General features: G+C 47.9%; 2 protein-coding genes and 1 long non-coding RNA gene across 6 annotated transcripts; 1 reads left to right on the top strand and 2 right to left on the bottom strand.

The window, feature by feature from the left end:
• Window positions 1-2,460: 2,460 nt before the first annotated feature.
• Window positions 2,461-26,844, bottom strand: LOC122227500. Its single transcript, XR_006206087.1, has 3 exons — window positions 26,605-26,844; window positions 17,057-17,194; window positions 2,461-2,704 (listed from the first exon to the last, which is right to left on the bottom strand). It is a non-coding gene; the product is annotated as an uncharacterized LOC122227500 (long non-coding RNA).
• On the bottom strand, window positions 23,892-26,591 carry LOC122227499 (phosphate carrier protein, mitochondrial-like). The gene has a single exon (XM_042952052.1). It carries the CDS (start codon window positions 26,253-26,255, stop codon window positions 25,251-25,253), a length of 1,005 nt encoding a protein of 334 aa, XP_042807986.1. The 5' UTR covers window positions 26,256-26,591; the 3' UTR covers window positions 23,892-25,250.
• On the top strand, window positions 26,078-48,529 carry DMRTB1 (DMRT like family B with proline rich C-terminal 1). Of its 4 annotated transcripts, none has more exons than XM_042952050.1 (10): window positions 26,078-26,135; window positions 30,239-30,339; window positions 31,937-32,094; window positions 34,478-34,604; window positions 36,941-37,033; window positions 39,041-39,185; window positions 39,317-40,812; window positions 42,420-42,625; window positions 46,037-46,226; window positions 47,582-48,529. In XM_042952050.1, the coding sequence occupies exons 7-10, from the start codon at window positions 40,215-40,217 to the stop codon at window positions 47,722-47,724; spliced, it is 1,137 nt and encodes a 378-aa protein (XP_042807984.1). In that variant the 5' UTR covers window positions 26,078-26,135; window positions 30,239-30,339; window positions 31,937-32,094; window positions 34,478-34,604; window positions 36,941-37,033; window positions 39,041-39,185; window positions 39,317-40,214; the 3' UTR covers window positions 47,725-48,529. The 4 variants fall into 4 exon arrangements, with proteins under 4 accessions (XP_042807984.1, XP_042807983.1, XP_042807982.1 ...); XM_042952049.1 differs by lacking the exon at window positions 26,078-26,135 and adding an exon at window positions 26,236-26,323; XM_042952048.1 differs by lacking the exon at window positions 26,078-26,135 and adding an exon at window positions 26,909-27,039.
• Window positions 48,530-70,616: the final 22,087 nt, after the last annotated feature.

A 70,616-nucleotide genomic window follows, 5' to 3' on the forward strand; every position in this document is an offset into this window, starting at 1 on the left:
GAGTGTGAGTGCCTCCAGGGAAGGGTCCTGTCCCCAGCACCTGCACCGGGCCGAGGAGGGGCTTAGTGGGGGTTGGGGGTGAGGGGAAGCAGTCAGTCCTCGGGAACCCAGCCAGGACCGCATCTGGCAGAGAGCCTGCTGGGCGGAGGCCAGGGAGTCAGAGATGGCCCTCCCGGTGGAGCGGTCTCTGGATTCATTCATTTACACGTTAAGTGTGAGTGCCAGTGGGTCCTGGGACGGGGACCCAGCCACCACCAGTGGCTGCCACCCTTCATTCCTCCCTCCCTCCCTCCCTTCTTTTTAAAACTTTCTTTTAAATGTTTATGTATTTTGAGAGAGTTTGAGAGAGAGCAAGTGCAGGGGAGGGACAGAGAGAGAGGGAGGGAGAGAACCCCAAACAGGTTCCAAGCTAGGGCTCGATCCCATGAACTGTGAGATCATGACTTGAGCTGAAGTCAAAAGTCGGACTTTTAACCGACAAAGCCACCCAGGCGCCCCGTTCCTTCCTTCCTTCCTTCCTTCCTTCCTTCCTTCCTTCCTTCCTTCCTTCCTTTTTCAATCAGTTGTACTGAGGGATAATTCACATACAATAAAATTTACATACTTAACACAATTGAGAAGTGTTGACAAACAAACATAGAGCATTTCCATTGTCTCCAGAAGTCCCCTGGGGACCCTTTGCCATTGATGCCCTCCCCACCCCCAACCCTGGCCAGGCTGGTCCCTCTATACTTTCTATCACTGTAGCTTTACCTTTTCCAGAATATCACAGAAATGGAATCTTACAGTATGTGTCCTGAGATTCGCTTCTTACACTTAGTATATTCTTTTTGAGATTGGGGAATATTGCTGCGTGTGTGGGTGACTCACTCCTTTTTATTGCTGAGTAGTACTCCATGGGAAGGGTGTGCCATTCCCAGTAAGGGACCACCCCCTCCCTTAAGACAGAACAATCAAAAGCCCTAAAGAACTGTGTAGATGATGTGGTTCTGGGAGAAAAGGGGTGGTAGGGGCCCCTTCCAGAGGGGACAGTCAGGCTAGGCCCCCTCCCAAAGGCTTGTCCAATGGGGTCACTGTCTCTGTTCCCAGCAGGGCTGTGGAAATGATTTTTTTCCTGGCTGCATTCCCAGATCCGATCAAAAGCCTTCCCCAACCGAAGTCTTTGGAGCAGTGCATTCATTAATTCTCTCGGTGTGGATGTCCTTTTTTGCACGAGGCAGGTATTAAAGGTTGTTAAAACGCTCCATCCACTCTCCTGGATCACACCTGCCCCTCCTGAGCCCAAGAGAGAAATTGGGGTGTCAGCTGGGCGAGCTGACATGTGAAGATCTCTGCTTGTCCAAACAGAGGCGGCTGCAAGGCTCTCTTTCTTTCCCCTGTGGGGGCGGCTGTGGCAAGAGGGCCCCTTCACCCCCAGCCTGAAGCCTGGCCCTGTGGGAGTCAGGGCCATGTGGAGGAGACAGAGGAACAGGACCGGAGAGACAGAGAGACCTGGATCCCTGGCTCTGGCCAGCTGTGCCCTCAGCAAGAGTCTCTCGGGGTCTAAGCGGGGACTCACAGTTGTTAGGGAGTTATGGGCAAGTCCCAGCTTGTCCTCGCTGTGGGCCCCTGGCCAAGTTGTGCCCCTTGCACCAAATCTTGTACACTTGACTGCATTCATAGAGTTCTTAAACGTGGAACGTTCTTTGATCTTTTTTGGGTGCGCTTTGATGTTTTGTCATATACATACCTTCGGCGGCACCATCTCTTAGCATCTGGAGAGAACATACCTATCGCTCCCCAAATTTCCTCTTGTCCCTTTAGAATCACTTCCTCCTGACCCCTCCCCAGTACCCCCTTCCTCCAGGCAGCCATGGGGCTGCTTCCTGTCACTATAAATCAATCTGCACTTTCCAGGGTTTTTATAGGCACCCTTGTTTGGTCTGGCTTTTTTCGCTCAGAATAATGATTTTGAGATTCATCCATGGTGTGGTGTGCATCAAGGGTTCATTTCTTGGAATCTTCTTTGAATTCCTGTGATAAACCCTACTTGATCATGGCCTATTTCTAATACCCGGCTAGATTTGGTTTGCTAATAGCTCCCTTAGGACATAAGCATCTGTATCTGTGGTGAGGGCAAAGAACCAAGATTTGGATCCAGAATAGATCAACCAGGCAGGAACAGCCCAGAAAAAAAAAAAAAAAAAAAAAAAAAAAAAAAAAAACCTGATTTAGAAGCTTCAGGGCGTGAAGAAGGAAAATTTAGAAAGAGCTGTGATGTCATGACCCTGTGTCTATGTGCAAACCCCACACGCAGTGCACAGTGGCCTCCTATGGTGGTCCCATGGAGGGACCAGCAACAGGTTTCTTCCGCTGAGCACAGGGTGAACTTATGCTGAATTAACTGACCCGTCTCAGTTTGGGGCTTCCTTAGAAGAAGGGGAAAAAAAAACCAGTCTTTTTTTTTTTTTTTTGGTAACTTTATTAATTCCAGAGAGAATGTAGAAGGGTGAAAAGCCAAATAATTATTATAAAATACTTGAAAAAAGCAGCCTCGATCCCTGACAAGCTGGGAAGAAAGCCTTCATGTGGTCACCGGAACAAAGCAGAGACTCAGGCTTTTTATAACAACTGAGAAACATTCTTCCTGGTCATCATGTCTGAGAAAAAGGTGGTGTCCTCTGGGCAGATACCTAAGCAAGGTGCCACGAGGAGAGTGGGGGACCTGGGAGAGAAAGGCAGAACAGAGACAAAAACAGGGCAGAACAAGAGTGGGGGGAAGGGGAAGAAAAAAAGAAAAGAGACAAAGGCAGGGAGAGGAAAGGGACCAGGGAAAGAGAAAGACATTAGTCATTTCAAAAAGTATTCAATAAGGGAAGCCAGTCAGCACCCTTTTCTGAAGCTTTCTGCAAAATAATGACACCCAAGTCGCTCTGAGATCAGAAGGGCAGGGGCATAAGGAGAAGAGGTCTGCTGTGGGTTGAATTTTGTCCCCCAAAAAGATAGGTTCAAGGTCTAACTCCCACTACCTGTGAATGTGACCTAATTTGGAAATAGAGTCTTGCAGGTATAATCAAGTTAAGGGTGGTCATACTGGATCAGGACGCAGCTTATAAGGAAAGGGGAAGTTTAGCTACAGACACACCTAGAGAGGAGAGTGCTATGTCAAGTGCAGGCAGAGAGGGGAGTGATGCTTCTACACGAGACCTGCCGCTGACGAAGGCCACAGAACACTAGAGCGGGGAAAAGTAAAGAGCGAGCCTCTCCTAGAGCCTTTGGAGACAATAGGGCCTTGCCAACACCTCAATTTCAAACTTCTACCCTCTAGAACGGTGAGGAAACAAATCGTGGGTCTTTTAAGCCACTCAGTCTGTGGTAATTTGTTAGGGCGGCCCTAGGAAACGAATACAGGGTACCTATAAAAGTAAAGATTCCTGTTAGGGGCTGAATTGGGTCCGCTCAGAGTTCATTCGTCGAAGCCCGAACCCACCAGTATACCTCAGACTGCGCCTGTATTGGAGATAAGGTCTTTAATGAAGTGATTGAATTAAAATGAAGTGATTAGTGTGAGCCCTAATCCTCCTCATGAGAGGATATTTGGACACAGAGAGAGGGAAGACCATGTGAAGACAGGAGGAGAAAATGACCATCTACAAGCCCAGGAGAGGAGCCTCGGAAGAAAGGAACCCCATCGCCACTTTGATCTTGGACTTCCTCAGAGTTGTGAGAAAATACATTTCTGTGGTTTGAGCACCCAGCCTGTGGTACTTGGCAATGGCAGCCGGAGCAAACTAACATGCCTCAACCCCGGCATTCACCGGCCCCGCCGGATGGGCCGGGCTGCAGAAGCTTTTCCAGTGGCTTCTTGAGGCTGGCCTCCATGACTGCCGTAAGCTGGCTCAGGTTGGGGTGGAGGAGTCAGCGCTTTGTGCTGTGGGCTCTGCCTGACACCTGCCCAGCCCTCCCAGGAGCACAGAGTCCTCCCCTAGTGCCCAAGTAACCAGCCCCGGGCGCACCTCTCAACCGCCTGCTTCCCCAAGCCACTCTTGAGCCAGCTTCCCTGTAGAACTTGGCCTGGGTCCTTTCTCCCACGACCTGGAGCTGCCCACACGTGCCTTTGGACACTTCCCCTCCCCCACCACCAGCATCCAACATGAAGTGAAGCCTGGAGCTGTGCATCACAGAGGACTAGATAACGATGGTGACAACGGGGGTTTCCATGCCTGAGTAACCAGTTTTTATGTTTCAGTTCTGTCCCTAACCTTTCATTTTCTGCCAGGTCTGGGAATTCATCTTTCAGAGCTGCCTGCTGTTGAGTGGACTCCAATTCCTGAGAAGAATGTCAGAGCAGAAAGATCCAGGCTCCCGTTGTTATTTTTGTTTTCTTTTGGACAGATGAGGAAGCCAAGGCCCAGAGAGGGGAAGGGACTTGCCCCAGGTCACACAGCTATTTTAGGGCGAATCAAATCCAGAACACCAGGCTCCTGCAGCCAGGCAAGCCCGCAGCATGCTCAACAAAGCACCCATGAATTCTCAGATAATACAATTAGGTCACTCTTTTTTCTGCCTAACAGTCATATTAAGATTTGGGATGGGCTGCAGACGTTTTTTTCCCAATTTTAAAAGCACTTCAGCATCTTATTTATTACAGCAAAATCCAGTTCATGTCACTGTTACTAAAACTGCACTTTAACAAAGGGCTTTTATTACAAAAATGAATTCCTGTAATAACTGCTCAACCAGACACTTTGCAATTAAAAATGAAACTGTGAAGTAAAGAGAAATGCAATTCACAATAAACGAACTTGTTCCCTCTCCCCGCCCTCCGCCCGCCTGGGGTCTGCAATAGTGCATCTCGATTTCGAACCATTTCCTGGCATTAGGGTGTTGAGTAGTCCTGTTCTGTTCTCCAAATGATTAAACGATGTCATATTTTTAGCTTGAGACTGATTCCCTAACAGACAGTCACAGGTCCTTTCGGTCAATAACCGGCTCTAACAAGAGAATAGGAGCCGGCAACACCCACCCTCAACGGCCTGTCAAAGGCAACACACCCGATGCCTACGTGGCCGCTTGCATGTATCTCTTTGCTTAATGTAATCCCGAATTTTGATCTCATTGCTGTTTAAGATGAAAGCTCGGAGTGTGAGAACCCCAGTGCAGTAGTCCGTTTGGGCCACCATAACAAAATACCGTAGACTGGGTGGCGTAAACAACAGATCTTTATTTTCTCACAGCTCTGAGGAGGCTGGAAGTCCAAGATGGGTACAGTTCTGGCGAGAACACTCTTCCAGGCTTGTAGACACCTTCAACTCTGTCTCACGTGGCACAGAGAGGAAGCAAGCTCTCCACTATACCTTCTTACAAGGGCACTAATCCCATCGTGGGGCCCCACCCTCACGGCCTCATCTAAACCTAATTACATCCCAGAGGCCCCATCTCTGAATCCCATCACATTGGGGGTTAGATCTCCAACATATGAAGGGGGAGGGCACAATTCAGTCCATAGCACCCACCTACTAAAATAGCTGACTGGTTATTTGTACAGTGCTCATGTGCAAATTTGCACTTGGAATCGTATTAGTGGGAATAGTTGTTCCTCCTGCATGTCTTCTATGCAAAAACTTTGTTTTCCTCCGAGCAATTCCCCCTTTGGTATGCTGGCAAGGACAATTGAAGAGGAATGGACCAAGTTAGAATCCCAGTAGTTAGAAGCAGACGGAAGGGTTAATGGCTCTTCACAGCTCTGGAACTGCTCGTTTTAGCTGTACAGGCTCTGAACTACTGGTAGTCGGAGACCCCAGGGATCTCCGATAATTTCCCCCTGATTACTGTTGTACTAATTCTTCACTCCTCCGACCCCTCTGTAGTTGATGGGTGAAATAGCTTTTAAAGCAGCAAACAAATTAGGCAAATGCTTTTGATCATAAGTGCAGATAATACACACCCTACAGACTCTCTTTTGTGGTATTTTTCTATACATATTGACACAGCTGATCTTTGCTTCTGCAGCATGTACATAAGTATTATCCAAGATGACTGGCATATGGCGCTGTTACGTGTCTTTTAAGAAAATCTCCAGCCGAACCCAACATTTCCCATGTGGCACCTGATATGCAGTGGGCGAGGGGTATTTATAGAACAGTAATAATGATATTTGAAAACACTGTAATGTCTAAAGCCTCTATTTCTCTGCAAATTTCATCCAGAAGGCTGCATTTTGCAGACACAAGCTCCCGCCAGCCATTCACGGCGATTGCTGGAATGTTGAACATTGTTGAGATTCACAAAGTGGCTGTTTGGAGCGTTACTGCCTCTGAACCTTTCAGAAGCAAAGTCACCTTCTCACGTGGATGGAAATATTTGCAGGTAAGGGCTTGCCGACTGACTTGGCCTTCCAACGCTAATCTTTTGCCCTTCAGTAGAATTGAGTTTGGGAGGCATTTTCCCTTAAAAACCATAGTAGAGCCTCAGGCTTCGTATGGTAGTTCATGAAATTGTAGAATCAGAGAATCTCAGCATCAGCTAATCTGTGAGCTGGGAGTGAATCTAGTTACCATTTTAGCCAAATCTTCCCCCCTTTTGTAAACCATTGAGGACATTGGTTTGGCGACATAGTTGGCTAACATAATTGTGTAACCTAGTGGATTCGGGCCTATTATATTTAATACGTGTGTATTAAAAAGCCCACTGGGGTACTAACTTCCACTTTTAAATGTCTACTGTGTGCAGACGCTCTACCAGGCCCTAATTTGAACAGGATATGTTATTCAGTCTGGCCAGATCAGAGGCGTGGGCTTTGCATATTCACATTCCTGCCTGAGCTCCATCACAGGTCAGTCACTGACCGCCCACCTTGTGCCAGGCTGGGGGGCCCACAGGCCAATGGAGCGTGGCCCCTGCCTGGGAAGGACACTCCAGCTTCATGGGAGGTAGATGTACAAACAGACGGCAGCGGCCTGTGATCCAGGCTGGACAGAGGGGTGATCGGGGGCTGTGACGTTAACCCCAGAGGCTGGGGATTGCCCCAGGAGGCGGTGATGCAAAGGATCTGGGTCTGGAAGGATGGCAAGGAATCAGTCAGCTGAGGGGGGGGCTGGGAGGGGAGGTGGGGCCGCCAGGCAGGGGGTTTGCATGAGGAGGCCCCAGGAAGTAGGAAGGGTAGAGCGGAAGGACCCTGGCTAGAGTGGTTGGCGGACATCAAATCACAGAGGGCCGTGAAAGTGTTACCAAAGTCAGGGGTAGACCCTACCCAGGGGACCAGGGGAGCCCTGGGGGTCATGGATGGGGAGGGAATCTGACTTGGACAGCTAACCCATTCGGGTTCCATTCTGAGTGAGGGGGCCAGGCTGCCCATGGAGGCTAGGGTAGGAACCCAGGCCAGAGGTGACAGTTGCCATGGGAAGTGAGAGGAGGTACCTGTTGGGAAGAGCCTGAGGGAAGGGAGAGGGAAATCAAGGACGACTCCTGGGTACAAGGAGAAGGGGTGTGGGGGTTGGTGGTGCCAGCAGCTTAGAGAACATGGAGGCTGAGATTCCACTGAGAGAGACCTGGAGCCAGAGGATGGGGGAGGGGGCTCAGGAGAGGGGCAAGGGGCTGAGTTGCAGGTTGGCTGGGACAGGGAGAAGGACAGTTGGGAACAGCCCAGCAGTGCTGAGAACCCAGCAGCGCTCAGTAGCCTGGGTAGGCACAGAGAAGGGCAACTGCAGGATTGTCCTTGGGGCGGGTTTGCCAGAAGGTGGGGGAAGGACTGGGGCACAGGTATGTGGTAGTGTCTGGGCCTGGCAAGGAGAGGAGTGCACTCACAGGGCATAAACTTCACAGGATCTGAAGAAAGCCACGGGAAAAGGTCACATGACTCTTCAGACAGCGGTGCCAGGACGACCCGTGTTCGGCCTTCTAGGAGGCTCCCCCAGTCAATAGTGGCCAGACCCCAAAACAGCTGCTTTAAGCGCAGCATTTGCTGCCCACCTTCCTTCCTGCACAAGGCAGGCTGCATTGCCAGGGCACCAGAAGCAGCACATCTGAACAGTGTTTCCCTGGCAACCACACTTCAGGACACGCATGCCCAGGGCAGCATGGGGAATAGAAGGAGCACTGGACGGGGAGTCCCGGGATATCACCCACAGCTCTGCCACAGTCCTCAGTTACCCCATCTGGGATCCAGATGGTCCCTGTGGTCCCTTCTGGCTCTTTGAAGTCATTAATGCCAACTAAGAAAGAACGCCCGCAAAAGGAGAGGAAAGTGCTTTGAAGAGAAGCACTTATAGGCACGCCTGGGTGGCTCAGTCGGCTAAACATCTGACTCTTGGTTTTGGCTCAGGTCGTGATCTCATGGTTTGTGAAATTGAGCCCCGTGTTGGGTTCTGCACTGACAGCGTGGAGCTTGCCTGGGTTTTCTCTCTCTCTCTCTTCTCTCTCTCTGTTTGTTTGTTTGTTTATTTAGAGAGAAGCACTTATAGGGTAGTTTGCAAGCCCTCTCACAGACCAGACCAAGCTAAGGAAACCCAGGAGGAATTTAGGCCCTCATCCCAGGGCCTAGGTCGGGGGTCTAAATACCGCTAGAAAGCTCAGTGAAAGGAGATGTCTCCTGCCCTTGGGAGTCCCTCCTGGCTCATCGCCAGGCGGGATGTTTCTGACTCAGTGCAATCTCTTAAATGGCACATGGGTGGCCGTCGTAAAGATCTTGACCATAAACAAGTCCAGTAAACAGGACACCTTGAGCGTGTCAGGTTCCATGCCCCGTGCTGTGCGTGTGCACTTGTGAGCCTCACGACAACCCTTGCAGGTGGGTATTATTATCCCTACTGTGCGGCTCAGATCGGTTAGGGACCTTGCCCTGGTGGCTGTGTTAGAATCTGCCTCCAGCTCCGTCCGTCCCACGAGGAGGCCCAGGGACCTCAGGAGAGTCTCATCGGCCTGTCCAGGCAGAAAACGGATCGCTGCTCCTGGGCCACTGAGGTTTCAGGGGATGCGCTGCGAGCCACAATTCACCTTGACGGGCCGGGTGGCTACCCTCCGGGAACTTAACAGTGTGAGCAGCAACCTTAGAGCAATTTTTAGGGAAATTGCTTTCATGGGGTTGAGACCCTTGGGAGAGGCAAGCCCAAGCGAGCAGCAGCAAGGTCTGCCTTTGCAGCTGCTGACAGACCAGCACCCCCCACCCCCGCCAAACATGGCCTGGCAGCCACCCCACCAGTGGAGGCATCTCAGCTGTCCGACCACGCACACATCTGCCCAGCAGCTCTGCTGCTGACAACGGCGTGTGACAGATCTATGCCCGAGGGAGTGTGAGCCCGACGCGTCTAGGAGGAGAGGCAGCGTTTAGCTGCGGGGGCTCCTCCTTTCCTCCCGCCGGGCCCCCCAGCACCGGATGCGTGGACCTCCATCTGTGCTGGCATCGCTCATCTCTAACGCAGCCTGGCAGGTGCTCTGGCTGAGGGGAAGTAGGATAAGAGTCTGGATGTGACGTTGATTCATTTTTGTGGCGGGAGATTGATGAGATGTTTGAGGGTGACTGGATGCACTCTGGTTTGCCGCCTTCAGGAAAGGATCAAGCTGGTGGAAACAAATTCAATCATTCTGATTTAGGAAAAGGCGTCTTGAGGCCTTTCCCTTCCTTTTTGTATCACTCCTGGAGTCTCTCTCTCTCTCTTTTTTAAAAGATTTTATTTTTGGGGCGCCTGGGTGGCTCAGTCGGTGAAGCGTCCGATTTCAGCTCAGGTCACGATCTCACGGACCGTGAGTTTGAGCCCCGCGTCGGGCTCTGGGCTGATGGCTCAGAGCCTGGAGCCTGCTTCCGGCTCTGTGTCTCCCTCTCTCTCTGCCCCTCCCCCGTTCATGCTCTGTCTCTCTCGGTCTCAAAAATAAATAAATGTTAAAAAATAAAAATAAAAAAAAAGATTTTATTTTTAAGTAACCTTTACACCCAACATGGGGCTCGAACCCACAACCCTGAGCTCAAGAGTTGCACACCCTACCGACCGAGCCAGCCAGGCGCCCCGCTCCTGGAGTCTTAAATCCTCAGTTACTTTTTTATTCAAAACACATTTATTTTTAAAGTATTGGCCCATTGTTATTTTAGAAACTTTACCCAGAGTTCAGTTTAAGGAGTTTGTCGGGTATCTTTTAACGACAACTTGGGACTGCAAAAGACATAGTGCACTGCATATATTTTGTTTTTAGAAGGATGGATTTAATGTTCAGTCTTTATCTATCATGCCCACTACAATTATGGATAATTATCATGTCTTGCTGAGAAATCACAGTGGGATAGGGGGCTATGCAGAAGAAGACAAACTCACACACACGTTCCTGCCTGATAGATTCTAAATCACCGTGTTTAGATTTCAGTAATGGCGTGGAATACGAGGAATTCTCTCATGCTGTGTGGGGGGGGGGGGGGGGGGGACAAAATTATTTCTTAGAAAAAAAAAGCCCTTTCCAAGAGTGCAAGTGGAGGTAATCAGTAATCTACAAGGAGGTAAGAAATAGGGAAATAAATAAAGGACTAAAAAATTAGGATACTTTAAGACTGAAGATGAGGCTTTGTTTGTAACATGCTCACACACACAAAAAAGTCAATCTTTCAGTAAAGGCTGTCATTGCCAGAGTGACAGGCCTCTGGTTCTTTCCTTGATGCAGCTGATATTGATTAGGGGACCACCATGTACCAGATTCCAAACATATCGATTTAAAAAAAGTAATAGAAATCCCTGAATGTCAAATTGTGTTGCTATCCATGCTATAATCACTGATTGATAAGACAGTTTTTAAAAAACATAGAAATACTAGATTTATGAATGTTAATGTGCTCTTTGCTGTTCATGATTCAGATCCTGGAATAGACCCTCATAAGGACAGTTTTTAAAACATAGAGGAGAGGGGCGCCTGGGTGGCGCAGTCGGTTAAGCATCCGACTTCAGCCAGGTCACGATCTCGCGGTCCGTGAGTTCGAGCCCCGCGTCAGGCTCTGGGCTGATGGCTCGGAGCCTGGAGCCTGTTTCCGATTCTGTGTCTCTCTCTCTCTCTGCCCCTCCCCCGTTCATGCTCTGTCTCTCTCTGTCCCAAAAATAAATAAAAAACGTTGAAAAAAAATTAAAAAAAAAAACAAACAAAACATAGAGGAGGAATTTCTCACATAGAATTAATCATGGCATTTTGTATCCTGTATTTCGGATTTGGGCCACGTACACTTCTGAGCCAGGAGGGGCACTGCACAGACAGCCGTGGGTGAGAGGGTGGGGGCAAGAGCCTGGATGGACAATGGACACGGGGTGGGTGAGGGAGTCGGTGGGCCTGGAAGTAAAGCAAAATGGGGCAGAAAGAAGGAGAGGAGGTTAGAGGCAGGAACCGGGGGAGGCTAGCTAATAATATGTGAAAGACTCATTTTTGGCAAGGTTTACATGTAGCTTCCAGGACCTCTACAGACAATAACTGACATCTGTCTAAACCCCCCGGCGAGACTTGACTCACAGTTCTGTCACTTCTTAGCTGTTTGACCTTGAACGTGTTATTCAGTTTCTTGTGCCTCAGTTTCTCATCTGTGAAATGAAGCCCTATCTTCAGTGTGAAGACTGAATGAGTTCATCCCTTTAAAATACGTGGCACAGTGTGCAGTAAATGTTAGCTATCGTTATTGAGGGCAGTGAAATGGACATTTTTCATCTTTTGACAGCCCAACATCCAAATCCCCTCTTGTGTGGGTCCCGGTGGGAGGCAGGGCTTAACTCTGCAAGAAAGGAGGCAAGAAGGTGGGCCTGGGGGGCAGCTAAACACACGCCCCCTCCTGGGGTTCTAATCCTGAGGGTTTAATCCAGAGGTACGGGACCACACTTGGAGATGATTTGCAGAGCTGGGAGCTATGAGGAAGCAATGGCTGGGTCGCTGTGCTGGGGCAGCCGGACTCTCCCTGTGGTAACTTGGCATAACCCCGGCTGCCTAACCTCCTTGACTCCTGTCCCTGCTCTTGCAATAAATTCCTCTTCTGCTGAGTTAGCCAGAGGTCGTCCTATAGGTTTGCAACCAAGAACTCCTAGAGGAGCCACGCTCCACGGAGTTGTCAAATACCACTCCCTTGGACTAGGGAGAGAAGACAGCTCTAAAAATCCACCACAGAATCCAGAATGACCTCAGAGTTGACCAGCAAGATCCCAGGGCAGATATCCCTCATAGGGAGAACTTGGTAGACTGCCCGGAAGGGCCAGAAGCATCATGACAGAACCCCCAGGAGGGCCAAGACCGGGAGAAACCACACACCATTCCTGGGAACTTGGAAAGATGGCAGGGGCTGGGAGGCCGGGGATAGGGGAGATGAGCAAACATTTACCCAGGACCTAAACCACGGTTTTTGGAGTCTCTAATCCTTTATTACTGCTTTTCTGCCAACTGCTTCCTTGCAGGGAGCATGAGACTTTTCCTGCAAGTGGGGCAGGGATGTGTTTATCAGCTACTTGCAAATTACATGGTAAACACAGCTCCCCCTGGTTGAGGCAGTTGCTGAGTCTCTTTGTTAGATTAATAAGATTACAACAATCTGGGCAGACTTTCAAGTGTTTATTTTCAAAACCTTAACTTCAGAGGGTGGTGGTAACATAGTACCAGACCTGACTGGATTCTGTGTATTTGGATAGAGGGTGTCTCTATTCTAAGTGGTTATTTTTCCACATATGGAGGGGGGGAAAAAAAGGTCATTAACCCTCAACTGCTACCAATTTATAATCAGTACCCTTTAGCCCATTTTGTGATCAACAAGTTAGTGTTTATTTTAACACCTACATGGTGGCTGGCCTTGTCCCGCAGACTTCAAAGGGCTTTAAAAGGGATAACCGTTACAGGGAATCATCTCCTGCAACTTTTAAAGCATTTTGGCAGACTTTCCTTCAGTTTGTAACTGTGTGCATTTCAGCAAAATTTACTCAGAGTGAAATTCTGTAACACAAACCCTATTTTCCTGTTGACTTGCCTTACTACATTGTGGACGTCGCAGCTCCTTGGCAAAAAACATACCACCCCCACCACTCAGTGCCAGGAAGGAGGGCTGGAGATTCGGGGCACAGCTAGGGTGGTGGCTGGGGTGGGGGTCTTTCCTGCACTTTAGAACTTCCCATCGTGGTCCACCCTCCGGACTCACTGCTCAGCACCATGCCCCACAGGCCCCGAGAACCATGGGGAAATCAGAGGGTCTGAAGCCATTTCTGATCTTTGTGTTCAAGGAGTTTCAGGTGGGCGGGGGGCCGTGGAGCCTTCTGTACTGCCCCAGCATGCAAGCACTGAGAACCTTCACCCCAGGCCAGGGCTGCCTGTCCAACCTCTCCGTCCCCGCTGCAATTTCCCCAGGATCACCTCACTCCACTCTCTTCTTTAAAGCACAGCCCCAGGCCGGGCTCCTTGGCCCTCACTGCAGTTCCCGACACCCTAAGCAGTCTGACAACTGCCCCCCTCCCCCCACCCCACCCCAGGGCAGGTTGACTCAGTTCCCTCCACCTGCCATGCCCTTCCCCACCTCACCACATCCTTCTGGACCCAAGAACAGGGGCAGCAGTTCTGAAATTCATCCCTAAGCTCCGGGCCTTCCCATATTCTGCAGCACCCAATGTGGTCACAGAGTTCCCCACCTGGTTTTTGACTTGACTGTCTCCCTGTCTGAATCTTCCCTGAGGCTCTTTGGGAGCATTTCAAATTCATGTTGCTATCCCCCATGTTGAGCTTAGGATGTACCAAATATTGGGAACTTAATAAATGTTAAATAAGTGGATGAATGCATGAAAAAAAATGATGAGTGTGTTACTAGAGATACCAATAATAATGAGCTTTATCTAAAGGGCTTTTCAGTTTATGGGAGGATCCTATTCATCAGTTTATAAGCCTCATAGCAAGTTAGAAAGGTGGTTACTATTGCCTGAATTTCACAAAGAGGTTAAATTATTATAACAAATAATAGCTCTAATGTCTGAGGATACTTAATAAACATGCTGTGTGGATAATCTGAGAACAGCTGGGCCAGGTAGGCAGTCATCTTTTACAGTTGGGGAAACTGAGTCTCAGAAACTTGTGTAAAGCCAGAGGCAAGACTGAAGCCCACTCTGGGGACTCTAAAACCTTTGTTTAGTCCCTGACACAATGCTGGCAGACGGAGGACGGAGCCAACCCCACAGATAAAGGGTGCTCGAGCTAAATCTTAAAGGACTAAAGTGAAAATCAGTAAGGGATGGACAGCCTGGTCAGGGGGACTGATGTGGGCAGAGGAGGGAGCAGGAAGCAGGTGGGCCACGCTTGGGACCTGGACCTGAGAAACAGGGTGAGGGGTAGGTAGTGGAGCCGGAAGCAATCAATGCCAGTGGGGTGGAGGGGGTGGGGTCGGCTGATAGCAAGCCTCAAATACTCTGGGTAAGGTGCTCAGAATTTATCCCACAGCAGTGTCAGTGTGTGTGTGTGTGTGTGTGTGTGTGTGTGTGTGAAGGCGGCTTTTGAAATATTCTCATGTTATTAGGGGAAGAGACCAAGGGCAACAAGATCAGTTACAAGCCACAGCAATAATTTGGACAAACTATAAGCTGACCTGACATGGGTAATGGAAATAAAAAAGGGGAAACAAATACATGAGATCTTGAGAGTATTTCCCATACCTCTCCCCTTCTCTGTTCTTAGGCCAGAGAAATTTCCCCAGTGAAAGCTTCCCCACCCTTTCCTGGTTCAGGGCCAGGTGCCTGTGTGCTTCCTGTTCCTTCTGCCTCAAGTGCTCTCCCTCCCAACACACCCCTACCCACCTGGAGAATACCTATTCATTCTTTAAAACATTTCATAGAGGCAACTCCTCCAAAATCTTTCCTCGCTGCAGGCGTGATGGAGTGACTGATCCCACCTTTGTACGGCCTCGGTACATCGCACATGCTTCTGCGGGGACATCGGTGCCGGTCTGTTTCTGCATCTGCGTCCTCTAGTAGACCGCGAACGCCTCAGCGGTTGTGACCAGTTTGGTGTTTGTGTTCCTGCGCCTGCGGTAATGCCTGATGCGCACTGAGCACGATGTTGAATGAACGCGATGTTGAATGAATGGACGGAAGCGCGTGGAAGTGAGTAAATGAATGAGCGAAGGTATTGTTCTCCTCCCTCATTCCCAGTCATTCCCGATGTCCGACAGAAGTAAGCTAACTCATCATTCTCTCTCCGATGAGGTACTTTGTTTTGAGAAATGCTTCCAATCTAAGTTTTGTTTTTGTAAAATCAATGAGTGTCTCATTTGGCCAGTTTGAAACATCCAAAGCTAGCCAAAAAAAAAAAAAAAAAAAAAAAAGCTTGGGTGAAAGAGACAGGAAAGAAGAGAGAAGGGGAACATGGTGGGGGCCATCCACTTATGACAGGTGCTGTTTTTCCTGAGCGTGATTGAGAAGCACCGAACACCCAGGCCTGGGTCCTTTGTTACAAGTGACCTCCGACAAAATTTCTCCTCACAAGAGGAACCAATAGGAAAAAACTTTGAAAGTAGTAAGGAACACCGTGAAAAAGACGTATTATTTTCTGCCTGGATGGTTAAATATTGCCTTGTGAATTAAGAGCTAGCTTCCCGTGTTCCCACCCTTAGAAAGGGGGTGATTTTAATATTAAATGTATTCCTTTCACTTGCTAAGACATACATTAATTATGACAAAAACGTTTCCAAAATATAAACTTAAATCTGTTAATAAGCACAAATCTTCCCAGAGAAGTAGGAAGCAGGGGAGACCAGCAGCCTAACCTGGGATGAGAAGCCATCTGTGACTTTAGAACAAGCCCTTTTACTAGCTGTTGGTGGCACTCTGTTGTGAAATGCTAAATTAAATACCACTAAACATTATTACGGTTTCAAAAAGTAGTTACAGGCTTCAATAAGCGCACTTTTATCACAAGAACACACAACCTAAAGCCAAAATAGTTCAGTTTAATGTGCCAAAAATATGCTCCCCCCATACATTGTTAGAAAGAGCAGTAGCAAAAGAAATCTAAAATTTGCTGCTAATTCATCTGACGGCAGCCAACATCTCCTATCTTCCTTGGCAAGAGGGCCATTTTTCTATGCTGTATTTTGCACACAGAAATCTGCATAGAGTGATTTGCATACCAAAAACACATTTGTAAAGGAAACTGTTTGCATAGAAGCCAGGGAGAGATGGGGTTGCCACTGTTGGCTTTTATACACACAACACCCCCAGGCTACTTGCTTTTCGGTTTCCTCTACGCTGCATTTCCCACAAAGGGTTATGTACTTTATGATGCATTAAAAATTAAAGCAAGTATATCTTGTACGTATCCACGAACAACCCTAAGAACAATAACAACACAGGCTAAATTTTTCTGTGCCAACAGACTTCCATGTTTACAAAGGAGCTGGTAGTAATAATATAATAATAATACAGGGAGCTTTTATTTTATACCACTTGTTTTATATAAATTACTGCTAATTCTCCCAGTCTTCAAGGTCGGTGCTGGGGTTCCCCATTTTACCTATGAGAAAGCTGAGGCTTGGGGAGCTGGAGGTAAGTTAATTCGCCAAAGCCGCACAAGCCAGCACTGGTGAAGCCAGGTTGGGAAGCCTGATCTCACCTCTCAGCCCTTTCCTGCCACCCCCTCCCCCTCACTGCCTCTCTCTCTCTCTCTCTCTCTCTCTCTCTCTCCACCCCCCCCCCCCCCCCCGCAGTTTTGCTGCATACCATTGTTTCATTTCCAAGGGCCGAGCCTACCAGTCTGGGGGTGGTAGGGAGTCCTGCTGGGAGAGGTGCACCCCTTGGGTTTCCTGGCATTTTTTTTCTGACCAGAGTTTGGAAGCAGGACAGCCAGTCTCAAGGCTCAGTGAAGGTGCCCAATACACTAGCTCAGTGACAGACACGGGGTGAATAGGCAATGGCCTGTGATTCAGAGGGTGCCGGGGCGGAGGGGGGGAGACGGCTTGGTTGCCACACAAAGAAGGTACATGGTAGTTGAGATGCAATGGGAGCCTCCCGCTCAGTGCCCGTGCGCTGTCGCCGATTCAGTGCCAGCCCAGCTGTATTCTTGGAAACACAGAATGGTTTTGTGTGTGCTTAATTATAATGCTACTTACAGAGAATTTATCAGCAGCAAATCAGATGCTTGATGCATTTCTTAAGGAAAAAAGGGGTAGTGGCACTTTGAAACGTGTTCGTCTGATGAAGCCTTTGGATTCTTCCGGTATACAGCATTTGACAGAACTCGGCCGTTTCTGGAAAGTCAATAGGGGGAAAAGTGCAGAATGAAAAGACCGAGGATGGTTATAAACATCTCGTTTGCTTGCTTTTAGGAAGCTTCTTTGTGTGTTGTTGCTCACCTAGTTTCCCTTTCTCGGGACATGACAGCAAAATTTGTATCTAATCATATCTCCTTATCCAGGATTGCCGCTGTCCAAAGATTCCCGGCTTCGAGACTTCACTGTGATGCGGTCACTGTTAGGAGGCAGTTTTTCTGACACTTTCAGTAATCAATCTTTTTTGATATCATCTATAGTACCTCTGCCTCATAGCAAGTTCCAGGCTAAAGCAGGTAAGGGGACAACAAACTGCCGTGGAGGCAGACAGACCTGGCTTGAGTCCTGGTTTTGTCACTATGGGTTTACCTCAATCTCTCGGAGCCTCCATTTCCTCATCTGTAAAATAGGGGAGAACGTAAGGGCAGAGCCTGGTTGCCTGCCAACTATTTCACTCCTCTTCCTTGCTGACGGCGACGACGACGACAAATCCTGATTTTGTTTAGCTCCCGATATGCCCAATCCCAGCAGATGCGCTGCAACGACCCAAGGTGTCCATTCCTGCCACCAATGGTTGGTTTGTAGGGTCCGGAGGAGAGCAAGTGACCTAATTCTGACCAATGAGGCCAAACGGGACATCTGGCAGAAGCTTCCCAGAAAAGATTTTCCTCTCTGATAAGTGACACATGTGAAGAGAAAGCCCATCTGCCTTTGGCCCTCTTGCTTCCTGAGTCAGATGCTGTTGTGGAGACATGATGTTTGGGGTAAGAGCAGCCATCTCTTCAAAACAAACGGGACCATCACTGACGCATTAAAGGTGGCAGAGCTGAAGGACCCGAAGAGTGTAGGTCCTTGGAGCAGCACTGATCTATTGCACCAAACTTGGTCTACCTATCTCCAGATTTCTTGTCAACAATAAATGTCTTTTATTGTTTAACCTGTTGTGTAGGGTTTTGTGTTTATTGTACCCCCCCCCCAAATCCTAACTTACACAAATATCAACCTCACAGGATGGTTGTAAATACGTGATACGTTGGATGTACAGTAGTTAGCGCGATACCTGGCACAGTGAATCATTGCTGTAAATGTTAGTAAGGGCATTAATGAGACACAGGTAAGGATCCAAGAGAACAAAAGTTTCCAAACACAACAGATGAATCAAACGAACGGTACGGATTTAGCACAACAAAAAAAGCTTTATATTTTTGGTAAGGGCTGGGGGAGACATTGAGGTACAAGACAATGACTACAGCGACAAATCCTTATATCTGGGAGTAAGATGTAACTACAGCCAGAATGTGAACGTTAATGGAGATGAAAGGACTGTGGTTCTTTGCCAGGTTTCCATCCACCCTCTTACAAATGGACAATCACCCTGTCAGCAGCTCTGATTCATGTCTGAAGACTAACAATTATGTGTATGTGAATTACCAGCCTTGCAAAGGGGCAGAGTTCTTTCAACCCACAGGATTTCTTTGAGAATACCAAATTTTACTAGTATTTTCTAAACACACATTTTTCCCCTTTGTGGCAGGAAAGATAGATACAGTGACATATATTAAAAATATAATAATTTAGGAATATTTCCTTAGATATAGTCTACCATTTTGGAGCCCTGGGATAACTCACAGGACTACATACAGTTTACCCATGAAATCACCAGTTTTTGAAACAACCTACTAGAACACAAAGTGGGCATATAGTAAGATAACATGTGAAAGTACCTGGCATAATAGAGGTAATATCATATAGTAGATATGTAATAAGTAATAAGTAACCTTCAAGTAAACCCCGTTTCTTCCTTCACTGTGCTTTAGCAAAGGAGCAAATGACAGGGTCTCAAAGTAACACAGAGGATTAAACACACACATACTCACAGCCATATCCACTTATGTATAGGGTCCGTGTACATCCATCCAAAAGCCCTACACCCTCTACGGCTAGACAATAAGCATTGCTTTTCATAACTGATAGTCATGAGGCTTTACAAATCCCTGAATTATTAATCATATTTAATATATTATGAAAGAGAATCAGACATGTAGACAAAAATTCATCAAGAATTGGAGATAAAAAAGAATTTCTGGTTACCTTGCAGTTCATTAAATAGAACCACCAATTCTTGAACATGTTGGTTAATGGAGATTCTTTTGTATATTATACGCACATCTGCTTTTCTCAAAATCCATCTGTTCCTCTTTCTTTCTTACAATAAAGGGCAAAATTGTTGGTGGCTTAACAATTCTCCAAAATTAATGATCTCTGCATCACTAAGAGACGAAGATATCATTCATTCCTTAGAGGCAATTTCCAGCCTTTACAACGTGGTGCAGTTTGTCCCTACTCGTTTGTATGGAATTTAACAGGACAATGACACAGCTAGCAGTTTACTAATGCGCTGTGGTCTTTTTTTTTTTTTTTCCACACAAGGTTTCTTATTGTTTAAATTGAGGTGTAATTGACACATAACATCATATTAGTTTCAGGTGTACAACATAACGATTTGATGATTTGATGTTTGCATACACTGCGAAATAATCACCACAATAGGTCTAGTAACCATCCTTGCAGCTGGAGTCTTAACTCCATTGAGAAAGACAGAAGGCTGTATTTCTAGGAAGAAAAAGATGTTTGAGGTGTATTTTATAGTCTCAAGATATTTTTTCATAGCTTTATTGATATCATTCACATACCATGAAATTCACCTTTTTAAAGTGTATCATCCAGTGGTTTGTAGTATAAAAATTGTGCAACCGTCACCACTAATTCCACAATACTTTCATAATACCAAAAAGAAACCTTGTACCCATTAGCAGCCACTCCCCATTCCTCCCTCCCATCCCTGCACCTCCACCCCAGCCCCTGGCAACCGCTAATCTACTTTCTATGAGTTTGCCTGTTCTGGACATTTCATATAGATTAATGCATACCATTTTTGGCTCTGTCTGGCTTCTTTCACTTAGTATAATGATTTCAAGTTTCATCCATGTTGTAGCATGTATTTTATTCGTGTGTTTCTTTTATGAGAAATAGTATTTTATTCCTTTGTATGGTGAAAACATTCCATCGTATGGATATACAACATTTTTAATCCATTCATCAGTTGATGGGCATTTGGGTTGTTTCCACTTTGGAGCTAATATGAATAAAGCATTTCATGATATCTTTATCGAGGTGAAATTAATTTAACACACAATTAACCATCTTAAAGTGTACAATTAAATGCCATTTAGTGTACTTACAAGGTTGTTCACCCACCACCTCTCCATGCTTTTAAAACCTGAGAAAGATACTCCATATCCATTAAATAATCACTTCCCATTCCCTTCACCCCAACCCCTGGTAACCACTAATCTGTGTACTATCTCCATGGATTTGTCTATTTTGATGTATTGTAAAAAACGAACCATGCAATATGTGACCTTTTGTGTCTGACTTTTTTCACTTTGCATGAGGTCTTTGAGGTGCATCCAACTTGTAGCTCCTGTCAGTCCTTTGTTCCTTTTTATGGTTGAATAATATCCCTTTGTACATACCCCGATTTATCCATCCATTTATCCACTGATGGACTTTTGGGTTATTTCCACCTTTTGGCTTCTCGTGATACTTTAGTGTCCCCACTGTCATCATAGTCCAGGTCACCATAAAGTCTCTCTCACCTGGATTATAGCAACATTTTAACTGATCTCTTCTCCCTCCACTCCATTTCTTTCCACACAGCAACCTGAAGGTCATTCCATGCTTATAGTCCTTCATGGGTTTTCCAATGGCTGTAAGAACACTCTAAGAAGCCCAAATTTTTTAACAGGGACTACAAAGCTTGGAGTGGCCCTCTTCCTTTTTACCTTTCCTACTTCATTTTATACCAGCCCCTCTACAACTGAAAGGCTCCAGCCAAAATGAACTTCTCTCACTTCCTCAAAACCATCAGGCTTTCTCTTTCTTCAGGGCAGGTGCACATGCTGTGTATCTTCTTTTTGCCAGTCTAACTCCTGCTTATCCTCTAGGTCTCATTTTTTATATCACTTGGATGTCCAATCTTACAAACACCCTCTACTTCTCTGCAGCACACTATGACTGTAAATTGCTTTTCCTACTAGACTGTAAGCTCCTTAAGGGCAGGGACCATGCATCATGCTCATCACGAAAACCCCTCTGCCTAGCACAACACTTGGTATATGATACACGTTGATCAATAGTGTTACAAACTGGGCATGGGCAGAATTACCAAATTGCCTCAAAAATTTTGGATACTCTATCACTGAATGTCTCAAAATACGTTAACTAAAATGGGCACACATACCCACAAATCTTAGTTATAATTGCATTGTTGAAATTCTTCCTACCATTCACAAAAGCAAGACAAAGCCTTCTAAATAATATTAAAATTTAATTCCCTTTGAAATAGTTCTTTGCTTACGATTAAAAAAAAAAATTGATCTTGGAGCGGCTGGGCAGCTCAGTCGGTTGAGCGTCTGACTTTGGCTCAGGTCATGATCTCATACCTTGTGAGTTCGAGCCCTGCATCGGGCTCAGTGCTCACAGCTCAGAACCTTGAGCCTGCTTTGGATTCTGTGTCTCCCTCTCTCTCTGCCCCTTCCCCGCTCATGCTGTCTCTCAAAAAATAAAACATTAAAAGATTAAAAAAATATATTGATCTTTAAGATCACACAGAACAAACATACTATAATTGAATGGCTGCTTATCAAAATGTGATCTGACTTCAGTGATCATTCTTGCCTTTGAAAGGCTCAAAAGAAATACTTTCTAAAGACACATTTACACAGCAAGGACAAATACTCGAAACATTAATACCTTGATTCTTTTCAATCTTTATCAGTGTGGTTTAACGTGTAAATATGGCCTTTGTTTTTCAAGATTTTACCTACTCTCTTTATTCACTTCTCAAAGGATGGATCAGTGGATGAGATTACAGCTCCCTATCATGAAATTAATTTCATATACTTGAAACACCTACTTTGATCACCACCTGGGGGAAAAGATAAATAGCCTAAGCCAGCTTTTTTAGCTATAGGAATTAAAGATTAGAGGAAAGAATTAGAAAATGCGATAAAATAAAGCCTTGAAACTGCAGTACCACAAATTAGAAAAAAAAAGGAGAAGAAGAAGCAGCACTGTTTTTTAATATCATCAGGCCCTTCAAGTTAGGACTGAGGCACTGACCTGGTGTGGAAAATGATTTAAATATTGAATTACATGTATTTAAATAGTTTGCAGTTTGATTACTTCTAAGCAATTATGCCATAGGTTTTCCCCAATCGAAATACATTATAAACTTTCCGTTAGTGTAAAATTAGAAATCTTTTTTTTACAAATAGAAATTTAAAAAATATTCTTGAGGCACTATAAAAAGCAGCTTATGAAAAGAATAATTACTGGTTATGTCAAGGCACTGAGCTTGAGTAATGAAGAAAATGTGGACTCTGATTCAGACGATCACTTACTAGCTATATGATGTTGAGAAAGTTACCCAGCCCTTGAATCTGTTTCTTTGTATATATAATGCACTTTATCTATAAAACGCACTACTTCAAGGATTGAGATTATGAGAAAATGCATATAAAATGTCTCATAATGCCAAACATATACTATGGCTTTTCTGATCCTAATGGATTTGCATGATTTCACTGAGCGGTAATTACAAAGTAAAACACTGAATAGAAGTTTAAGTTGTACCAAAGGAATAGTTAACTAGGGAAAAAATCCCCAATGACTCTGAATGTAAAACAGTCATTAAGTTACTTAATTAAGTGAACTTGTATTTATTAACCTTACTTAAATTGATTTACTTATTGACCTTTATTAACCTTAATTTTTAGTCTTTATTGTCAGCTACTCTGGCCCCTACTTAGACAGACATTTGTAAACTAGCAACAAAAAAAGAGATGAATAGAAATCTAGGAACTGAACAGGAAAACTGCCAACCCAAACTAAGTAAACCCATTTCCTTGACCATGTCCACGATAGTCAGAATATGCCAAATAGTTCTCCTTAGATTATAATTCTCAGGGTATATTACAGAAATTACCTGGTGTTCCCAACAGAGCAATCATGAAGTGCCACAGAGCAGAACTAGTGGTATGTTGAAATTCCAAAGATTTTGTGGCAAATCCTTAAATCATAGTACTTATAGAAAGAACTTCTTAAACTGTTGACCAAAGAAACTTCCCACTAACATTTTACAAGGCAACACTAGACAGAAATATATTTGTATTAAAATTTTCCTAGTAAGAACATGCACAAGTTAGTCCTTTGAAATTTATCACTCTCCTTCATTGAGAACTCTTTTCAAAAACCTGGAAGCCAACTGCCTAAGGAAAGTCAATGTCTTAATAATACATAGTATCCTGGGGGTGCCTGGGTGGCTCAGTCGGTTAAATGTCCGACTTTGCTCAGGTCATGATCTCACAGTTGGCAGGTAGGAGGCCTGCATCTGGCTCTGTGTTGACAGCTCAGAGCCTGGAGCCTCCTGCAGATTCTATGCCTCCCTCCCTCTCTGTCCCGTCCCCACTTATGCACGCGCATTCTCTCTCTCAAAAATAAACATTTAAAAATTAAAAAAAAAATACATAGTATCCTTCCCATGCATCTTCCCCAATAATAAACAAAATACAGGCCCTAAATATAAATTTCATTCTAGCTCATTCACAAGTTCTGATTTTTTCCTCCAAGTTCTTTATTATTCAGTCAAGACAGTTCAAATATACTTAACTTAAATTTAGACACTTTTAAGCTTCTGTTACATTGTGTAAACTTCAGTTTATACTGAACAGTTTACTATTACATAGTTAAAACATCAACATCTTTTAAGTTTGCAGTCTTTAATACAAGTTAAGGCAACCGTGTAACATTCAGGCAAATTATAGCAAATATCACATTGAAGTTTATTTCTTGCTCATATTCCATAAACATCTCTAATTCACAGAATTTCACTAATTTTATAATTTCCTCAGGCAGAGATGTGAAGGCCACAGAAAACTGAAAATGTGCCTTATAACTTCAGTAAATTTTATGAAGCTCAACCATTGTAAAGATCATGGAAACATGTACCAAATTAAATGAATGGCATTTGTGACATTAAAAGTGAGATCTTCCTTCCAAAGTCACCAAAACCATTCTTTAATATTCAACAAAAAATTGGAATTGCAGGGTTTCATGTGTGTGTTTTTAAATGTCAGGGTGGGATGATCCTCTTTGGATGTGGGGCTGTTGAAAGCTGAGTTGTACAAAAGAAATTTTTAGAGAACAGAGGCTTTTCTTTACATATTTATTCTCAGAGCCTGCCCTTCATCTCATTTTGGTTTTCCACATTGATCCAATTGTAGCACTTCCTGGAGAGAGCTATGTTCTAATCAGCAACATCAGGAAGAGAATTGGACAAAGCAAAATGAGAAAATGCAGATCTTCTCATGTCATGTCTCTTTGAAAACAAAGAATACATTCTAAGGTATCAGGCAATATAAGTCACAATTTGACTTTTAATAATTTTTACCTGTAATGGACATGAACAAGAAACATGGTATGAGTCCGTCATCTATTCAATAGGTACACGACTTCTACTGAGGTGAATGCCTTTTAGTAGAATTTTACTTTGTTCCCTGTCCCATACAGTTGTGCTGACCTTAAAACCTCATTAGTAGGCTATTCAGGAAATCTCCACCGAACGGTGGATCAAGGTAGAAACAAACTAGAGACCCTGAATTACCTAACATGACTTCCCGTTAAGGGTTTTCTCCTTACAGTGGCTCAAAAGCTACCGAGCTAAAGCAGCCATGCCGACTCCCCAAAGACAAGGGTCCGGACCCCTACATGAAACGGCTGCAATCCTCTTGGATCGCCGAAAGAGAAGGAATCAATCCTTTAAAGAGAACTCGGACTACATATCGTCACCTCTCCCAAACCAGAAAACCGAACATTTTACACGCTAGCACTGCCTGGACGCACCCCCCACCCCCCTTCCCACGGGATGGCCTCTCTGGGTGGACGGTGGCCACAGGAGCTGACACACCCACGCCTACTTCTGCTTCTTCGGGGATTTGGGCGCTTGGGCGACCGGGGGGCGAGGCAGCTTGAAATAGACCTTGACCGAGTCATAGATGAACCACTGCAGCGCAGTCAGGGTGCCGATCATGATGATGCGTGCGAACAGGCCCTTCCACACGCCCGCGAACCCCAGTCTCTGGAGAACTCCCAGGGCCGAGCTGCCCTTCTCCTTGTTCAAAACGGACACGACCGAATCGGCCGGGTGGGACACGACGGCGCAGAAGACGCCGGCGATGTAGCCGGCCACGAAGGTCACGGCCAGCTGCTCGGCCTTGGTGCACTGGCTCTGGGGCTTGGGGACGACGTGCTCGTAGAGCGCCTCCACCGTGCGCTCAAAGCAGGCGAACTTCATCATGGTGTAGGGGATCTGGCGCAGCCACAGCGGCGCCACGCCCTTGTAGAAGGCCCGCGGGCCCTCCTCGCGGTACATGCGCGGCGCGGCGGCACGCAGCGTGCCCGCGAAGCCGGGCTGCGTCTGGATGCGCACCTTCACCGCCTCCATGGGCGCCAGCGCCACGTCGGCGAAGAACTCGGCGCCGGCCGACGCGGCCAGGTACAGGCCGGTTCTCCACCGGTACGCCTTCTCCGGGCCCAGGAGCTCGGCGTAGCGCATCTTGAAGACCTCGTAGAGGCCGAACTTAAACAGGCCCTGCAGGGAGTAGCCCAGGAAGGTCGGCGCCCAGCCTCGGGCCAGGCCGCGCAGCCCATCGTCGCGCACCGTCACGCCGAAGCCGAGGACGATGCCCTTGTACTTGGCGGGGTCCACCTGCATGCGGCACTTGACCAGGTCCAGCGGCACGACGGCCGTGTGAGTCAGCCCACAGCTCAGCATGCCGCCCAGGCCGCACAGCAGCAGGTATCTCGTGGAGCCGTACTCGTAGCTCTGCTCCTTCGCGGCCGCCGCCGCCCAGAACCTGCCCTTGAGCGGGCCCAAGCTTCTGGCCTGCGGGGCCCGGCAACCGCCAGCGTCACGCATGACCGCGCTCCGTCCAGCCCCACACCTCTCTCGGCCGGAGCTCGTTCCTCTCGGGGGCCCAAGGGCAGGTGCGCATGCTTCGTGAGCTTCCCGCGCGTGACCCCAACGGTCGGTGTCCGTAGGCTTTCTGCCCGCCCTCGGCACGCGCCTGCGCAGCCCCTACAGGTCGGGTTAGCTGGGGGCCTGAGGCCGGCTCCCAGAGGTTTAGGGGGAGCATCACCCTGCCCCTCACCGCCAGGACCGCCCTCCGCTCCTCCCTCACACTTTTAGCCCAATGGGCTTCTGGTAGCGGCAGGAGGCCATCCCCTCAGCCCTCCCTAGCCAATGGGCAGTGGTCCCCAGATCTCACCTTGAGCGGTAGGTAAGGCTCTGCGTGCCCAGGTGGCTTCTGCCCAGCCCAGCTGCCTAGTCCTCTACAAAGACGCTAATAAAGTAAATCAATAGGTACAAACATGAGTACACACAGGAATAGGCGAGCAAATAGATAAGGAGTTGGGCTAGGGGGCGAAGAGTCGCCATGCACCGTTGCTTTCCTGAGAGGCCTTTCTGGAGGTCTCACCTAATTGTGCCCACTTAGGGCAATAGTCCTCTCCATGGCAACAGAGTGTTCTATGGAAGGAATGGGCAGAGAGAACCAGGAACATGGTGTTGGAGGCCAGCCAGTCCTGCGGCTTCTAGCCTACCATTCTCATCTGGCAGATAGGGATGCCGTCTCCCCCCAAGCACTCACACGCCACTCCTGTTTCCCTCCAAGAATTGCAGTGAGGGCTTAGGAAGCATGGAGGTACTCCTGAGTTGGGGGTGGGGATTCTGTTGATTATTTTCATTCATTAGGTATTTTTTTCATTGACTACTGAATCCCTGGCATAATTCTGGAGATCACAAAAGTGAGGCAGAAACCCTCACTTCCCCTAGGGAGACTGCAGTCTCATTGGCTTGCAAAGTGAGAACTGAGTGACTCCACGTGTAAATCACTAGCATTCACTCATTCATTCACCCACTGTGTGCTGGGCCTTGTGGAGGGTTAGGGATTTAAGAAAGAGCTAGACTGGGGCACCTGGGTGGCACAGCCAGTTGAGCATCTGACTCTTGATTTCGGCTCAGGTCATGATCCCAGGGTCATGGGATTGAGACCTGCGTGGGGCTCCAAGCGGAGCATGGAGCCTGCTTAAGATTCTCTCTCTCCTCTCTCTCTCTACCCTTCTCCCCAGCTTGTAGTGCATTCTCTCTCTCTCTCTCTCTCTCAAAGAGGAGCTAGATATAGTCCTGCTTATTTTCAAACAAGGGGATTTAAAAATCAGCCTTGTGTGGTATTATGATAGGGGTTTGATTCAAGTTCTGTGTGAACAATGAGGGAGCAACCAATTCTATCTCATGAGGTTGAGAAGACTTCCCAGAGGAGATGACCATGTAGCGAGGTCTTGAAGGATGAGTAGGAGGCTGTCACATAAAGTAGATGGAAATGGAAGTCCAGGTTAGGGGAAACATGAATACATGAAGTACTGAGGAGGGGTGAGTAATTCAACACGGTGGAAACTAGCAAGGGTTGAGTCTAGAAAAAGAGAAATCGGGTCAAATTAGGGAAAGCTTTAATGCCTTATTCAGCACTTTAACATTTATCCTGTAGGGAGGCTAACATTTCTCAGAAGTGTGATCCATAGGCCACCTCATCAGGATCACCTGGAATGCTTTATTTAAAATCTAAGATCACACCCCAGACCTCTGAATGAGAATCTCTGAGGGCAGGAATATGCAATTTTAATAAGCTCCCTCGGGTGGATCCTTCATTAAAGTTTGAAAACCACAGTATGTAGATGATGGGAGGTCAAAGATTTTTTTTTTAAAGGTTCTCTGATTAAAAATTTTAGTACTTTATCCTGTGCAAATTCATCAAGCTGTACACTTAAGATTAGTGAACATTAGCCACTTTATGTATGTTATACCATATTTTTATGTATTTATTTTAATTTTGTGTGAGAGAGGGTGCGTGTGTGTGCACACGGGGGAGGGGCAGAAAGAGAGGGAGAGAGAGAATCTTAAGCAGGCTCCATGCTCAGCACAGAGTCCTACATGGGGATCGATTTCACGCCTCTGAGATCATGACCTGAGCTGAAATCTAGAAGTGGACACTCAACCGACAGAGCCACCCAGGTGCTCCTAACATATACTTGTTTAAACTGGCAGTATAAAAAAAAAAAAAAAATAGAATTGGGTCCTAATTACAAACTTAGGATGATGACCTGATGGAGAGCAGAGGCAGATATAGATTTTCTCAATCAACAAGTCTTACTGAACTCCTGTCCTTATTGTAGTCTTTTTTTTTTTTTTTAATGATTATTTTTGAGAGAGAGTGAGTTGGGGAGGCACAGAGAGAAAGAGGGAGATACAGAATCCCAAGCAGGCTCTGCACGGTCAATTCAGAGTCCAATGTGGGGTTCAAACTCACAAACCATAAGATCATGACCTGAGCTGAAATTAAGAGTTGGATACTTATGGGGCGGCTGGGTGGCTCAGTCAGTTAAGCGTCCGACTTCAGCTCAGGTCATGATCTTACAGTTCGTGGGTTCGACCCCACGTCGGGCTCTGTGCCAACAGCTCAGAGCCTAGAGCCTGCTTCGGATTCTGTGTCTCCTCTCTCTGTTCCTCCCCTGCTCATGCTCTGTATCTCTCTCTCTCTCAAAAATAAATAAATTTAAATTTAAAAAAAATTAAAAAAAAAAAAAAAGAGTTGGACACTTACCGGGTGGCTGGATGGCTCAGTCGGCTGAGTGTCTGACTTTGGCTCAAGTCGTTATCTCATGGTCTGTGGGTTCGAGCCCCCCATCGGGCTCTGTGCTGACAGCTTAGAGCCCGAAGTCTGCTTCAGATTCTCTGTCTCCCTCTCTCTGTCTCTGTCTCCCCCACTGGCACTCCGTCTCTCTCTCAAAAATGAATATTAAAAAAATTTTTTAAAAAAAGACTTGGACACTTAACTGACTGAGCCACCCAGGCACCCCCTTACTGTATAGTCTTATACCAGTGTTAAAGTAGTTAAACAAGGCAAATAGACTAAGGTGGATTTAATGCTTTAGCAGTCTATGGAAGGAAACCAAAATGTAATCCTGCAAATGTTAAGAAATTGAAAACTAAGGACAGCCAATCACAAATGGCCAACTAGGCTTTTCCATATAAAGCAAAACGCCAATCAGATAATTTCTTTGGTTTGCTTTGGCATCTTCTCTATGAAAGTCTGTCCCCTAATTCCTGTCCCTGGAGGCTTCTAACTGCTTCCCATTTGGTGCTGCCCAACTGGCATTGATCTTTGCTCAAATAAACTCTTAAACTTTTAATATGTCTCAGTTTATCTTTTCACATCAGGAATATAAGTATGAAAGAAGAGATTCTCTCCTTGACTCATAAGAAAACAAAAAGTGTTAAACTAAACTATCTCATGCTGAATAAATTGGGGTTCCCAAAGTACGTTCCTGGGAATATTGGTCCACTTGAGAAAGGTCAGTGGTGGGTCAAACACATTTGAGAAGCATTTCATGCCAGAGCCTGCATTCTCAAGTGAAGCAGTGTCATCCTCAAGGGGGCAAAAATTAGTTCACAGGGGGCAAAAACCCCTTAATACAATGGCTTGGCCCCCCCCCCCAAACTCAACCCTTAATACAATGGCTTGCCCCCCCCCCCCAAACTCAACCTACTCACCAAAATCTTATTCTTTAGTATTTAATTTGGGGGAGGGGCAGGTGGATGGAAAGGAGTGATTAAGGGAATGTCTAAAAAGGCTTCAGGAAACGGAGGGCCAGTAATGAATAAAAGGTTGAGAACACAGCACTAGAACTTCCTCTTGGAGCTTCATGGGGCACATGAACTTATTACAGAGTGAGAAGTTTCAGAGGAAAGAACTTTAATGTCTGCTGACTAGCTAACTTAGCCTATCCTCATTTTACTGGATCCCAGAACCCCTTTCTTACCGGATGCCTATTCTCATTTCACAGACATAGTCTCCCATGGAGTATATTTTGGGAAATGCTGAACTCTATCAAAAACAGAGCTTGGAGAAAATGAGGAGTAAAGAAGGCTAGAGTAATAACAGCAGGTACCATTTACTTAGGCCTCTATGTCCTGAAGGCGTAACTTGGATGTTTTGCCAACATGTAGCATGAGTCACTGGCCACTTCATGAAAACAGAAGTTAAATTAATTTATCTCATTCATAGGAGATACTTCTTCTGTACCATTAATATATTGCTCAAGAAAATGTACAAGTTGAAGGAAACAATTTAGGAAGCTTCTGTACCAGATTTTTTCACCCTTTCTTCCAGCTGGATGACCTTAGCCATGTTATTTAGTCTCTTTGTGAACTTCATTTATTTATTCCTTTTAAAAATCTGTAATTAGGGTTAATTATAGCTACCTTTAGAGTCGTTAAAAGAAGAGATAATCGCACAAAATACCTGGCCCAGTGCCCTGAACATTAGTAAGCATTCCATGAATGTCAGTTCTGTTACTCACCCGCTTTTTCTGGCCCTCATTAATCCTCACAGAACTCATGTTTCCGTGATGCCCCAGTCTCTGCTCTTTCTCTTCCACTCGAGCGAATGATTTATTCAGTTAACTAAATTCCAACTGACTGATGATTTAGGATGGGAACTGAAGAAATCATAGCTGGCAGAAATGTGAACTTCTTTGACAATGCCCCAGGATGTGTCACAGAATAAAATAGGACAGAGACTGCACACCTGTGGCACAGCAACCTGGGCCACAGAGAGGAACAGGACAGACAGACAATTGGGCAGCCTTCCTCCCTCCCAAACAGACCCTCCTAGCCTGGTGCTTTATTCAGTTGAATTCTAGCTAGGGCAACCAGCTTGTCCCAGTTTTGCCCCCCAACTTTCCCATTTACAGCACTGAAAGTCCAGTGTCCCCAGAACCCTCTCAGTCCCAGGCAAATCAGGATGGTTGGTCATGATACTTTTAAGAGTCTCAGCTGTGCCCAAGGCCTCCAGCCACTGCTATCTTGCCGCAACATAAGAATCACTGGCTTGGGAGCCAGACACACCTGGGTCCAAATCCTGGCTCATTCCATTTCTAGTGATGAATCCTGTAAATGTCATCTAACTTTCTTGAACCTCGGTTTCTTTATCCAGAGATTTCATCCTATTCTTTCCTGAATTTGTGATAAACTTCATATTATTGTTAAATTAAATCACAGTGCTTGAGCAATGTCAGCCCTCAATGAATGTTAGTTGGGTTTTTTTGTTTGTTTGTTTTTTCCTTCCTGAGCTCCTTATACTTACTAGAATTTCATTATCTCCTGGGGTACCATGTGTCTTAAAAATCCCTGAAACTTGTTTCGGGGAAGGGAGGTGGCCTTCGGGCAGCAGGGGGCACTGTTGTCACGATTCCTCTACTCGCACCAAAGCAATAAAGCTTTAGTAGGCCACTGATCAAAGATGGCTAAACTCTAAACCCACACTTGGTTTTAACTTATCTAAATGTGTCCCACATGCCTGCAATAATGTTTGGGGTGTATCTGGATGATTTTAAACCTTGTACGTTTAATTTATAATCCTTCTCACTCCAGGAGGTTTATGATGTGCCAGGGGGTCAAATGTTTATTTCTAGAATTATTTAACCTCAATCAACTAATTATTCTGATGAACGGTATGCCTTTTTTTCTTTTTGCTTGACCAGATTGGGAACAATGACAGGCATTCAACTCAGATTTACTGTAAAACTTGAACAGATTGGGAATTACGGAGTTCCTTAAACTGTCTCTGAAAATAAATATTTCTGATGTATCTGGCAAGTTGAAGGGGAAAAAGCAACAATCCCCAAACTCATTAAACTAAGTAAGTCTAACCATGTTTAAAGAAAATGTTGTGGGAGGCAATAATCCCTATATGCTTAGATGAAAACCGTTCATAACAAATCCTCATGCCTTTTGTTTGCTTGTTTAAGGAATTATTTGTGCAAAGCAGCACTAATGCTCCTGGTGGTAGTAACTGTTTATCTGGGGTGAGTTCTGGGGGAGAAGGGCATAAATCAAATAATTTTTTATTAAACTTCCAGAGTTCCTAACGATATTACATGTCCAAAGGACTCCATTTATCAAGCAGCATGTACATAATTGTCCATGCCCTCTGGTTGGGATCTTAGGAGAATCTAAAGGGTTATGTATCTCAGGAATGGTGTAACCTTAGTATGAAATAACACCCTTCTTTTCTAGTTTACGTATTTTTTTACTAGCAATTTACACCTACCAAGAGCACTATGGAAATATTCCTGTAAAAATAACATCAATACATCTGAAGGTTCAAAATGCAAACTACAGTTTTATTAGAATCTTCTAGCTGACATATCCTAATAGTCAGATAAATATTTCCAATTCTAAAGCACGAGACAGAGTTTTGATTCCATTAGAAAGGCCCGAAATGACACAGAGTAGGTTCAAGCTAGTGAAGGTCATGTGGCCCACGTGAAGAAGGGGTGTGTCAAAGTGGCATACTGTTGACGGTGGTGTAACAGCTTAAATTTGAGTTACTGTTAAAAACCTACTCTTTGGAAGTGGAAGAAGGCCCACATAGACAAATCTCTTTCAGCACTATCCGGTAGATATACAAGGTGAGACATATACGTAATTTGAAAATTTCTGGCAGCCACATGAAAAAAGTAAAAAAAACACATTAAAATAAAATATGTTATTTAACTTAATCTACTCAAAATATCGTTTCAGTATATAATCTCTACAACTTATTAATGAGATATTTTACATCCTTTTTTGGACTATGTCTTTAAAATCTGGTATTTTATATTTTTAGCACATCTTAATTTGGAGTGGCCACACTTCAAAGTGCTCAATAGCCACATGGGGGTAAAGCTATGGTGTCAGTCAGCTTGGGTTTAATCTGTGCTTGGAGAGCCTGAAGCCACCTGGAAAGATTGAGCAGCTGAATCAAATGTCCTGGTTGGAGGTGGAAATATTCTTTCTTTCTTCTCACTCCCTATTCCCTTGCCCTTCCTCCTCACGGAAACCATGTAACGCATGCTAACCATGTGCCAGATACCAGGCACTGTGCTGGGCATTCTAAATGCACTATAATCCTGCAAGAGTCAGAGATCTGCTTTTATAAAAAAAAGTCTAATGTAAATGAAATAACTAAATGATGGCAATGATAGCATAATGGTTAAGAGAACAGACTTGGAAGCTATTCATACATGTTTCTGCCACTTCCTGTACACCTTGGGGAAGAATTTTCTTCACCTCTGTAAGCCTTAGTTTTATTATTTGTCAAATGGACATAACAAAAGTACTTCCCTTGTAGGTGTTCTGTGATTTAAATTTCTTAATGTTTATTTATTTTTGAGGGAGAGAATCCAAAGCGGGCTCTGCACTGACAGCAGAGAGCCCAATGCAGGGCTTGAACTCAGGAACTGTGAAATCATGACCTGAGCCAAAGTCTGAATGCTTAACCAACTGAGCCACCAAGGTACCCTGGGATGTCCTATGATTTAAATGAGACCATGCCTATGTTGGAGAGGAAAATTTTTCCTTTATCTTTCAAAGATTCTTCTGGCTGGTCTAAATTAAATTGACATGAGACAGATGGACAAGAGAAAAACAAATTTAGTTTTGTATGTGTGGAAACCCCCACATACATGAGACATTTAATAACATTAAGGTTAAATGGCTTATATTTGCCATCCTGAGCTAAGAAATGGGATAGGGGCCTGGGGCTTCAAAGGGGAGGAGGGCAATTCACAGGCCAATAAGAAGAAGGGCAGATTGGTAATCAGATGTTTGCCCTGCTGTACAGATAGGTCATTAAGATAAAACTTATCTCTGATAATAACTCTTACGCTGGCAAAACCCCTCAATTCATATTCTTCTAGTTAAGGAAGGGTGGAAAGTTTCTCTTAGGCCTGCAGGGTCTTGATCGCCTTCGGCTCAAAATAGTCCGTATGCCAAAGTAGCACATGTTGGGGAGACTTGTTCTGAACCCCTTCACCTCCAAAGCTGTGGGCACATTCATTAAATATTAATAATACTATTTGGGATAAATGTGGGGTACTTTGGAATTTGTAGCACATTAGACAAATATCACTTCTACTGCTGGTACTACTATGGTGCAAAGAAGTTACGTGACCTAGCCATGGTAACACAGCTAATGAGTAGTGATCAGGTTCTCACCCGGTTTGCCTATCTCTAAAGCAGTATTTGTCATGTGTTTACAGTTACAATATGGACTGAATTTATACTGATGCCATGACATAAAATGAAAAGATCTCTTGAAAGATAAATTCCTGATATCTGCCTTCCATTCTCATAGAAGCAGAATTCAGGGGGAAAGTCTGCGTTTTGGTAAGTAAGGATTTACTGTTTTGTTTTGTTTGGATAAATAAGAATTTACTGTTTTAAGAAACTAGACGATGAATATACATGTAAAGGAAAATTAAATTTAATTTTCTTTGATCCTTTCTTCTTTTTGACTCTCCTTTTATTCGGAAACAGTGCCTTGCATATATTGGCATTAAATTCATGCATGTTGTGGGTGCCTGGGTGGCTCAGTTGGTTAAGCAAGCATTCGACTTCTGCTCAGGTCATGATTGCTTGGTTTGTGAGTTTGAGCCCTACGTTGGGCTCTGTGCTGACGGCTCAGAGCCTGGAGCCTGCTTCAGATTCTGTGTCTCCCTCTCACTCTCTGCCCCTCCCCCACTTGTGCTCTCTCTGTCTCTGTCTCTCAAAAATAAATAAATAAACAAACAAACATTTTAAAAAATTCATGCATGTTGTGTAAAACCAAATTTTCATTTTACTAAAGGAGAGTGATATTGAGGCTTTTATTCCCTATTAACAATGTGTTTATAGGGATATGTGCCTCTCATCTTTTAAGACAAAAAATAGTACTATGAAAGTACATGTAACAGTTATATGTGAAAGTTTCTGTGTGTAAAAATATTTTTTTCATCAAATTAGCAAGTGAAAACAAAACATTAGCCCCAGCGCTATTGGGTCTAACTCAGTTAATTGTACCATCTTGAGTATGCCCTGTCTGCCCAGATCGTGTACTTTCTGCACAGAATTGTTTGTTCTGGGCTTTACCTACAAAACCTTTTCAACTGCTTTCTGTTTGATTTCATGTCACTCTCTTTTTCTGTCACTGTTTTGTCTTCCATCGTGGCTGCTTTGTGACTCTTAAGAGATTCCTAGGGGAGGTCACATGAACCAGTGAACGGGGCTGCAGGCATAGGATAAACAATCCTGGCTAGCATAGTGTTAGTTCAGAGCCATGGCTAGCCTCGAGTGCGTGCCCCGCCTGGAACAACCACCCCAAAGAAAACCATACTCAACTTCATTTTAATCTTGCAATACCTATGTGAGTCCTGGTTACTTATTATTCTACTTTCTGAAAGAAAAACTAAGGGCAGGGACATGTCTAGATGTGTGGGTTCTAGTTTGGGCTGGCTCTGCTATGTCATTTCCTCTACTTAATCTTAGATAGTGACACCCATAATTTGTCCCCAAGGACTCCCTCCACAATCTGGCTACTGTTTAACTTTTTAAAAAAGTTTTGTTTTTTTTTTTTAACGTTTGTTTATTTTTGAGACAGAGACAGAGCATGAATGGGGGAGGGTCAGAGAGAGAGGGAGACACAGAATCGGAAACAGGCTCCAGGCTCTGAGCTGTCAGCACAGAGCCTGACAGGGGGCTCAAACTCACAGACTGTGAGATCATGACCTGAGCTGAAGTCGGACGCTTAACCGACTGAACCACCCAGTCGCCCCTGGCTACTGTTTAGCTTCTATTCCTTATCTCTGTCCAGTCTCCTGACTTCACTTTACCATAGCCACACTGCAGGCCTTGAAACATGCTATTCCAATACTCTGTCTGACACACCTCTCTTCTGCCCCTGCACCTGACTAATTCCTACTCATCCTTTCAGCCTCAGCTTAGAAATCAACCCCTCAAGGGAGCTGATTTCTTGATTCAGGTTAGGCCCTCATATGGATTCCCATAGAATCCTGGTTCTCTCCACATGCCCCCCACCCCCCACTATTCCCCAGCTTTCATCTGGAATTATCTGTTTACTGCCCAGCTTGACAGCTAGAATGTATGCCTAAAGGTAAGGATCCTGTCTTTTTTATTTACTTCTGTGTCACTTATACTTAGCACATAGTTGGCACTCAATAAATATCAGCTATGGGTGAAGAAAAGCAACTAATATGCAGGGCATCTTAGGAAGCTTCCCCAGATTGATACTTCCTTCCCCCCTTTTGCCCCAGTTGTAATGGGATATGTAATAAAACAAACATTTCTATTCATCACTAAAGTTTTCTTGGGGAGAGCACTGTGTTAATTTAGAAGAAATATTAATTAGCAGATATAAGAATATGGACTTTGAGGATAGATTTTCTGGTTTTGAATCATGGCTCTGCCACTCAATGGCTATAAAACCCTGGGCAAGTTACTTCTCTAGGCCTCAGTTTCTTCATGTGTAAGATGGGGGTGAACATAACAGCACACCTACCTTAGAGCACTGTTGTGAGGATTATATGAATTAATGCACACAAAGAACTGAATAATTACTGCATATATAAACAGTAAGTGCTAGCAATGATTATTTCTTTTATTAAACCATTAGAGGTTGGGGGGTGAGGTGACGGAACCAAAGTTGATCACCAAATAATGCTTTTCAGGAGAGTGATCTTATTCATCGTGGGTTTTCTGTTTTATATGTTTGAGGAGAGTTGCTGAAGCCAAGCCGATTTACCGTGCCAATCAGAGATGAGGTAATTTTGACATTGGCAGGAGAGGGAGGCAAGATCCATTTGTACATTCAACAAATATTTACCGAATGTCTATTTTGTGCTAGACATAGAGGAAAATAAGATCGTCACAGCTGTTACAGAGCTCCCAAAAAAAATCAAGAAAGAAGAGAGAAACTAGAGAGGCTGGGGACTGGGAGTGGGGGGTGGGGTGCTGGGGGCAGACCAGTTTCTCTCCGGTGGGTACGGCACAGTAGAGGAGGATGTTGAGAGAACAGAAATGCTAAGGCAGGATTTTAAAGCATCTGCTATAGGATGTGTTATGTATGTCCTCCCCTCCATCCCCTAAAATATCTTCAATAAAATTTTCATTGCTCACTCAAGAGAGCCTGAAGAAGGGGAAGATAGCAGATATCTGGGTTATAACTGTTAGGGGAAAGAAGCTATAGGCAAAAAAAGGACTTCCTTACTCTTGTGTACTACCAGTAAGGAGGCATTACAGTGCATGCAATATTTAATGATTATAAATGATACCTCCATGCACTGTATAACACAAGACTCTTTACAATGAATATAAATTAAACAGTACCAATAGCAGTCATATTAGCTGAAAAGAAGAGGCATTATTCAAGACAGGAAACTTGGGACTTCCAGGGAAAAGGAGCCTTGAACCTGGGAGTCACATATGACCACCAACCAGCCCCTCTGTGCTTAATTAGTCAAACTGGTGATTCATTGATAACTATGACTTATTTTTTTTTAATGTTTACTTATTTTTGAGAGAGAAAGAGAGAGCACACTGGGGAGGGGCAACGAGGATCCAAAGCAGGCTCAGATAGCAGCAAGCCCGATGCAGGGCTCGAACCCATGAACCGTGAGATCATGACCTGAGCCGAAATTGGATGCTCAACCAACTGAGCCACCCAGGTTCCCCAATGACTTGTTATTTTATAAACTACTGCTTACAAGGATGCAGCCTTTCTTAAACATAAGTATCCTAAGGTTTAGGTGTGAGGAAAGAAGGGGTCCACTATATACTTAAGGCTCCCATCCTTTTCTGACTTCCAGTTTTTCACTTTTACCATCCTTTAAAAATAACAATTTAAGGAAATGTATATATTTCTTTTAAAAAGCAGCAGCCTAAGAAGTAATCAGTCATCACACCAAATAAAACAAAACTATCAGTTTGCCTGAATTTCCAAGAGTGAAGTAAATAAAGCTCTGTTGGAATTTACCTATACAAATTGAGACTTTCCAGGGAAGAGAGAAATAAACTAGAATTTTTTTCTTTCTCTTAGATTTGTTTACTGTGTAAACCCTGGGGTTTTTGCATCTTATAATGTGACTACTGATTAAAAAGATATATGGTTGTTTATTAGTGTTCTCAAAGCATGATGCAAATTCACATCACCTTGGGTATATTTTGCCCCTAAAGCTATGAAGTAAATATGGAAGCATTTTGTAGTTAACAAGAGCAAAATATGTTAATTCAAATAGTTGGCTTTGAATAGGATTTTCCTTTAAACCATTAATAGGAAAATGAAGAGAGCTTGGGTGGTCAAGCATGAAATGTAAATGAGAGCAGTTTTCTTTTTTGTCTCATCATCCGATGTTATTTGATGTTAAAATTTAAATTTGATAATGTGGAATATGACCTTATCATGAAACAATGCAGTTTATGCCCCAGATTTTTTGACAGCAGTACTGAAACTATGATTTTTAAGGACCATTTTCAAATGACAAGTGCAGTGAAAAAATTAGACATTTTGAATTGGTGGAGTCAGAAAAAGAGCTTGCCTGTCCTTTTATATACAGGATCATATTTTTTAAATCAAAAACTAAGATAGAGGGTGTTAAAGCAAGCAGAGACAAATCTCGATCTCTTTAAATGGCTATAAAATTACCAGTGGAATTCTTGAAGGGCCAAATAATACAGGAAGCATATACTTTTGCCCTCTTATTAAAATGAGGAATATGTTTCTTTCAAGCAGAAAAGGGTTTTACAAACCTCTTTTCTGCTTTTGGTATCAGCCTCAGAAGGGCAACCATATCCTATTGTCTGGAGGCTCATGAGAAGTGCAAAGGACAGCCACTACCACGAGCTCAGGAAAATCAAGGTGGACACCAGGCCTCGGCTTCTACCATTCTCCTACCAGAAAAAAAAATTCAGAAAAAGGTCAGTTTAAAACACACACATTTTAGTCAGGTTTTAAGTGTAACTATCTCCTTAAATATGACAGATCCTATGATTATAGGCTTTTCAACTTAGGTATTAGTGACCCATTTTTTTTTTTTTTCCTATTTTAGGGGCCTAAAAAAAGAAAAGAAAAAAAGACCTCAGAGTGGCATAAATTTCTATCAGACAAGAAAATGAATTAATTTAGAAGCATTGTAAAACTATGAAATTTGTACCAGTTTTCAGGTGTCCCGATATTTAGGCTGCTTTATAGGGATAGCTAAATTCACTGGCAACGTTAAGAAATGGTAAAAAACGTTAAGAAATGATAAAAAAAACTCATGCTAAAATATCCTGTCGCAAATATGCTTTACTTTGGAAGGCATCCACAACAGCAATGTACCATTTTCCAGAAAAGCATTTCTATACCAATAAGAGTCTTCCTCTAAGGGAAGACCCTTGCACAAACCATCACACTGCACGGAGCTCTTGAGAATATTCTGGAAACATCACTGTGAACCGTTGCTTCTCAGCAAAGAGAGAGAAATGAAATTCAGCAGAAGCATCAACTTTTGGGAGGAGAAAAACGGTTTCCCTCTTAGAATGCTTTTCTCCTGGAATGGGTTTACTGAGAGCTGGGCTTCTCTGGTGCTTTAAATCTGTGGACCGTTGAACGTCACTCCGCCTTTTTTGAAGTTACAAAAATACTTTGCGGTGTGGCGGGAACAGAAAGTTTGGAAAATTAACTGCGTAAGACTTCAGATAACACAGAAGACATACATGCAATAGTATTCCATGAAGAACTTAATCAACTCAATCCCTTGCATGTAATTAACCAAGGCACACAACGACTCCAAATTCTGCACTCCAAAAAAGGAGGGAAAATGCAAGGGTCCTGCAGCAGTTCCCGGGACTACGGAGAACTGCTTTGTTACAAGTGTATCCAAAGTCCCCAGCAGCAGAGACTTGTGGGGCGCCGCTTATCCTTGCCGCACTCGCTCTGCAGCTCCCAGAGGTGGCGGTTGTGCTATGAAGGAAGACCCTGCCAAGCTGGCCGACAAGATGCTGCGCACCCCCAAGTGCTCCAGGTGCCGGAACCATGGCTTTCTGGTGCCGGTCAAGGGCCATGCGGGCAAGTGCCGCTGGAAGCAGTGCACCTGCGAGAAGTGCTACCTGATCACCGAGCGCCAGAAGATCATGGCTGCGCAGAAGGTGCTCAAGAAGCAGGCCTCCGAGGAGGAGCAGGACGGGGCCCTCGTCGCGCAGGGCCAGGAGCTGTTGACAGGGGCCGCGGCCGCGGCCGCAGCCCTGGGCGCAAGCCTCCGCCAGCTGCCTCTGCTGACCGCTTCGGGAGACTGGGAGCCAGGCCCCGAGTGCCGCGTGGCCGCCGGCTTCCCGGAGAGGCCCCCACGGGGCCCGAGCCCCGGCCCGAGCGCCTTCCAGCCAGTTCTGGGCGGCCACGGCCGCGGCCGCGGCCATGTGGGGCCGAGCGGCGATCGAGCCGCCGTGGCCATGCCCGGTTCGGTGGGGCCCCAGCTTGGGATGGAGGTAGCAGGCAGGGGGTGCCCTGACCGCCTGGGGCTGCGCAGTCCGTTGCGGCCCCTGCCCAGCCCGCCGTTCGACTTCGGTAAGATTCCCAGGCCCTGCGTGGCCTCGCCCCGCCTGGGATTCCTCTCCAGTGCCTTACGCTGGCAGCCTAGGCCATCCTGGATCCTGCGGGGATGGACCCTCGGGGTGGGGGTGGGGAAAATGCTTTCCAGAGGTACTCTTGCTTTGGGAAGCTTTCCTCTAAATAGAGATTTGGGTTGGGTGGCATTTTGGAAAAAGGTGACGAGAGAGGGTTAGAAAGGAACGGGCGGTTCAGACGGCCGTTAAAATGTTAAAATTTAGCTTCTTGCTTTGCCGTCTAGCAAGAAAGAAAATGGCCCCCAGACGCCTTGGCTGTGGGTCCTTCTTCAGGAAGACGTTCGAGAGGCGCCCTACTGCGCTTGCGCGCTTCTTCCCGCCTTTTTCTTGGGCTGGTGGCGCCTCCTTCAGGAGGCCACTGTGGGTGGGCCTGCGCAGCCCTGACTGCGCCTGCGCACTCCTTCCGTTTCTAGAAGCTGGAGGCTCCTCCCAGCGGACTTCCCTTGCAAGGGCCCTATCCCATTGCACCTGCGCACCCCTACGCACCCTTTTACCGGGCCTGGGAATGAGACCGTTTTATGTTCCCCATTGGAGAACGGTTGAAATATTGATGTTGCTTCTTTTTCTCCCCACCCATCACATGCATAAATTACATGGTTCTCTATGTCTTGTGGTTTGCACTATTAAAAGTACAATTTCAAGTCATAGATTGGAGCCTCTTTAAAATTTCAATCGCAAGTCATATATAGATTTGACGCTCTTTATGGGCAGAGACACGCTCTTTTTTGGTTTTCCCTATGGCAGTGTGGTAGGAAGAGCACAGGAGGCTAGGGGAACTGCTCAGTCACCTTGGGCAAGCTCCTTCCTTCTGTGGCAGCCTCTCCCCTCTACGCTAAGGGGACCGGCCTGGATGCTTTCTGAAGGCCATTTCTATCTTCTGGGACATTCTAGTAAACTTTGGGTCCCCAGGAAACTAGATGGGGAAGACAGACCTGAAATAGCAATTCTAGAAGACACCTTTCCATAGACACAGTGCCTTTCTTTGTTCCATCTCAGCAGGGGCTGAGCATTTAACTATGTGCCATTCACTAGTGATGAAGAAGTGAAGAGGGCAAAGGCACATTTGTTGCCTTCAAGGATCTTGTCTTTGTGGGAGGGACAGCACCGGTCGAGGAATCACACAAATCAATGTAAAGAGCTCTAATAATTGATGGTCTCGCTGTGGTCTGAAGGAAGAGTAGGAGCTGAGGACTTCCAGAGGCACAGTGGGATTAGGGGGGAAAGTCTTCTAAACTGAGGGAACAGCATCTGTGAAGGCCTTGAGGTTGATGAGAAAGGAGAAGCTGTTGGGTTATAGTGCATACGGAGGCTGGAGTGGAGGCAGGCACCAGCCCTCATGGGGCTTTGTGGCTATGCCAAGGACTTTTTCTAAGAGCAGGGGGACGTGGCTGAAGGGCTTAAAAAGCAGGGAGCATCAAAAGCATAATGGACGTGGGAGATCTTTGTAAGTGGATCTGAGTGTTGTGTGCTGCCTTCGCACAGTGATGTGATGCTCTTTTTCCTAGCTCTGTGTCGTTTTAACACTTCCATCATTGCTTACCTTTTCAGGGCTCCCTCTGAACATCAGCTCAGATCATGTGGTGGGGCCTGAGCACCTGGAGAGACAGCCTTCCAAGCTGTACCCTAGCTGCTCCAACATGCATTCCTACTGTGCATTCCCGCTGGGCTACCAGGATGGATCCCCGCCTCCGGGGATCCCCCTGCAGCGGGGCTTCCGGCATGTGTCCTGCAGCCCCTACCATGGAGGAAGCTTGGTAAGTCCCATCCTCACTCCTTTCCTGGTTCCTCCTTACCCCACATGCCCTGTTGCCATTACACATCCTCAATCCCAGGAAGCAGACCGCTGTGCCAGGCTGTGCCAGGCTCTGAGCACTGGTAGGATGGATATAACATTGACCTTGTGCCATGTACACCTGTGGGAGTGCACATGTGTAGGCAAGTCCATTCGCGTGTAAACAAGTTGGCCTGGGCTGTGGCATGTGCTTTTCAGAGCTGGGAGCTCAAGCAAGAACGAATGCAGACACATCTCAGATAAACCCGGGAATAGCCACACAGTACCACCGACCGGGTGAGTGACCAGCAGCCTGGACTCACGGGATGCTGATGTTGGAAGGGTGCTTCATTTTGCTGGGTACCAGAAAGGAGGCATCACTGTCCTGGAACCACGTAGTTGAGGGCGGAGCCAGGAGCAGACATAGGTCCCCCGCCCAAAGGTATGGGCCTCTTGAGACTGCAGAGGGCTTTCAGGAGAAATTTAAGCTTAGTCATGAAAAATATGGAAACATTCTCCCGACATAAGCCTGGAGTTTTGAATACTGAGTATGTAAGAGTCAGGCCATCCCTGTTATGTGAGGTACGAGTCGGGGTGATCAGGTTTTGTGGCCTTGGTTACCAGCGCCTTGCAGACCAGAATGGTTAAAAGCCCTTTACCTTTTGGCAACCCTGAGACCTGTGATGACTGCAGGATAGAGGCCTGGGTATCCAGTCTTGACTTTGGGCCCATGAGGCTGGGCCTGTAGGGAAGGTCCACTCCAATGCAGCTCAAGCTCACGGAAAAGTAGACCCTTATTACCTTTCCTGCCTCCCTCAGAACTAAAAGCCTAACCCTGGGTGTTAGGTGTTTCTCTTGGGTGGAGGGTAGAGAAGAGCGAGGACAGAGCAGGCTTCTTTGTTTAACGCGGAAAGTGACTGAGAAGAAGGAGGAACGCCTGACATGTACATACCGAGAGTCTTAGCTGCGGAGTGTGGAGCGATGAGCTTCCAGAGGTGTCCAGGCAGGTCAGGCACCCAGGGCGCTGGGTCCCCACTCCTGCTGCAGCCCCAGCAGCATCTCTGCTGTCTGTTTTAGATACTTTAGATACTGATAAGTCCTTTTCCATTGATTCAAGGGGAAACCGTTTGGAAACCACTGGTCTTGAGAATTTCTGGGGTGCCTCCTGACCCTTACGTGAGCCATCAGGGCACGCTGTATTACCCCACTGTAGAGTGGAGGAAGAAGACTCAGAGAAGCTAAGTAGTTGCTCATGGTCACAGAACTGGATATTCAGATTACACAGCTGCTCAGTAACAGAGTGGCAGTCACCCCAACTCTGGAGCCCTGGCACTTGGTGCTGCCTGAGGTGTGTCTGTCGTGCAGAGGAGGAGCAAACATGGCCCTTGACTCCCCACCACCCCTGAACTCTGTGGGCGCTGGCCACCCCCTCGCAGCTCAAGGAGAGCACGGTGCCTCCAGCCTTCACACAAAGAGGGGGCCCTGGCCAAGTGGAGCACGCACCCACCGTCTGCTCACACAGAAGCTTGGATGGAGCCTGGCGTCCAGGGTAGGGCTCTGATTGACAGGCTTGCCAGACGGCCTTTGTTAAGAGTGTGATCTCAGTTGGTTTATCTGGGCCTGAGCTGCCACCACAGGCCCCAGGCAGGAGCTGTGATCCAGGGAGAGACTTGGCTGAGCAGCTTGGAATTAAAGCGCTAATAATCCCCCTTCCCACCCCCTCCACGTCTGGATAAAGGATCAGGCGTTTATTTGTGAAGCTGTTTCAAACCCAAGAGCCTATGAATTGCTTTCATCCTTGTCCTGCTGCACTGTGCCCAGGCTCTGAGATACTCTCCAGAGAGGTCTTCAGCCTCCTATTCCTGTCCCTGCCCCATTTGCTGCTTCTTTACTTCCTCTGTCCTCTTCCCACAAAACAGCACAAGCTTGGAGCTCGACAGACCTGGGATCCAATCTTCCCTCCATTGTTTCCTAACCATATGGCCTGGGGAAGTCATGTAACCTCTGAGGATCTCACTCAGGTTCTCGGTCTGTATAGTAGGGGTAAGAGTACCTATCTCACGGGGCCATTGACAGATGGAATAGGTGTAATGCGTGGTAATGTGTGCCTGGCACAGGGTCTGGCATGTAGCAGGCACCTAAAGGTGGGCTTCCTTCCTTTCCTTGTGGTTAACTTAAGTTAGGAAATGATTTTTGCAGATTGTCTCAAGGCTTTAACATGCTCATGTGTGACTCACCAGTGTGGGGGCAGTGTGGGGTTTCTCAAAGTGCCTTAACAAAGACCACTTTTAAGAGCACATCAGATCTCTTCTAGGACATTAGGATTCTCTAGAACATGGCATGTAAATTGCTGCTCTAAAGGATCTGGATGGAGAAGTAAATGATAGGAACTACATCTGAAATTTATTATTATTTAAAATTTTTTTTTAATGTTTATTTATTTTTGAGAGAGAGGGAGAGAGACCGAGCATGAGCAGGGGATGGACAGAGAGAGAGGGAGACACAGAATCCGAAGCAGGCTCCAGGCTCCGAGCTGTCAGCATAGAGCCTGACGCGGGGCTCGAACTGCCAAACCATGAGATCATGACCTGAGCCGAAGTCGGACACTCAACCGACTGAGCCACCCAGGCGCCCCAATGAAATTTATTATTTTTTTTTTTATTACATTCGCGTCTTTCTGGGTTAAGCTCCAATCTGTGTAGTCCTCACTCCAGATGCCCCCACTCCAGCCCTGGGGTCCTGTGGCTTGAGCTCAGCTTCCATGTTCTGAAGAAGGAACAGAAACATGGAAGGGCTAACTGCTGAAGTTGCTTTGCTGAGGTCTCCCAGCTTCCCTTGCCTCTAACAGCTGCACCACACGCTGTTGTATTGGAACAGGGCCTCCAAAGGCCCCCGACTCTCAATTCCAAGTCCTTAGCTATACCAGAAAATGGGGCCACAGGGGGTTGGGATGCATTCAGCACAGAGCAGTGGAGTCCGACAGACTTGGGCTCCAGTTCTGCCTCTGCACTTACCAGCTCTGTGGCCCTGGGCCCGAAGCTTCACCTCACTGACACTGTTTTCCATCATTATAGTGAGGGTGACACTAGAACCTCCCTCCTAGGGTCATGAGGATGGAGTGAGGTCATGGATCTAAGCATATACAAAAGGGCTCGGTGGGACTGGCTGCTCCCCAGGCTCACCTGAGATGTGCCGGTATTTGTTCTTGCCTTCAGTTATTTGGTGGGTATTTGCTGAACACCCTGTTCCGAGTGCCCTGTGCCCAGGTGCTTAGGTCAGAGAGGCGAATCGACCTCTTGGGGAGCCCCCCATTTAGAAGTATGAGACCTGTTTGATAGCCCATCTGGCTAAGCCTCTTCCTCTCTGGCTTCTCTGCTGTGTGTGTGCTGTGCAGGTGTCGGAGTCGGTGGGAGACTTCCAGCCAAGCTACTACCCGCCGCCTCCGCCTCCGCAGCAGCCTCAGTTCCTCCCGCCCGGCTTCCTGTCTGCGCTCCACTTCCTCCCACCGCTGCCACCGCCACCGCCGCCGCCACCGGCATCTTTCTCTCTTGCTGTCCTGTCTGACACAGACAAGGAGACCACTGGTAAGTGACCTGTAGTCCAGCTTCTGGGGGAGCCAGGAAGACTTTCTAGAGGAAGGGGGACCTGATCTGAAGTGGATGTGGAGAGAAGGGAAATGGAGAACAGAACTTAAAATGTATCAGACCCTGGGATAAGCTCTTTCCTTATATCCCTCCCTTTATTCCCTATGCGAGCATCTAAGAGAGGGGGTCCCCAGTCTCAGGTGAGAAAACCAACAGCACCCTGAGAGGTTCTCGCATACGTAAGTGGCAGATGGCAGAGCTTAGATTTCAACAGAATTCTGTCTGGCTCCAGGTCCGCTGCTAATTCCCTCCCCTTACCAGGGCCTGTGGGCAGAGACGTGGAGGGTGGCATGCATGTGGTGTGTTCAGAAGACCAGAGGTGCCAGGCTTCTCTGGCTCGGCTGGGGCCTCTCTGGCTAGGGAAATGGCAGGTGCGGAGCCTGGAGCAGTAGCTGGAGCTGGGTTGGGCTGGCTGGGGAAGGGTCCTTTACCCCAGGCCACTTGTAGAGAGAAACAGACCAGGAGCTGTCCTTCGCAGCTCTGCCACTGGTGCGCTGGGTGACCTCGGGCATTCATACCCTCTCTAGGACTCCGTCTTCTCATCTGTAAAATGGGTCATGTCACAGGGTTCCTGTGATAGCTGAAATTCTGGATGTAGAAATGCTTTGGTTTTTCTTTGAGACTCTCGCAGCTTTAAAGGTTCTAGGATATTTTTTTCCCCTTTCTATCCTTCCCTGAGGCGCCTTAGGAAAAGAAACTAAGACCTGTCGCACACTTGGCTGTGTGTGAGATGCCTAGATCCACAGGATGGGGAGACGGGACGTAGCTTGAAGCATGCCGGCCCCGGAGCCAGACAGCCTGGGTATTGGTCCTGGCTCTGGCATTTACCAGCTGCGTGACCTTGGGCAAGTTAATTCACCCCCTGGTGCCTCAGCTTCACCTTCTGCAAAAGCGGACTAACAATGGTTCCTACCTCACGAGGTTATTCTGAGGATTAAACAGAACCTAGAACGAGGAAGGCATTAGCGTTCTCACTGTTTCCCCTCGTCCTCTTGCTGACCTTGATGTTGCCAGGTAGCTCTCTCATTTGATGGAAAGAGACTGAGGTTCAGAGCTGGGGAGTAGCTTGCTTCTTGTCCCCCAGCTCGTACAGGCAGAACCGGAGTTTGAACCTGAGTCTGTGTCATGTGGCAGGGGGCTAGATTGCCAGTGTCCAGACTAGCAAATGAGAGGCAAAATCCTTCTCCACGGGGACCAGGAAGGGTGAGAATGCCTTATAGAAAGTTTACATCTGAAGGTAGGTAATCTTCCTCCTAGTGAATCCTGTAAACCCAGCCCCTCTTTGTCCTTCACAGACGACCAGGATGTGAAGGTGCCAGCACCGGCACCGGAGGAGCCGCCCGAGGTGCCGCCCGAGGTGCCGCCTGAGAAGAAGGAGGAGGGGGAGGAACCACCGCCTGAGCCCAGCCAGCCGCCCTCTCAGGAGCAGTCCGACTAGGTCCAGGCTCTCGGGCCAGCAGCGGGGGCGCTTGGGGGTGTTACAGCAATGATGTTCTTGTTTGAGTTCAGGGATGGGTAGGGAGGAAAGATAGTAGTAGGCTTAAGAGAGCAGTTAATTTCCATTTCAAGACAGGAAGAAGGAGGGTGATTTCTAGGGTCCTCTCAGTCCCGGGATGGGGGACTGAACAGGATGGAGGATGGTTAGCAGGGGAAGGCCAGGGCTCTGAGGATCGGGGGGCTGGTGGAAGCTCACATTTAGGAATGAATTTAACCGTGTCCAGGTTGTGCCGCTGTCAGATTCACTCCCAGACGCGGTCTTTGATTTCCTCAGGCCGGGTTCCAGGACAGGAGGCACATCTATTTCAGCCTTCTGCTTCTGCCTCTGCTTGGTCCCAGCTGGGGGCACAGACACCAAGCTTCCAGCACATCCAGGTGGCTGGTGGGAGCAGCGGGGGCCCAGGGCGTTGACGGCAGGTTCTGCAGTGTCCTTCCTTGCTGCTCGAGCTCCCGAGGGCTGCCTGGCCACTGCCCCGCGCCCCTTCTCCAATGGGCTTTACTAAGCATTCTGACCGCCGGGGCTCCCATCCATAAAGTTTAAGCCATTATAGGCATCATTTCTGGTTTAAAAATCTATTAAAGTTTGATTATTTGATATTTTTATAGTGATTGCCAACTTTAAAAAGTAGGCTGTTTGTAAGCACTGATACAGTTCTCAGACAATAGAATGGTGCTTCTAAATCATCTGTGGTATCCGTTCCTTCTCTGGGGACAGCTGACTGTTGAAATAAAATGAGCATTGGAAATTCTTGTGGAAGGTTTATTCTCTTTTTAAATCCTTGTGGAAGGCAGTGTTGGGTTGGGGGTCAGGGGCCTGGCAAGCCACTCCCTAGTCTACCTCCCCTTTCCCTTTCCCTCTGTTATCAAGTGAGACGCTTGGGCTAGGCTACTAGATTTTTTTAATTATTATTGTTACTGTCACTACCTTTTTCTCAAGCAGTGGAGACCTTTTGAGGAAATCGGATTCAGACACATAAAATATAAAGATTTCTTCTAGTTTCCCTTCCCCGGCTGTGTGGGTGGGCAGAGATAGCCTTCTGGAGAAGTTGGGGCCTCGACCACGTCTTAAAGAGCACGAGTGAACTAGGTGAAAGTAGGCACTCCCGGTAGGGGGTGCAGAAGGAGAATAGGGCACCTGGAGTGAAGGATTCTGGGTGAGAGACCGTGTCCTGTTCTCTGTCCAGGGAAGGACTGGTCTTCAAGAGAACAAACTGACCTGCTGCCTGCCTGACCTGTAGCATCCTCACAGGACAAGTGGCAGGAAGATCACCGAGAAGTGATACTCCATGTTCTCCCACCATTGGTGTAGTGGTTAGGCCTGGACCTGTTCTGTTAGAAGGCGCTGGAACAGGTACAGTCCTAGGAATTTTTCAGTTACTGCTTTACAGACAGTGCTTTCAGCAGGGCAGACCCAAGCCCTGTAGGCCTGTAGGTCAGCACTGGCTTCAGTCTGGCTTTGGATTAGCCTGGCTTTGAGTCGGAAACACCCCCTTACCCGCCCCCCCCCACCCCAGTCCTGTCCTTGGCTCCACAGTACTGCAGTGGCCCTGGATTCCCATTGGCCTCTCTCACCCTGCCCTCATTGGACCCTGACCTGTCAATATGGCCAAGTGAGGCTGGATTGGTGCCTCTACTTCTTTTTTTTTTTTTTTTTTAAACGTTTATTTATTTTTGAGACAGAGAGAGACAGAGCATGAGCAGGGGAGGGGCAGAGAGAGAGGGAGACACAGAATCCGAAACAGGCTCCGGGCTCTGAGCTGTCAGCACAGAGCCCGACGCGGGGATCCAACTCACGGACCATGAGATCATGACCTGAACCGAAGTCGGATGCTTAACCGACGGAGCCACCCAGGCGCCCCAACCCCTACTTTTTCAATACGCTTTGTTTTATCTTGGACTCCATGTTTTGAAAGATTTTTCGACCAAGCTACATTAATCAAAGCATTTTTGCTCAATGCACACAGAAGTGGGAGAGTCTGACCACGTGTACTCTGTAACATTCCAGACCAGTGCAAGGAAACAGGATGTTTGGTTAGCCTGTGAGGTTTGAGATAGGAAGCTCTGGCCTGCTGAGAAGCGCAGTGTCCTGTTGCCAGAGTCCATGTCCACAGGACTCTAGGAAGAGGAAGATTGCTCAGTTCTATAGGCCTGTGATCTGAAGAATGTCTGAAGACTGGTTAGCATCTTTTCCTGGAACCTTGAAGGTGCCTGCTGTGGTGAAAAGACCAACTGTGGGACAGGGTTGGAGACCTGCCTTCCTCCCTTACCCCTGGTGTGAAGCCCAAGTTCTGATAGCCCCAGCTTGTCCCTTCCTGTGTGTTCACACCATGCTTATTTACCTTGGTGGTGTCGGTGGACCCCTGCTCCCTGTAGCCTTTCCAGTCAATCCAATCTTTGCTCCCTGAATGCCCTGTTCCTGAAGCAGCTTCAGCATGAGCACTGAAACACAGGATCTGAGCATGCTGCCTTGCTCACACACCTTCTATGGCTCCCTACTGCTCTGAGGCCAGTATCTGCAACAATCTGCCCAGCTTTCCAGCCTCTTCTCTCACAGGCTGGCCCAGCCCAGGTTTTGCAGGGGTGGAGTCCGCGAGGTCCAGGCAGAAAAGGATGGGAAGCAGAGAGACCGGCAGCCAGCGGCAGCACTGCTCATCCCTAAACCGAGGCTTGGCTGTGAGCTGGGAGAATCTTCTGGAAGGCAGCTGGCTGGCATTGCCTGACGCCGGAGGTACTGTCAGGAAGCCGCCAGGAGAGGGCGCGCGGGGAGCAGCTGTGGGCGGGGCCTGTTGCCTAGCGACTGGCCTCAGAGACACGCGCAGGTCCGTTGCCAGCTGAGCTGGAAGAATAGGTTTCCGCAGCTCAGGGCTTGAAGCGCCCCCCAGAGACCTGGGATCTCCCTGGGAAATCAGAATGATGAGCCTCTAGGCTGGGCTGTGTGATTGCCAACTGCTCAGCAATCATCTTTGCTGTGCCTGTGAAATAGATACCCTCCTATATTTCAGACACCAGCCCCAATCCCAACCCCAGGGTCCCATGGCTTATTCCTCTCTCTCTCCTTTCTGCACTTTTGCACATACACCCCCTCATCTCCTACTTACCTTTTCAGACTTAGCTCACCTGCCCCCTCCTCCAGGCCAACTCAGCCTGTCCAGGCTCTCTGTAGCCCTCTATCACATGACCCATCCCACTGAATAGATGCCCCTCTCCCAAGTCTTCAAATTTCCTGGAGGCAGAGACAAGGTCTCATTTGTCCCTGTAGTCCCGAGCTCCCAATGTGGGCTCAGCATTGGTTCGGCAAGTAGTTACCGAGTGCCTGTTGCAGAATGAATGGCTGCATCTCAGGGCCATCTTGGGGATTTGGGGGTGAGGAGTTGAGATGCCCTGCTCTCGCCGCTCACTGCATCTTTTGCCTTACATTTGTGCCCTGTCTGCTGGGGTCCCACACAGGGGCAGATGAACAGGGAGTGAGCCTTCACTGAAACTATGCTGTGTGCTGAGCACTGCACCCCTCCCCTCATTTAATCCTCACAACAATCCAGGGAAGAGGTGCGTTATCATCCCTATTTCACGAAGGAAAGCGAGGCAAAGAGAAGGATAGCGATTTGCCCAATGTCACACAGCTTCTAAGGGTGTGCAAAGGGCCACATACATCCGTGGGCACCAGTTACAGAGTTTTTAATACCCATTTTCCCCTGAGTTCCTATCTTCAGATTTTTTTTTAACCATATGAAAGCTCCCTAGTTTCTGAGCAGATTCTAGCATAGTATAGGGAGAACAGCCTAAGGATCTTTGCCTCTGGAAACCACTTCCACTCTACTGACCATAGTACACAGAGCCTCCTGAGAAAATGCTAAAGTAGGCATCATGGTGATGGGTGTGGGAAGGGCCCTCCGGGCCTCTGAGCCAGAAGGCGGTCAGCATTTCCCGTTGCCTGAGCTCCCATCGTGGCCTGGGGTTCACCTAAGCCCCACTGTGTGAGCCAGGATTGACAGAATGCTTGTTCTTGTGGCTTGTGCAGAGCAAGGACGTCTGTGTCCTTGTGTCTTCTAAGGCTGCACAAATAGGTTTGGTTCCTCAAACCTTACTGGAGAGAAGCTCTCCCACCGTGATGCCCCCAGTTTTCCCGGAGAGTCGGGTGGGGGTGCTCTGCACCCTCCTGGAGACGAAACACACCCCTCTGGCCCCAGCGCAGGGGATGAGACCCTCTCCCTACAGCTCTGGGGATCCTCACAGCTCCTTCCACTCCTGGGTGCTGTGGTCTTGGTGGAGCTGGGCCTACGTTCCCCTTACTGGGGGGCTGTTCAGAGACCCTAGATGGGTCACAGCCTCTTCTCATTGGCCACACCCCAGGGGCTCCACCCCCAGCTAACCCCCCCACCCCTTGCCTCCTCTTAGCTGTGTGTTCTTGGGCACATCGCATCTCTTCCCTGAGCTTCCCTTGGCCCCTGTAACATTGGTTCAGGGGTGTGCTGAGGATACAGGAAGCTCTTGTATGAAATGCTGCTTCTTTTTTTTATTTTTTTTAACGTTTATTCATTTTTGAGAGACAGAGACAGAGTATGAGTGGGGAGGGGCACAGAGAGAGGGGGACACAGAATCTGAAGCAGGCTCCAGGCTCTGAGCTGTCAGCACAGAGCCCGACGCGGGGCTTAAACCCAAGAACTGTGAGATCATGACCTAAACCAAAGTCAGACGCTTAACCAAATGAGCCACCCAAGCGCCCCTGAAATGCCACTTCTAATGCCACCTCTTAATGTACAGTATATGGTACCTGCGTCGTTGGATGGTTGACAGAAGCCTCTTCTTTGAAACTGTCAGGAGGTTAAGAATTGCAAAGCCCAATAGCTGAGGCTCTTTACTGCCAGGCGCTCCCCATGTGCCAGGCACTGTACTGAGCACTTTTCACAAATGCTCTCTGCGAATTCTCACAGCAACGCCTCCAGGCAGGCACCATAATACCCCTGGTTTACAGATGGCAAGACTGAGACCTACAGAGATTAAGTTCTTGTACTTGGCCATAGTGCCTATAAATGGCAGAGCCGGGATTAAATCTGAGTTGCACCTGAGTCTAGAGCTAAGTTCCTAACCACACTGTGCTTTCCTGCTTCCCAGAAAGGGAGGGCTATGAGTCTTGAGGAAGTCATGGTGCGTCTTGGGGCTTGCTGCCTGACTGCAGTCCACCCAGTGCAGCTGGTTTTCAAGACATGGACAGGTTGAATACAAAGAGCAACCCAGCTCGGGTCTTAACACAAGGAATGAAACCATTAATTTTTTTTCCCCCAAACCCTTTAATTTCATTTTGAAAATGAACAAAGAAGCGTGAAGTCAGTTTTTAAAGAGCTGAGTATTAATAGCATATTAAAATTGTAATCGAAATCCTTTCACAAGGTTGCTGGGAAATTGATCAATCATAATGCTTGCAATTCAAGTGTAACCTAGGGAATAGTTTTGATTTCTTTTCATGCTCATTTCTTTATCTCTCTCCAGGAGATGTTTGTTTTTCTTTGAAAATAATTAATTGTGAGGGGTGCCTAGGTGGTTCAGTCGGTTAAGTGCCTGACTCTTGATTTTGGTTCAGGTCATGATCTTGCGGTGAATTTGAGCCCCCACTTTGGGTTTCACACTGGCAGCGCAGAGACTGCTTGGGATTCTTTCTCTCCCTCTCTCTCTCTGCCCCTCCTTCAGCTCACTGTCTCTCTCTCTCTCTCAAAATAAATAAATAAACAGTAAAAACAATTAATTGTGAATATAAGGAATTCATGGAAATTGTACACAATTTAAAAGCATAAGCCAGGGGCGCCTGGGTGGCGCAGTCGGTTAAGCGTCCGACTTCAGCCAGGTCACGATCTCGCGGTCTGTGAGTTCGAGCCCCGCGTCAGGCTCTGGGCTGATGGCTCGGAGCCTGGAGCCTGTTTCCGATTCTGTGTCTCCCTCTCTCTCTGCCCCTCCCCCGTTCATGCTCTGTCTCTCTCTGTCCCAAAAATAAATAAAAAACGTTGAAAAAAAAAAATAAAAATAAAAAATAAAAAAAATAAAAGCATAAGCCAGAAACAAGAGTTTTTCCCCACCCCTGTTGTCCTTTCTCATTTCTCTCCTCGGTGATGTCCCCTCTTTTTTGTGTCTCCTTCCAGAGATAATTTGTACAAGCTTTATTTTGTTTAATGAATCTTTAATTTTGAGATAATTATATATTCGCTTGGAGGTGTAATAAATAATACAGAGGGGCGCCTGGGTGGCTCAGTCAGTTAAGCATCTGACTTTGGCTCAAGTCACGATCTCACAGTTAGTGAATTGGAGCCCCGCATCAGGCTCTGTGCTGACAGCTCAGAGCCTGGAGCCTGCTTCGGATTCTGTGTCTCCCTCTCTCTCTGCCCCTCCCTGCTCCCGCTCTGTGTGTGCCTCTCTCTCCCAAAAATAAACAAACATTAAAACAATTTTTTTTAACATTTTATTTATTTTTGAGACAGGGAGAGACAGAGCATGAACGGGGGAGGGTCAGAGAGAGGAAGGCATAGAATCTGAAACAGGCTCCAGGCTCTGAGCTGTCAGCACAGAGCCCGACGCGGGGCTCGAACTCACGGACCGCGAGATCATGACCTGAGCCGAAGTCGGCCGCTTAGCCGACTGAGCCACCCAGGCGCCCCAAAACAATTTATTTATTTATTTATTTATTTATTTTTTAATTTTTTTTTCAACGTTTTTTATTTATTTTTGGGACAGAGAGAGACAGAGCATGAACGGGGGAGGGGCAGAGAGAGAGGGAGACACAGAATCGGAAACAGGCTCCAGGCTCCGAGCCATCAGCCCAGAGCCTGATGCGGGACTCGAACTCACAGACCGCGAGATCGTGACCTGGCTGAAGTCGGACGCTTAACCGACTGCGCCACCCAGGCGCCCCAACAATTTTTTAAAAAAGAAATAATACAGAGGAATCTCATGGACCCGTGACCTAGTTTTCCCCAATGGTTACTTTACGCAAAACTATAGTATAAGATCGCAACCAGAATATTGAGATTGACACAGTCCACTCAACTTATTCAGATTCCCTTCTACATGTTACGTTTAGTTTTTGTAATAAGGTGTGAAGTTTAGGTTGAGGGTTTGTTTTCTTGCTTTTTGTTTTTCATTGTTTTTTCCTCCTTTGCCCATAGATGTCCATGAGCTCCAGCGCCACGTACCGAAAAGACCACCCTTCCTCCATTGAATTGTTTTTATACCTTTGTCAAACATCAGTTGGACCTACTCGTGTAGGTCTATTTCTGGAGTTTTTAATCTGTTCCATTGATCTGCTTTTTTTTTTTTTTAAATAAACCCCACAAATGGTAGCATATGAGCCATGCTGTTCTGCACATTTCTCTTTTCATTAACACCAGATCGGGGCTTTGGAGTCGTTTTTGAGCCATGGACCCCTTTGTCAGTCTGGGAAAGCCTCTGACCCCTTTTCAGAGCAGTACTTTAAATGGATAAAATAAAACACAAGGTTACAGAGGAAACCAATTATGTTTAATATACTTGTCAAAATAGAGAAATACATTTGTGGTCTAGTAATACATGTATTTCTTTACTAATGCATTAAATAACAAGATCTAGTGGTGGGTGTAATCATTATGAATAGTTTCAAAGTCGTGATGTAATTGATATTTTTGAGATACCTGCAGCAACTGTAAAGTGATATGAGAAAAATCTGTGACTTCTCTGGTGATCATGTCACTGCTAATTCTTCTGGGCTTTGTGGCCTACGTTCCTAATTGAAGGAAACACTAAATTACAGTTAGAGGTTAGTGAAAATCAAGATGTAATTCTTCCCCAGCCAAGTTCACAGAGCCCTTAATTCTCTTCCCAACCCCAATCATGAACTTCTGCATTACAGTTTGGAGGGCCTCCCAGCTGCCTCATTCTTGTTAGCAGCTGTGTAGTATTTCATCGAATGGATGCCTCTTAATTTATTTCACAGGGCCCTGCTATGAGACTTTTTAAAACATTTTTTTTTAATTTTTTAAATTTATTTTTGAGACAGAGAGAGACAGAGCACAAGCGGGGGAGGGGCAGAGACAGAGGGAGACACAGCATCCGAAGCAGGCTCCAGGCTCCGAGCTGTCAGCACAAAGCCTGACGCGGGGCTCGAACCCACGGACTGTGAGATCATGACCTGAGCCGAAGTCAGATGTTCAACCGACTGAGCCACCCAGGCGCCCCTCTGCTATGAGACTTTTAGGTTGTTTCCAATCTTTTGCTATGAGTGTTCACTTAATTTTTATAAATGTTTTTTCCTACTGAAATGTTCTTCTCAACATTGGCCCCACTGGGGGCCATCCAGAGGACCCCTCTGCCTTCAGAGACCCTTGGCTGGTGACACATCCATAGCGGATCTGCAGAGGGAATCTTGGCCAGCAGGCTCCAGCCCATGCTCCCCTCCTTCTGGGGCTGACCACTCTCCATCCGAGGACATCCATTGCCCCTGCCCTCAAGCCCAGGCTAGGGTTTCCACCCTAAGCCTCAGTGAATCAGCAGGTAGGCAGGCTGGGGAGGGTTCCCCAAGCTGTGCGGCATCCTGTGAGCAGATGCACAGCACCTCTGAGCCTTTGTGCTACATTTTATTAACAGCAGATAGTAAGACGTGAACATTCTATCATGTCAGCTCTTGCATTTGAGCTAGTGCAGGCATTGGCCTGTCAGTAATTAGCTGCTGGGTGGTGCCTTTTCTTCATCTTTTGTCTTTTTATAATTGGAATCAGAACATCTTTTTTCTTTCTTTCTTTCTTTCTTCTTCTTGGTAGTAGATGCAGTCCATGGAACACTCTGTGTGGACTTGGCTGTTTTTCCACATTCATGGGCAATTAATTCCCAGCTATAAGCCAGTTGCCCGGCAAACCCTGAGTTACCTCCCAACATTGTCAGCCGTTTGCTAAAGCGATTGCTCCCCCCACATCCCCCCACTTGGGAAAATAAGCGATAACACCTCGTTGTGAAATGTGTGAGACATACCTGGTTTTGAAACCCTGGCCATTTCACTGTCAGTCTTTAATTAAGTCAGTGCTTTTGAACATCTGGCTTTTAGATTTTTTTTTTTTTTCCAATTTGGAGTAAATTTTTTACTACCGCAGTATATTAACATCAGTCATGGGGTGATGTCAGCCACCATCTTCAATATTCGCAACAGCCCATGTTCTGTTCCCAGAGTCAATAAGCATTCGTCAGGCACCTACAATGGGCCTGGCCTTGTACTGAGCCTATGATGAGATGGGTGTTTCCCTCCCATATCCTGACCTGGGCATCCTAACACCGCAATCTGAGTACTCCCCCACCTAAGCCCTTCTCTGGCTCCCAACTGCCCCAGGACCGAGGCCCAGCTCCCCAGGCTGGCCTGCAAGGCCTTTGAAACCTGCAACCCAACTGATTGTTCCAGAGTCTTCTATGCCTCTTAGTCCTCATTGCACTGGAATTTCCCAAAATGCCTCTAGGCTGTGCTTGTGCAGTGTCCCCTGCCTAGGCAAGCCCTCCCTCGAGCCTCATGGGCACCTCTGAGTAGCCTGCTCAGAGCCCTGTGAGGAGGTCCAGCCTTGCTCTCCTTTGATGCCTGATGTGCCCTGCATGTCTCCCTCCAAGACTTCACAGTAGTTCCTTGTCTCTTTTTTGGGTTCGTCACAGGTAAGGATGACATCTAGCTCACCCATTGAAGTCACCAGTGATGACCGTTTGGCCAGTCCTGTGGTCAGTTCTCTGTCCTCTGCTCCCTTGACCTCCTAACACGTTTTCACCCATTTCTCTAGACTTCCGGAACACTCTTCTCTCCTCATTCCTGTCTCATGGCTGCTCTTCCTCCACCCATTGCCACTTTTGCCCCTTCTGCCCGCCTTCTGGAGGCTGGCGCTCCCCAGTGGGTCCCGGACCCTCCTTTCTGCTTGTCAGTGCTCTTTCTCTAGAGTGGCTCATGCAGGTCCGTGTCCTTACCCTCCATCTAGTACGTGGTAAGGGCTAGCCTGGGCTCCGGACATGTGACACCTTTATCTACATGACCTCTCTAACTGCATGTCTGACAGGTTTCCTGGCCGTGAGGGCTCTGGTAGGAAACAGAAGTCAACTTGGAAGGCTCACAAGTAGTGTTCCTCGAGTGCGCCGAAGCCTGCTGTGGTCATAAAGGGATAGAACTTCAGCCCAAAAAAGTAGCCCAGACCATAGAGGGACTAGTTAGAAACAGCCCTGCTTTGCTCTCCTCCCGCCCTCAGACCTCCTGCGAGTGTCTTCCATTGGCCAAACCCAGCCAGAAGCTGGAGGGCAAAGGAGCCCGCATAATGCTGTTTGCAGCCATCTGGCTTGGCCCCTCAGCACAGAATAGGGCAGAGAGGGCAGAGGATAGGCTGGAGAGGGGCAATCAGAGAGTCACTATGGCAGTCCACCCCTGTGCCCCTCAGTGTCTTTGCTCTTCTCTCAGGGCAAGAGACGTTCATCTTCAAAATGGGGGGCGAGGCAGGAAGCGCATCAGCTGCTGTATCGCCATGGAGTGCTGTCACTCAGTCATGCTCCCACCTGAAAGCTAAACTAGAGCACGAGCTAGGTGGCAAGAAAGGGGAAGGAAACTGATCGATCAACGTACGATAGATAGCGGTTGCAGTCACCATGTCTGTAGTGGATTGAGGGGCAGAAGTCAGGAATCATTACTACTTTCTTCTAGCCCTCATTCTATGTCCCCCTATGCTCTGTAAGGGCTGGTGGGAGTTCCGTATGTGATAGGGTGACCCAGTTCTGAACACTGCCTCCCCTCCCCGCCCCCCACGGGGCCTGAGTCCTCGGTCATCCTGCAGCTTCCCCCCGGCTGCCATTAGAGGACATGGAAGCATCTCTCCTTGACCGCAGTAAGTACCCAGGCTGCAGGCAGACGTTCCTTTTCCCCATGTGCAGCAGAGCTCGGTTGCCTGTTGGGAATCAGGACCACCATCCACCCCCACCCAGGCCAGTATGGCAACTCTGCCTGTTAGTTCTATAGATCGAGGGGGTCAAGGTGGCTAAGAGGAAGCCTAGCTCTTAATTTAGTGGAATCATGGCTGTGGTTCCCAGTGGAAACCACTGAGAAAGGCTACTGGGAAATAGATCCCCCAAACCTGCTGAGACAAAGGCTGCTATCATGGTGTGGATTCCTCAAAAGCAGACCCCCCCCCCCACAAGGTGAGGTTTGGGGGAGAAGTGATTTATGAAAGAAGTACTCTTGGGGGAGACCAGGAAGGGTGAGTGGGGAGGAGGACAGGGAAGAGAGAGAAGCCAGGCTGATGCCATTTCAGGTAAGCGTTCAGCCTCAGTGTGACAGCTCTGGAGTACACATTATGCCTCCAAGTTATCTGGATTAGGTGAGAGAATCGGGCTTTTGCGCCCCTCCGCCCTCAGTCACTGGTCAAGGGCTGCCCTGGGGGGTGATGTACATGCCCAGGCACCTCCAACCGTCTGACCTGTGGGCCAAACAGGTTCTGGGAGCCCAGGGGATGGTCTCTGCAAAACAGCCTCAGATCCATCTGTCAGACGCAAAAACACACTGAAGCCAGGAGGGGCCCAAACATGGAAAAAAGGAATCTGAGGGAAGCTGGGCAGGGTTCGATACGATCTGCTGTGTTGCAAAGATGGGAAACGAGTTATGGCAGAGAGTTATGGAGGTGTGAGAGTGAGTGGACTATGGTGAAGGTTGCACAACTGGGAATATGCTAAACACCATCGGGCTGTGCACATTGAATGGTTGAACGGTACGGCATGCGAATTCCATACGAGAAAGCTGTTATTTCAATTACAAAGTGAGCGGGGATGCTCCTGGCGGGAGACAGCACCATCCACTGGTCACTGATTAAGTCACACTTCCCATCCTATGTGACAGATCTGCTACCTCCCCGGGTGCTCCCTTCCCGCTGGTGCTGTAAAGGAAACTTCAGAAGGCCGCCCCGCCGCCCCTGCAGGCTAGCTGCTAGGTGCAAGCCCACCGCCACGCTTCTCTCCCTGTTAATTGCAATCCTGGGTTGGAGGCAATACAATGTGGCGGCCTTGGTGGCGGATAAAGCATTCTGCAGGGTCACAGATGGTGGTGCTGGCAGTTGTGTCCGGGAGAGAAGGCGACTCTATACCCAGATTCCATGAGGATTCATGGATGCACTCCTCATAATGGAAGACGCCCAATGTGATCAATGTGCCATCATCATGGCTTCCTGGGGAGCGGTGCCCAAAGCGGGCAGCTTGGCCCGAGTTATCGGCAGACTGGGCACTCAACAGCGGCAGTCACCAGATCAGCTTTGGTAGGGGGAAGTCCATGCTGCTGAGCCTATGCAAAGCCCCTACCCTTGCCATTATGGACTGAATGTTTGTGTCCCCCAGTAATTTACATATTGGAGATGGGGCCTCTACTGAGGAAATTAAGGTTAAATGAAGTTATACAGGTGGACCCCCGATCTCACAGGAGTAGTGTCTTTATAAGAAGAGACACTGAGAGCTCCCTCTCTCTTCCTCTCCATGCACACAGAGAAGAGGTCATGTAAGCACACAGGAAGACGGCACCACCTACAAGCCAAGAGAAGAGGCCTCAGAATGAAACCCGCCTTGCCGGCACCTTGATCTTGCACTTCCCAGCCTCCGGGACTATGGTTAGTGAAATTCTGTTGGTTAAGCCACCCAGTCTGTTAAGGCAGCCCAGGCAGACTAATACACCTGCTGCCATGGTCGCTTTGCTCATGAGCCCATGGAGCGAGGACAGGACTCGTTGGGGAGAAAGATTAACTGACATCCCGAGGATGGGCCATCTTGTTCCTCTAGTTCGTGAAAGCCTCTTCTGCAGTGGTTACATGTACATGGGAGATGGATGTCTTCACACATGGCCTGTTTCCAGAGGCTGGTCCACATACCTGTCTCCTTGTCCCCAGCCTCCCAATCTTGTTCTTTCCAAGTTACTGTGCAGTCAGCTAACCCAGGAATCTCTGCCCACGAATCAGTGTGGACCCACACCTCGGGCTATCTCTTTTTCCACTGGAGGGGGCGGTCAGGTACCACCTGAAGTTCTGCCCACGGGAAGCTCTCCCTTCACGACTCTCTTTTGAGGCGGCCCCGAGTTGGGGCTGTAACGCAGTCTCCACCCACTCCAACGCACACTAATTTGTGACCCTGCCTCCTAGTGGTTTCTCTTCTGCTAACTGGTGGAAGGGAGTTCCCCCAAGGGGTTGTCAGAACAGCGGCACGAGGTTCCATGGGCATCAAAGCCATGTGTTCTTTGACTGACTTGTCTCAGTTTGGACACGCATCTGCATCGAATGCAGAAATGCTGCTGCTTGCACCTAGCTTTACAGTTCAGAGGAGCAGATCGACATCAGTGCGTTCCTTTGCTATTGCTGCAGCGTGACCAATCGCTACAGACTTCGTGGCTTAAAACAACACCCACTTATGTCCCCACAGTTTCTGTAGGTTGGAAATTGGGTAACTGCACAACTGGGTTTTCTGCCCGCTGTCTCACCAGGCAGAAATCGGGGTGACAGCCAGGACCGCGATGTCATCTGAGGTTTAGGGTTCCCATCCAGACTCATTCAGGTTGTTGGCAGAATTTGGTTCCTGGCAGTTGCAGGACTGGGGTCCCCGTCTTCCTGCTGGCTGTTGGTTGGGAATCACTCTCAGCTCCTCCCGGCTCCTCTCTGGTCCTAGCCACATGGGTCTCTCCCAGCATGCTAATTTCTTCTTCAAAGCCAGCAGGAGATTCTTCAGTCAGCTAGGACAGGGTCTTACATAAGGCAATCACAGGAAAGACGATTGCATCATACTTAGACTCAAGTGAAGGGGATTATACAGGACACATACACTAGGGGGCAGGATTCTTGGGCTCATTTAAGAATTCTGGAGGCGCCTGGGTGGCTCAGTTGGTTAAGCATCCGACTTCAGCTCAGGTCACGATCTCACAGTCTGTGGGTTCGAGCCCCGAGTCGGGCTCTGTGCTGACAGCTCAGAGCCTGGAGCCTGCTTCAGATTCTGTGTCTCTCTTGCTCTCTGCCCCTCCCCCACTCGTGCTCTGTCTGTCTCTCTCTCTCTCTCTCAAAAATAAGTAAACACTAAAAAAATTAAAAAAAAAAAAAAGAAATCTGCCTGCACACCTATCATTTCATAGGGTTCCAGCTGGAAACAGCATGCTCAAACTGAGATCATTTAAGGGGGAGGTGTCCATAAGGGAACTCATAAAAAGATCTGGTAGGCAGTAGGAAAGTGCATAGGTTAGTGCAATAAATAGGAGCTTCATTAGCATCCCCAGGGCTGAAAGAATGAGGGACAGAGCAGCTAGTGGGACCTGGAAGGAGACAGTCATGTAGCGAAGTCTGCTATGACAGAGCAGTGACCTCTCCCAGAGACACCCTGGAGGAAGGGAGCTGGGAGAATAACTGCTGTGCCCCCTGCGCCACCCCCACTCCCCTCTCCAGTCTCCTGCCAGGGCTCCTCAGTGGTAAGCTCAGCCAGAGGCCAGAGGGCAAAGGAGCCCCTTAATACAGTCCCCACAGGTCGGCCTCCTGGGGCACAGAGCAGGGGAGAGGACAGGGGACAGGGAAACGTGGGCAGCAGGAGGACAACCAGCCAGCAGCTCAGGTCACATAGCCCTTTGGTGTCCCGAGGCTGTGGGGTCCAGTCTCTCCCAGAGCAAGTGGCCAGGCTGCTTTTCTAATACGGAAGAACTGCCAGTAGAGGAGAGCAGGCTGGGCTCCAGGACCTCAGCGGTCTGTGCTGATGCTGTGGGACATGCCGGGGATCCCACCCCCGCCGCACCCCCACATTCCACGGCCCGCCGGATCTGCTGGGCCACGAAGCCTGTGTGGCAGGGCAGCTGGTACCATAATCTGGACAAAATGCAGAGCCCTCTCCTACTTCAGGCCCATCCCAAACTGGCAGCTTGCTAATTCCCCAGTCAGTGGGTCAGAGCTGGCCCCCAGGTATGGTGTAGACAACTTCCAAAATCCAAAAAGATTTTTCATTTTAGAGGTCTTTCATTTTAGAGGTGATATTCCAGATCCTATCTCCTCCTGGCCTCTGCTCTCCTACTGAAAGCCAGAGAGTGAGGGAGCCCAGGAGGTGCTGTCTGTAGGGGTCAGCCCCTGTGGACACGAAGCAGGGTGGACAAGGGATCTGTGTGTGAGAGGCAAAGGGAGGGCAACCAGCCCACATCTCAAACCTGAGGGGCAAAACAGAGCTCTCACTTTAACAAGCACTGCTTGCCCCCACCCCCCCAGATCGCGCCCCCCCCCACAATGGCTGTGGCCTTCTAACTGGCTGGTTTGCCTCCCTCTCCTCCCCACCCCTCACCGTGTTCTTCATACACAGCTAGAGTGATCCTTATAACCAGGAATCCACTCAAGTCACTCCCCTGCCCCAAACTCCACGGTGGCTCTCGTTGCTCTTCAAGTAAAACCCCAACCCCCGCGCCTGGTCTCCGAGGTAGGTTCTAGATCAAATGGCTCCCACCTGGGCTGGTCCACGAGACAAATTCATCATTGGTCCATGCATGAGCCACTCTGATTTGCTCGCTTGTTTTTAATCATGTGATAAGTACCCATGAATCCACTGCTCCAGACAAAAGCCCTCCACCCAGCCATCTGGTCCCCAATCCTGCTCTCACCTCCCCCACCCGCGGTCACCAGCATCCTGAATCCCAGGGCCTCATTTGCTCGCTTTCCTTTTTTTATTTCATCACATCCATATGTATTCCTAAATGGTTGGCTTTTTAAAGTTATTTTAGGCTATTGTCTTTGGAGCAAACTTTTTTCACTGGATATTATATTGCTCACACTCATCCATGTTGTTGTGGGCTGCTGTGGCCCATTTGTTTCACCCGCCGCATGACATTCTTGTGTGGCGTCCCAGGTTTCTCACACTCTCCCTCCTGCTGGCACTCGGGCGTGGGGGTTCGGCTGTGGGGCAGTGCTGCTGAGGACATCACCACCCAGGCCCCTATTGGTCTACCTCTCCCCTCCCCTTCTACCGCTCTTCCCCTCCCGCGCCACATGCCAGCCATGCTGGCCTCTTTGTACACACTCTGAGCTCATCCCTGTCCCAGGGCCTTTGCACCTGCTGTTCCCTCTTCCTGGAATGATTTTGCTGGCCCTGCTTTTTTATCTTTCTGGTTTCAATGCAATGTTACCTTCTCAGATGCCTTCCCTGGCTCACCTGTGTCTACAGCCCTCCCCTCCCAGGAACAGTCCCCATGGGCCCAAAGTCTTGGGCAGCTCAGGGAAGGATGGCTGGAGCATGGGGGCACAGTGTTGGGGTAAGAGGTGGGCCACAGACGCTGTTTGAGAGATGCAGAAAGGCCGCTAGGGTCCTCCCCCAGGCCTCTGAGGAGGGGCAGCTACCATATATACTCGAATATAAGGCAAGTGGGTTTCCCCCCAAGTTTATCCCTCAGAAGAGAGAGGGCTGCCTCATATCTGCATCTTTATGCAGTTTCACACTTATGAGGCCCTTGTTCAATTACTTTATTTTGAAAACGCAGGTTTTACTTGCGAAATGCACATTGGACTAAACAAGCTCCAGCGTTTCTGACAGTTCTGAGGATTATCTGGAGAAGTGGTAGAAAAGAGAGATGGAGAGAACCTTATCACTGGCAGAGTGCCATTCAGAGGGGTGTGACCTGACAATCTTCAGGAGGGGAAACTGAGGCCGGGGGAGGTGGGTGACTTCCTGAAGTGCAGACCCAGGCCTAGAATACAACGTCCCTGCTTCCTAGATCTTCAGGCATTTCCAGGACAGTCTGGATGGAGAACAGCATCTCAGGCACAAGGGACGCAAAACCTTTCTGCTTTCTTGGCCTTGAAGGCAGGAATGAAGTTGTGTGCTTTGTAGCCAGGAGACCTGAGTTCTGATTCCCAGCATCCTTGATACCCAGCTGTGTGACTGTGGGCACGTTGGCCTCCCTCTTGGAGCCTCGGTTTCCTCCTTTGCTGAACAGACACAATGGTCGTGCCCTGTCCTAGGATGTCGTGAGGGCCCCACTTCTGCAGGGTGGGGAGCCGTGGACCTGAGGGGACGCTGGGTGAAGAAGCCGTGGCCCCTGTCTCCGGCAGTCCGAGGGGCAGGGTGGGGGCCTGCTCGGGCATATCTTCAGTGCATGGAAGAACAGGGGCAGGAGCGGAGCTGGGGGCCCAGCAGGTCCGAGAGGTCTCTCCATGGGAACATGTGTTTGCCACCACAGGCCCTGAATGTCTTATAAAACTCACAATTTGTTCAAAAGAATAAACAGCATGGGGGGGGGGGGCGGTGCAGAGCCTTCCTCCAGGGCTGGTGGTGGGGCGGGGAGCGGCTCAGAGGCTGGTTTCCATTTAAACCAGATTTGGAGGCATCTGTTCTTGCAGAGCTCTGGGTCTGGGAAGCCCTGCCTGGTACAGCCTGTGTGCTTGATTCTGGCCCTGGATGAAGGACGCGAGGCCTCACTTTCTCCATCTGTGAAGCAGGGATAACAATAGGATTATTCTATACACTGTAGGATTAATATATGCATAGGGCTTAGAAAGTGCCCAGGAAGAGTGAGCTGTTATTCTTACAGGAGACAGGCATGTATGTGTTCTGTGACGCCTTGAGGGATAAGTGCTATGACAGAGGAAGCTGGGACCTGAGGGACCCAGGGAGGCCACTGGCTGGCTTGAAGACAGACAGAGGTTTCCTGGAGGAGAGGACACCAGTTTTCCACACATAAAATGGGGACAAGGTGGACAGAGATGGGACCTGGCAGATAAGCAGCACATGTAAAGGCTCTGAGGTTGGAAAGAGGTTTCCACACTTGAGAAACCAAAAGAAATTCCCTGGGCCTGAGACATCCAGGAGCCAGGTCACAAGGATCATGGGCTGCCCTTAGAGGTTGCCGGAACCAGCCTGGGGCATCGCAGAAGCCTTCCTAAGGGAAGCGACACTCAGGCTTGGTGTTGAAGAATGAGAAGGTATTACTTCGTGAGGAAAGGAGAGAAGGGTGTTCTAGGCAGAGGGAACAGCACGTGCAAAGTCCTGGAGACCCAAGAGAGCAGGGCTTGGTGAGGTGTGAGCCTGGCTAGCTCATTGGGCGAATGGGATCAAAAGTGTGTACTGGGCTCAGGAACAGGAGGTGATGGAGTGGGGCGCCTGGGTGGCCCAGCCGGTTAAGCATCTGTTTAGCTTTTGATTGCCATCCACGTCATGATCTTGTAGTTTGTGAGTTTGAGCCCTACATCAGGCTCTATGCAGACAGTGTGGAGCCTGCTTGGGATTCTCTCTCTCTTTCTCTCTCTCTCTCTCTCTCAAAAAAAAAAAAAAAAAGGTGATGGAGTGAATGTAAGGCAGGAAGGGTTAGTGAGTGAACACTTGTCTTTTAAAAACTGGGCTCTGAAGGGAGGACAGAGATAGGAAGTAGCTGGTGAGGGCAGGGGGTCTGTGTGTGTGTGAAGATGAGCTGAGAACTCTAAGTGCTGATCAGAAAAGGGCGGAAGAAAGGCTGCAGATGGAGGGGGCGGGAGGTAGGGCGTGGAGGAAGGGGAGGACCAGGTTTTGTGGCCAGTTGTCACAAGAGGGCCATCAGATGGTGGGTCTGGGGGAGCAGGAGGAGAGGCCTGTGGCCGGGGGTCTAGGAGACAGAGAAGGAAGACGGAAGAAGGCTTGCTGTGAGCTCCAGTAGAGGCTGTCACCGGCACCTAGACAGGGTTGGCCCGTGGGGGTCTCTGCGGTGTGAGCCTTGAATGGGTGGAGGGGTGTGGACCTGGGGGAGGGGCCCCGGGCCCCCGGGCCCCAAGACTGGGGCAGCCCTGGGGCTGGGATGTGAATCCCAGCTGGCCCTCAGCCTTAGTGTCCATCCTGGCAGTGTTGGGGGTCTGGGGCAGGAGGAGCAGCTGGCAGTCAGGCTGTGGGGAGGGAGGATGGTGGAGGCAGTGGGGGGAGCGGGGGAGAGGGGAGTGGCTGACCAGAGGACTCTGAGGCCCCTGGGGCAGGGGTAGGGGGTTGGTGAGGGTGGCTCTGGCTTCTCATCTGCTTTCCCTGGCTCTGGAAGCCCCCTCTCCAGGACCAGCCAGTGCAGGATGTTGCACCCTCCCCAGAACCTTTGCATCTACTCCCCGGGCACATGTCACACCTGCCTGGCATCTCTAGGCAGCCCTGTGTTCTTGGAGTCCTGAGTTGGTGGGAGATTAGTAATCTCCAAAGTCCCTTCTGATGAATTGGTTTGGTTGTGTCCAAGAGCTTGTCCAAGGTTTCCGCGTGAGTGCAAGGAGGTCCAGTCCTCTGGCCCCTTCCTCCACCAGGAGCAGCACCCTGCAGCCTGTCTGGGTCCCCCAGTCTCTTGCCACCAGCGCTTCCAGTGGGGAAAGTGCCTGTGGGAAAAACTGAAGGAACAGCCACTAGGGGGCGCCATGACCCAAGCCAACCAGCTACTTCTAGCGAGAGTGCTTGTGGTCTTTATTATATATTTCGAAGGGGCTGTTAGCTGCAATGAGAATTCTTAATTTTATCATGGTGTAGGGTTTCTCCTGTCCTTGAGAGGAGGCAGGGGGCCCAGCTCCGTTCCCAGCTCTGCCAGAGGCTTCGTGCCAGTCCTACTGAGTGCTCTCTGGGCCTTTTTCCCCTGGGTCTACGGTAGTATCTTACTCACTTGGGTGGGTGAAGGAAGGAGAGGGCCCGAAACTGCCCGTGCCTTGCCGCCCTACACACTGCAGTGATCGTGTGCTTGGCCCCACCTACCCACTGCTTGTGGAGGCCTCCATTCGTGTGTTCTTGGTCATGAGGGTGTCTTCAGGCTCTGTAGGGCTCTGGGGTTTGCTGAAAATGTTTCCACATTGGCCCAACCCTCACAACCCTCTGGGAAATCAGGGCAGGAGTCCTGACTCTGCTGGTGTGGAAACTGAGGTGCAGGGAACTGAAGCTTGAATGCTTTCAAGCTCACCTGCCTGAAAATGCCCACAGCTTTGCACTCTGGGCCTTGGGCCCAGGGTGGGCTCTGTTTCTTCCCTGCTTGCTCGGAGTGCCCAGGAGGCAGGAATCCCCTAGGACCAGGGTTAGGCGCCACAAAGATACTCATCACACCAGGAGAAGGCTGCCCCAAGGAAGGGCACTGAGCCCAGACATAGCCCTGGAACATGGAACATGACCGCCAACCTTAGAGAGCCTCAGAGGGGCCGGGAATCTGCATTTGTAGCACTTGCTCCAAATGGCTGTGAACCAGAGGACTGAAGGCCACCGAATGAGAAACCGCTTCGTAGGTGGACGTAGCTTGTCCACGGGCACCAGGCCGGATGCACCTCCAAGCTCAGCAGTCACACTTCAGTTCCTTTCTTTTTTCATTCAACAAGCATTAACTGACACTCCCCCACTGACCCGGCTCCTGGTGAGACCACCCCGGTGCCAGCGCACTCAGAGAGAAACCGCTGCCCGCAGAGCCTAGGAGGGAGCCGCCCGCCTACTACAGACAATGCAGGGCAATGTGACTGGTGCCGTGACCTGGCAAGTCCAGGGAAGAATGTTGCAGACAGAGGAACAGCACGAACAAGTGCCTGGAAGCAAGAGGCAGAACTGAAAGAAAGGGAGGGGAGAGTGTGATGGGAAGAGGGCCAAGGAGGACCTCTGATATGGAGGACCCGAGGCCTCACGAAGGCCTCTGAACTTTCAGCTGGGGGTAGGGGAGCTTGGATGTCTCTCACACTGGTCTGCAATTGTCTTTTCATTCGGAAGTCTCCCGCCAGCCTGGGGGCTCCCATTGCTAACTGTGTGAGCCCACCCTTGGTACCCCCAAAACTCTGCCCCCTAGTGCTGAGCTGTCCCCATTGGAAAGCAGGCTGGGAGGGGGCAGTGGAGTTGCGGGGGTGGGAGCTGAGGCTGCCAAGTAGGCAGTGAGGTGGGGGTGGAGGGGGAAGTGGGGAGGGAGGGTAGGGAGCAGCTGATTTGTTTTAGAGCGGGAGGCTCTGTGCTGCTTTCCTAAACTTCAGCATCAAAGGCTGCTTGGAAACGTGTATAGAATAAGGTGCAATATTATGGAAATGGTCTCCTCTGCTCTGTGGCCTGGGAATTCACGGTCATTGAGAAGAATTTCCCCTGGTCCCATATTTCCCCTTCTTTGAAAGTAAAGCTTTTGGATCAAATAAATGTAAATTATGGTCCTACGTTTCTTCTGAACTCAACTGACTTCACTAGCCATAACATAAGTGGATTGAACTTTTTTCAAACCATCCTTCCAGCATTGGAGGGTCAAGCAGACTCGCTTCCAGATTCAGTGCGGTAACGTTCCAGTTTTCATCTTTCCTGTGACCATCACTTGCAGTCATGGGCACCCGAGGGCTGCCTGGAAGAGGAGGCCCTGGCTCCTGCCCTAACTTGGCCATGCTAGTTCCTTACCCAAGTGTCAATGTCTTCTAAGCTTCATTGTCTTCTCCTACCAACAGGGATTAATTATACCTCCTGCTCATTCACTTTTATTTTTCTCAAAGTAATATGAACACATTGTTTCAAAGAACCAAATAGCATACCATGTATGGGCTGCAAACAAAAATCACCAGTCCCCACATTATCCTGCTCGCCCAGCCCCGACCCCAATACCACCACTTTCCAGAGGCAGCTCCATTCAAATCCTGATGCCATTTTTTCTTACTCACTTTGATAACTTCAATACGTATTATACATGTACCAATACAAGCAATGTTAACTGCTTGTTCTTGACTCCTCACTTTGAGGTATTTCTATTGCCTTCCTGGGGAGGGCAGTGATGATCTTTCTTCTGGTGCTGCCACCACTTCCCTTGTCCCCAGGCTCCCAATAGTTGGGGCACATACATTTTCATTAAATAGATATTCTGGATTTATGTAATCATGACCGTGTAACTGTACTCAGCTCCTCCAAGTGCTGTACTCTGATTGCTTTCTTTTTCTCCTACTTTTACTGTTTTCTGGAATAACTGCCTTGTTTTCTCGTTTGTCTGGTTTTCTTTTTTTTTTAATTTTTTTTTTAACGTTTATTTATTTTTGAGACAGAGAGAGACAGAGCATGAACGGGGGAGGGGCAGAGAGAGAGGGAGACACAGAATCGGAAGCAGGTTCCAGGCTCTGAGTCATCAGCCCAGAGCCGGACATGGGGCTCGAACTCATGGACCGTGAGATCGTGACCTGAGCCGAAGTCAGACGCTTAACCGACTGAGCCACCCAGGCGCCCCTGGTTTTCTATGTTACTAGTGCTAATTCTTCCCAAACCAAACCCTCCTTTTAAAAAAAGTTTTATGTATCTAAATAATTTCTACACCCAACAGTGGGGCTTGAATCACAACACTGAGACCAAGAGTCACATGGCTCTTCCGACCGAGCCAGCCAGGTACCCCTTTCCCTAACCCTTCTGATAGCCACACACACCCCCTCTCCTGATCACGTGTCAGAGCCCCAATTCAGCCCTTGACTCCCCCCGCAGCCCTGCTGCACTACTGTCTGCTTGGCCTTCTCCTTGACAGTCACTTGGACTGGACCCCCTCTTGGTAAGATCCCATGTCTCCTTGTCCTTGTTTTATTTTCTCAGTTTAGTGGAGCTCATTCTCCAGTAACTTTTCGAAAAATAGTCCTGGCATGTCTGAAAATATCTTTGTTCTACACTTACCCTTGGTTAATAGTTTAGCTGGGTGTAGAATTCTAGGTTGAAAATTGTCTTCATTCAGAATGTTTTAGACTTTTGCTTTCCACTTGTCTATCTTCCAGTGTTGCTCTGAGAAATTCCATGACATTCTGATTCCTTATCTTTGTATGGGGCTTTCTGTTTCTTCTCCATCTACTCTTTTTAGGGTTATGTCCTTTATCTTTGGTTTTCTGAAGTTTTCAAATGATGTGCCTTGGTGAGGGGCTTTTTCATCCATTGTAC

Source organism: Panthera leo, chromosome C1, assembly GCF_018350215.1.
Source record: "Panthera leo isolate Ple1 chromosome C1, P.leo_Ple1_pat1.1, whole genome shotgun sequence".
Classification (NCBI taxonomy): Eukaryota; Metazoa; Chordata; class Mammalia; order Carnivora; family Felidae; genus Panthera; species Panthera leo.

Excerpts from the sequence above, each read along its gene's own strand:
- LOC122227499 (XM_042952052.1), bottom strand. The coding sequence starts at position 26,255 with ATGCGTGACGCTGGCGGTTGCCGGGCCCCGCAGGCCAGAAGCTTGGGC.
- DMRTB1 (XM_042952050.1), top strand. The coding sequence starts at position 40,215 with ATGAAGGAAGACCCTGCCAAGCTGGCCGACAAGATGCTGCGCACCCCC. Across the intron at positions 40,813-42,419 it reads CAGCCCGCCGTTCGACTTCG|GGCTCCCTCTGAACATCAGC; the intron begins GTAAGATTCCCA and ends TTACCTTTTCAG. Across the intron at positions 46,227-47,581 it reads CACAGACAAGGAGACCACTG|ACGACCAGGATGTGAAGGTG; the intron begins GTAAGTGACCTG and ends TGTCCTTCACAG.